The sequence below is a fragment of the Polyodon spathula genome, chromosome 17, assembly GCF_017654505.1.
Source record: "Polyodon spathula isolate WHYD16114869_AA chromosome 17, ASM1765450v1, whole genome shotgun sequence".
Taxonomy (NCBI): domain Eukaryota; kingdom Metazoa; phylum Chordata; class Actinopteri; order Acipenseriformes; family Polyodontidae; genus Polyodon; species Polyodon spathula.
In genome coordinates, this window is record NC_054550.1 from 31,734,084 (window position 1) to 31,806,172 (window position 72,089).

General features: G+C 34.9%; 2 protein-coding genes and 1 pseudogene across 2 annotated transcripts; all 3 read right to left on the reverse strand.

Annotated features, from left to right (window-relative positions):
- Window positions 1-11,830: 11,830 nt before the first annotated feature.
- LOC121329778 (alpha-1-antitrypsin homolog) lies at window positions 11,831-16,403 on the reverse strand. The gene is given in 6 exon segments (XM_041275561.1): window positions 11,831-12,318; window positions 12,617-12,764; window positions 13,211-13,354; window positions 13,356-13,476; window positions 13,878-14,527; window positions 16,309-16,403. Coding segments are annotated over 5 exon segments (1,251 nt in total). The 5' UTR covers window positions 14,524-14,527; window positions 16,309-16,403; the 3' UTR covers window positions 11,831-12,126.
- Window positions 16,404-18,321: 1,918 nt separating this feature from the next.
- Window positions 18,322-21,282, reverse strand: LOC121329691 (annotated as a pseudogene).
- An 11,864-nt stretch (window positions 21,283-33,146) lies between these two features.
- Window positions 33,147-35,068, reverse strand: LOC121330328 (homeobox protein goosecoid-like). The gene is made up of 3 exons (XM_041276776.1): window positions 34,587-35,068; window positions 33,933-34,192; window positions 33,147-33,741 (listed from the first exon to the last, which is right to left on the reverse strand). The coding sequence occupies exons 1-3, from the start codon at window positions 34,894-34,896 to the stop codon at window positions 33,589-33,591; spliced, it is 723 nt and encodes a 240-aa protein (XP_041132710.1). The 5' UTR covers window positions 34,897-35,068; the 3' UTR covers window positions 33,147-33,588.
- Between the last annotated feature and the right edge of the window lie 37,021 nt (window positions 35,069-72,089).

Below are 72,089 nucleotides of genomic sequence, written 5' to 3' on the forward strand. Positions count from 1 at the left end.
TAGCCTTGGTTGTTTGCTTCAACAAATACATTAATTTGTGTGATTTGATTTGGCCTGCCTGACTATAGTCCATCCTTTCACATTGACCACGTACAAGAAAAACATATTAAAAGGGTATTTTTGAATAAAAAAAGTGTTCATTTTTTTAAGGTTTCTATGTCTTTGAAGTTTTAGACGTGCACTTTTTTTTTTGTCTTGCATTAGTGATCAAGGCCCCAGAAAGTACGTGCTGTTACCATAGAAACAGTCAATTTCAAACTGATGTTTTTCCTCATTTCTTGCAGAGCTGGCATAATCTTAATGCATGTATTTGAAGCTGGTGAAATTATTTTACATGTAACTGTCAACTGAGGCAGATAAGGTCTATTTATAATAAGATATATTTCATTATTTTATTTAGGCAAGGTTCAAAGATGATTATCTATATGCACAATGTATAAATGGTACCTTATGCCTCTTTAAACACTTTTATAGATTACAGGCCTAATTCATTTAAATATATCTTGATCTTGATTAAACTTTTCTTGACTGTGTTTGGTGTACTTTTATTCTATTCATTTAAATAGACTTGAGTTACAGATGAGTATGACATTTGTAGAAAAAAAAAGGCCCTGTGTCTGATCTTGTCCTGCAACCTCACCACAGTACATTAAGGTAATTTCCAACCTTGAAAACAACAAAAGTAAAAACAGCACCCTCTGTTGTTTCCCAGTGACCATTTCTTTTGGCATGACACAATCAGATCTGTCTGAAAGAGTAAAGATACAGCAACATCTTAGCTCAAGGGCCATGGATTAATGAGCTGCAGTGCAGCATTGGCTCCAGCTGCCTCACAGAAACAAACAATCAAAAGCCAACAAAGAATGTAGGTACTATTTTTTTTTTTGGATTTACGTGAAGTTATTGGTTATGGCTTTGCTTGTGGCTCAGTGTAGCATACTTAATGCAAACCCATTCCTGTTACATAATTTGTCTCCCAAGTCAGACTTAGCTGAGATCTAAGAAAAATGATAGACATAACTTTCCAATTCACAGCTTTTCAAATATGAGGTTCAACACACTTACTCACCTTTGTATGAACCACTGAGCCTGCTATAAAAGACAGATATTACACTTTAATAGAACTTCTTACACAAAAAAAAAATGCCCAAGCTTGGCCAAGCATGTGGCTGCATTAATGTACTCTATACTGTGCAATGGTTCAGCTTTAATGGCCATGAACTATCCCAGGTGACCTGTTCTCAAGATTATTATTATTTCAGAATTTGTCAATTACAGTTGTGAATAACCCTCCATCTATTCTCATTCAAATGTTGATTTTAGCAGTTTACTTCACCATCTATTTTATATCTATTAATTTTGAATATGTCTGTCTAATATGAATTATCATACATTTTCTGGCATTGATGAATATAAGGTGCTTCCTTGAGCCATTTATCAAATGGAATATTTTGTTTGCCTTATCAGGTTTAAAAACATGGACATTCTGTTGCTTGAACTGCATATAGCATAAGCCTGGCTATTGGAATATGAATACGAATTGGAACACCCAAAGAATAGGGTAAAGTGAAACTGAAACAGACTCTACATGAACATTTAAATATACTACTCCCAATAGGAACATAGCCCTGGAGGCTCTGGGGTGGTCTTTGTACCCAATAGAGAAATAGCAGATCAAATGGGTTTACTTCTCAACAGCCGTAGTAAAGCATAGTGTGAGTGTGGGACCTAAGTGGAGGCAAAGAGCCAGAAACTGTGGCTATGATAATCGAGTGAAAAAAGGATCTTTCTGTAAACAATGAAAGGGTCTTTGATAATGGTTACTAATTATCTTCATAAAATGTTTGTAGGGCACTTAATGCAAGCAGTCCAGATGGTTAATTGTTGGCAGTTCAGTAATGGGGTGCAGATCATCTCATATTCTCATTCGTCAAAAAGAATGACTTTGCACGGTCTTCTGAGTCGATAGTGAACAAATATTCAGCTTCAGACACGTGCCATCTGCTTAATCATTACATAGTGGTTTCTACATTCATTTTACAGAAGGATGCTGGAATTAAATATGCAAACAGACATGTAAACAACGATTCTAAAAACAGCAGGCACAGACAATGCAGGTACTCAACCATTTATTGGAACAAAAATCCTGTACACAACGGTTGCCATATTTGATATTTGTTCTCTGACTAGAGAAGAGATAAGGAGTCTCAAGGTACTGGTCATAAAAGGTTTCACTCTCCAAGACAATTCTGCCATTTAGTTAAACAGTTACAGTTGACTTACTGACAAACACTTTAGAAAAGTCTCTGGTCCCATGTTGATTTCTTTGTAGGAAATGCATTAAAAATTAACCGCATAAACAAGGACAAATCTGAGTAAGAGCATTTGACAAATGAAAGATGTTCGGCTGCTAGGTAATGGCATCTAGTGAGAATGACTGACATTATTATAAGCTGTTATTATGTATTTGTTTAAAATGTTAGCCCTGAGCAATGACTCTTTTGAGTTTTTAAACAGGTTTACACCCTCAGGAGTACTGTGAAATAGCTACAATGGACCTGAGGAGCATGGCCCCAATAATGACGTTATGAACCAAAGCTTCAACCAGACGATTGCTGCACGTCTTTATGGTTTGATATTTCAGCTTTCCTTTTTACTTTGGTAACATCTTCTTTAGTTGCAGTTTATTGGCGAGTGGCAAAGTAGTAATTGGAGTTTTGTTTTTTTTCATTGATAGACTTATTTTGTTCTTGTGGATGTATTGGAAAGCAAATTCCATGGAATACCAGTATACTAAAAATGAATTCTGGCATGAAGTGCTGAAGCTGTGGCTGATTCCAATTATAGCGTACAAAGTACACATATTAAGCCTACTGTGGGGGCTTTTTCTTTGATTACCTTACAAGAAATGACAGCGTTAGTTCAACATGTGAGAGCTGCTACATGCTCTCTTGATCCTATTCCTACAAAACTATTAAAAGATGTTCTTGGTGTTATTAATACCCACATTAAAAAATATATAAGTGGTTCACTCTCCTCCGGTATAGTTTCTGTGGTAGCTTCGGTAAAGCCTATGCTTAAGAAACACAAAAAGTCCTCAATACCTACAGGCCAATCTCAAACCTACCATTCTTAGATAAGGTTCTAGAGAGAGTTGTTGCAATTCAATTACAAAAATTTCTAACTCTTAATGATATATTTGAGAAGTTTCAGCCCTTGTCAGAGCTGTGAATGATCTGCTGATACTCCATCAGTTTTAATTCTTCTAAGTGTAAGTGATGCCTTTGATACTGTAGACCATTCCATCCTACTGAATCGTCTTGAAAGCACAGTGGGACTGTCTGGCATTGTACTGGTTCAAACCTTATCTTTCTGATAGGTTTTAGTTCGTCTCTATTGCTATGCTAATAATACCCTGCTATATTTTTCCCTAAAGCCTGAAAATTTATTCTGCCTGGGTGTTATTAGCTACTTGCCTTAGAGATATCAAGCATTGGAGGTCATAGAATTTTCTAATGTTGAATTCAGATAAAATGGAGGTTATGCTAGTGGGATCACAGAACCAACTAAAAGGAAATGTGGACTACATGAACTCAACCCTGCAGTCGCTCATCAAAACTTAAACTAGAAATTAAGAGCTTGGGGGCATCTTTGAGCCTGATCTATCATTTGAGACTCATATTAGGGAAATTAAAGTATCTTTTACCATTTGAGAAATATAGCCAAACTTAGACCAATTATTTCTGTATCTGATGCCGAGAGACTAATGTATGCCTTTGTTTCATCTAGAATTGATTATTGTAATGCACTTTTTTCTGGTGTCCTAAAACGTGTGGTATCCTACTTGCAGCTTGTTCAGAATATCGGCGCTAGAATTCTGACTAAAACCAGGAAAAGTGAACATATTAACCCTGTTTTGGCCTCTATACAGTGACTCCCTTTGCAGTATAGAATTGATGTTGCTGTTAACTAACAAGGACTTCAACAGATTAGCACCTAGTTATTTGCAGGAGTTACTGACCCCGTATCTTCCAAACCGCACTCTGAGATCACAAGATGCAGGGGCTGCTGGTTATTCCTAGGGTCAACAAAAGCAAAACAGGAGGTAGGGCTTTTTCTTCTATAGCTCTGAAATTATGAAATGCTCTGCATTCGTTTGTCAGTTTAAGTCCAGACTAAAAATGCCCTTTTATAAAATGGCTTTCTTATTTTAGTGGGTTTTAATGTAACTTTAAAATTGCTGCTTTTGAATATTATGTGCCTATTGTTTAAATATGTTATTTAAATGATCTGATTGTGGCAGTTGTAAGTGTGAAATGCTACACAAAATGTATTGTGGTTTGTTCTTTTTTTCTGCTATATACTGTGCTTTGCGATACTTTTGTATAAAAAGCGCTATACAAATGCAATAAATAATAAATAAATAGTCAAATTGTATTTTATTTTTTTTAACACTCGGAGATGCAGACTGATGCTAAATATATATTAACTGTGAATTATTAGAGCCATTATTGGCACTGGCATTCATTTTATTCTATAGTATAATATTAGCAGAAAACATCATGGGAGGCATATTTTAGATCATTGCTGTAGGGCTACTGAAGAAATGGCAAGGTGAGCCTGTTGATTCTATCCTAATCCTCTCTCCACATGTTCTTATTCAGTCCAGTGGAGATCACCAACACAGTTTTCACCCAACCTTGACACAGCCTTCTCCATGCCTCCACTGTTCAAGCAATACACTGCTGCAACATCCTTTCACATGCTAGGAGGGAACCATCTGCAACAAGGATTATCACAGCATTCATTAAAAAGTTTAGTCTTTGCCATCTTGGCAGCAAGAATCTGATTGTTGTTAACAATTCATACTACAGCAAAGGTATACAGCGTTTTGTGTATCCCTTATACTATTATGATTCTGCAGTGTATTATTATTGATCCATTTGTAAGAGAGACTTCAAGGTCGTACTGAGGTTTAACTCTAAAGGTCTCCAACTCCCATGCAAGAGTCAGTAAACAATAGCTGAGCTTGAAGGTTCTTCAGTTATTTTGTTTTATGGTTCTATACAGATTTAATTAATCATTAATGTTCACTACATTCACTATTAGACTAATTACAAAAACTTCTGGTAATTCTAATCCATGCCCTATGAATATTGAAATCCAATACATCATTTTGCAATATGTATTTCTTTAAGCAAAGCTGATTTATAGCTTTCTAAGTAATGTTGAAAAAGAATTGCACTGGCTGCAAAGACTGTGCAATCAGAAGTAGAGCAAAAACCAATAGATTAACTAAAATAATAGTAATTACAGCCTAATTAATGACTACAACAATGTAACTCTACTGTAGTATAATACATGTTTTATTTATTTATTATGAAGTGGACATGCTATAAAGTAGGGCAATTACAACTTTTTCAAATGTATGTCTAACTTCTTGCTATCTGGGTTGATGGATAAGCTCCCCTTAGGGAAAATGTTGCAAGTGGATTTTAATATGCAGTAATCTGTTAACTAGGTACAAAGCCATCTGAATTATTGACTTAACTGAAAGGCAATGTAAATTACAAGCATAAATAAATGTGGGAGTGATTGAGAGACCTTAAATGTTGGTAATGTAATGTAAATCCCAAGTTATTTACTCACTGCATTAATGATGGATCCACTAAATGGGCATCTCAGTAACAAACTCATTAGTTTTCTTCATTGAACGTGTTGTGCTGCAGTATGTCATACATAGGAAGCAGAGGTTCATTGTAAAAGAGGAAATAGTATAGTACTCAGTGCGGTGCTGCAGCTCTGTGCTTGGGTGAGTGGCCAACAGTTTCAGACACCTAGGAAATTCAAAAAGATTTAGACCGCATACAGAAGTTGGCAGAAACATGGCAAATGACATTTAATGTCAGCAAATGTTACTTGCCAGTCACATAAATGTAACATTCAAATACCAATTGGGGGGGGGAGTTAGAACAGGAACAGGCTCACAAAGTGAAAGACCTTGGTCTTGTAATAGGCTCATCGCTGTCAGCAACCAGAGGAAGGAATGCAAAGAAGGAATACAAAAGACAAGTAGAATGCCTTTATAAATACCCAAGAGCGAGAGAACCCAACGAAGAGCAACCAGACTAATCCCAGGACTTAAAGAACTGAATCTATCCATCCTACAACAATTAAGAATTAGGGGACATGATTGACGTCTTTATAATCTTAAAAAGGAATTGACAATACAGTGTATTTAATCCTAATCACTACAAGTGGAGTGGAGACAGATAGGATAGTGGGAAGTTGACACATCTTCACACAGTGTTGAGGGTATAGAATGGGTTACCTAGTCACGTTTTTATTTTTAAAAATCAAATACATTTTTGGTGGAAATATCCAACACAATAGTGCCACCTTGTGATAAAAATAAACACCTTTCCATTCCATGCATTGTTTCTTACAGCACAAACTTAATTTTCATTTTATTATAAATGAATGTGTCCTTTCTGTGAAATTATACAATCAACCAATCATCTGAAGAGAAGAATGCGCACAATGTACAAATCCAATATGCTGTTGGTGGTAAATGACCAGGTTCTGCGTTTCACATATGGTCCTGAATACATGCGACCTTTAAACATTTATTTTTCTAATTTGTAAATTGTTGGATAGTAATGCAATTAAATTAATCTGCGACTATGTTGTTGTCTGGTTGGCTAAGCTTTATTTTCATTTCTTGTAGTATTTATTTATTACAGATGGATGGCATTGTATAACTATTGCTTGGTACTGCACAGACAACAATGAGTAAATTGAGGTTTAGGTTTAAGAGCATGCTTTGGATGGCAATTTGAAAGGTTAACTAACCACATGTTTACAGTTCAAATTGGGTTGACATTATTGATCCAACAAGCTTTTTGACATTCACTGTGGTCTTCAGAGTATAACTGTGATTCATGGGCTTCTTCTAGGTGCGTCATCACGTAGCTGAACTAACCTGAGTCCACTCAAGAGATTAAGAAATGACCTGTGCGGTTGTTGTCCTTGTGTACAGATAACAATGAATATGATAATCTTCAGTACTAGTAAGTACAAGTAGTTACACTGTGGTTTCCATTCACTATGCACATAGCACCAAATTCTGTAAAAGCGAGGATGGCACATACATTAGCAAAATGTAATATGTAATACAGTTATTTTCTGGAATATAATTTTTCAAAGTATGTGTAGCTTTTGAAGTGTATCCAAATATATAGTAAAACATAGTCGCCCCCCCCCCCCCCCCCCAACAAAAAACGTAACTTTGTAACTTTCTTTGTTCTTTAATCTCTACATAAATATGTAAACTACAATGGAAATCAATAATCAATTTGATTTACAAGGTGATTAGAAAGTAAGTTTACCACGTCAATGTACTCTAAGTACACTTCCTTCTCAAATGAAAAGTACTACTCTATGTGTGTTCTGTGCATTCTGTCCAACTCCCATACAAATTAAAATAACCCCTCCATATAATAAACAGCAAAGAGAAAAATGATTAAATCATAGCAACGTCAAGTCAGGTCTAAACCTTTTTATTAAAACACATTTTATTCAGAAACAGGATTGGCCTCCAAATTAAAGATATATGACTTTATCCTATTGCATCGAATGTGATGGTTTTTTTTTTTTTTTATTAACTGGGCTGCACATACACTTCAGAGATTAAGTGAAAAGGGGAAGGCAATGGTATTTTGAACAAAGATAAATAAAACAAATAGTGGTTATTAAGACAGAAAGGTGCTGATACTACAGGGAGCTGTCTAATGATGTGAACATTTATTAAAATGTACTGACAGCACAAAGACAGACTTATAGAGGACCAGCCAAGTGTAAGAAAATTAAAATATATTCTTCTTCTTCTTCTTCTTCTTCTTCTTCTTCTTCTTCTTCTTCTTCTTCTTCTTCTTCTTATTATTATTATTATTATTATTATTATTATTATTATTCAGTTAAAAAACAGTTAAAAGGGGGGCTTTTCACTGCAGAAGAATATTAAGATAATCAATGGTATGGTATTCATGCTTTTGCACTTGAGTATTTTGTTTTGTTAACCATTGATATGTAAAGGCAACCTCTGATTTTGAAAGTATTTTGCAACATTCTAAGGACAAATAGTGCTTGTTAGATAAACAATAAATGACTCAACTTTCTCAATGACCTTGTAACACACATAGGGTCACACTGTCAATTATGATATATAAATATCATAATCCAATGATATAGAGAACATTCTTAGAATAGTAAGCCAACAGCAGACTAATCAAACAGAATCTAAACAATCTACAATTAAATACATTGGTTTCAACAGGAAGTTTTATAAAATGAGATGGTAGTCATGGCAACCTGTTTGTCTAGACCATGTTAAACTCATGGGATGCTTTTCTATCCCGATACATAACATTATATTTAATGAATCATTCCTTAACCCATTGCATAACATTCAACATCTGCTGAAAATGTGTTGTGCTCTACATTCTACGATAAAGTCCTGATGGACTTTGGAACACAATCATTTTTAGCAATTTTCTGCAACGTGTTTCTGGCATTCATGAAAGGGGCTGGATTGATGAGAAACAGTACTTTGCCCAAAACGTGATCTTGTTTTTCTGAACCATGGACACTCATAGATTGAATACATATTTGCTTTTCTTTCCTTTACTGATAACCTGCTTTTTGGGATTGAAGGTACAAGGATGTTCCCATCTGTTTAAAGAATACATCCTACGTTTTAGACAAATGGGTTTCATTCATTAACACATCATGCCAGTTCAAAACTTTTGCTTATGGATCAGACACTGAGCACTTTTGTATTTTAGAAATGAAGGCTTCATTTTGAGGACCGCTTTTTGAGGATCACAAGCCTGTCATGGAATTTTTTTGTTTGTTTCTGGAAACAAAGAAAAATCAAGGGCCATGTTCTCACAGCTTTGTTCTCCAAATAATTATCAGCATGTTTATTTTAGAGAAAAAAAGACTAATTTCAATTCTACACAAATGAGAAAAGACTACCGTCAAGCCGCTAAACGAAATGTTGGAGTTGTTTATCTCTGGTTTGGTTTTTAGTGGGTACTTTTTTTTGTTTCTGAAAAAGTCATGGAAGTGTGTTTCCTTGTGTTTGCTGGACTTAGAGAAGAATAAGGAAACCCAACATGTACTGTAGATTAGTTCAATAAGAGGATAAGTAGTAATGGAAGTACACATGGATTTAAAAGACTAGTTAATAAGGCTGAGCCTGAATCTTATTTTTTATTTGCATTCTTATTGAACATTACTTTATGCAAATGTTCATTCCATAAAAGAAAAGTGCTTAAATTAAAATGTACAGCCTGATATAACAAGGCTGCAACTAAAACCTCAGTATGGGCCCTATACACAAATCTTTAAAGAGTTAGCAGCAGGGTTCTGACAAAAATAACGTTATATGTCCCCAACAGTGTTGCTACAACTGTTTAAATAATGTACCTGTCATTTTTTCTTTCCATTGTTAACATCTTTTTTACACATAACTTTTAAATCTGTTTCAAAGCTCTTTTCAAAATAGCGTGCCTAATCACCACCCTGGCGTGCGTACATTTCTTGGGAACCACAAGGCCCGCCATGGTTTATACCTCACACACACACACACACACACACACACACACACACACACACACACACACACACATATATATATATATATATATATATATATATATATATATATATATATATATATATATATATATATATATATGATCCTCATCAATATGATATATGAAAATTGTATATTGATATTGTGTATGTATTTCGATATTAATATCGATAATATAGCTGTCGTCCAAAACACAGAAATATAATAACACAACTGCAATATATAGACATTAACTGATATTTACATATGAAAAGCAGTAACTTACTTTAATTTAGTGTTGCTTTTCCTTCACAATATCCATGGAAAAAAACAAGGTCTTGTTATATTACTATTCATCAGCCACCTCAAAACCGAATTATTTCTATATGTCTTCACTGCTCACACTTGGCAAACAGGAAGTATTTGAATAGTTGGCTGCTTGTGTGTACATGCTAACTCATTAAAGCACGGTGTCATGCTGAAATTTTCATTATTTTTTAGATACGTTTTGATGCTATGAAAGTACATCTCATTTACAATACCGAAAGTTCACATTTTAAAATAAGTAAGTAATGAACCACTGAAGCATGCACATATCTCAAAATATGCAAAACGGATGGCCAATGGTGCTTCTGCAGCATGCAAACATAGCTACCTCTGTGACTATGAAGGGGCTATTACGTTTTAATCGATTAGTAATTAGTTTCAGCATTGCTCTATCAAACTGTTTCAGATAGCATATACTGTGAGTATCATTATAATTATATTAGCCAATCATTTTTTTTTCTGCTACATGTTTGTAGTGTCAAATAAGGACAAGATGACATAAGAAACCAACATAAGAGCCTGCTGTTTTAGACCCTTGAAGAAGAATAGGAAGCTGCATACGTTAAGAGCATGTTGTAAAGTTCAGAGTTCCTGTTCTGTTTTTTTGTTATTGTTCAGCGATTTCTAAGGCTCTGAAACTGCTGGTTGGTGTCTCTGATGTTCCGGGTCTATTCATCTTTCACTACACTACCCAGTGCCAAGTCCATATACCACCATGAATTGGAGGAGAATGGCAGATGTAAGGTGACTTTTCATTGGATCACTTATTACAAGTACTATTTTCTTTAAATTAATTGGTTCTCATTTCATTTTCCGCGATTTGATTGGCCAAATTAGTATGCGTTGTAGTTTGAGTTAGCATACTAAATAAAGTGTTTTTTGACCCAGATGACCTTCCATAATTGCCCTCATTGGCCAGTTAACTACACGTTGCCAAAAAACAGTTAGGCGTTGTGTCTATACGTTATGTCCCCGATGACTTGCCATATACTTTAGTGTGTGGTGTTTGTCTACGCGACTGAACATGATTGGTATGTATAGGGTTTGTTGTATATTAATATAAAATAAACTTGATGATACTGCATTTGTATTTTTAGCAGTATTAGCAATAAAAACGATTCTCGGTGCGTACATTCATTTCCATATCACGATATCGCGATATGGAAATTATTATCGATATCTATTTTCCTGTCATTAGAAATGTATTACATATGAGAAGAAAAATATGGGATTAGACTGTAAAGACTATTTCAGGTCTGGCAGTGTGTGACTATATGTGCGTAACTTTTTTTCTGCAAAGTTCATCAAATACAAATATGTTATTGACAACTTGTAGTAAAGAAGAATTGAAATTGATTGTTGCAGGTTCATATGTGAGCTGGGTATTAGCATAAGTAGAGGATGTAGGGAAGTAGTTTATACAGTGAACTACAATGTATAGTAAAGGAGGTACTAAGGTGAGGAACCTTCTGCAGGCTATTCATTTACATTAGAATTGTCACATTAATCTTGGAATAAGCACAGAAAAAATAATGTCATACATATACAGAAAACAACTGAATTAAAAAAAAGAAAACATTCTGCAAGCATAAAAACACTTCAATAGGAATGACTGCTGCCTTTTTTTTGTATCCGAGCAGTTGATGCTTGACAAGTTATTGTCGGAATTGCATGTACCTGCCATCAATCATATGTAGAGGTTATCTACTGTTTTATCGTGGTATCCTCTCTGAGATATTGACGGTGCACGTCTTCCTGCATATGGACTATACTAAAGAAAAGCTAAATACACATTTCAAAAGAGGGATCACAGAGATATTGTACAGTGAAAAAGAACACAAACAAATGCAGTTCCTGCTTTGTAATTGTAATGCTGTTACACTTGTTATTTTATTGCATTATACAACGACTAGGAGTTTATATATTAAAATGTTATTTTTATGCAAAAACTGACTAGAATATCTATTTTGCCATTGCAAAAATAACTAAACATAAATTATTATAATGCATATATGTGAATTTTAGAGGAGAGCTTTCACTGCTTTTATATCTATTAACAGTACAGTAAGTGTAATACACGTACTTTAACTACATTTAAAGATAACGACTTTAATATTTTTCCATTGTGTATTCATTATAAAAGTGGCACTGCTAACACATATTTACTTTAAAGAAGGATTCATTATTTTCCCCATGAAGAGGATACTCTTGGTGGTTTTTTCGACGATCAACAAGATGAAGGGTCGGTTGAATTTCACAACTGGAGGTATTGACATTGGCATCACCTCAATGAAAGTGGCAGCTCCTGCTTCAGTTCCCTTCTCATCAACGTCTAGCACTGCTTTGTGAGTAGCCTGCAAACAACAAAAAAGACACTGTTCCATGCTCTCCTCAGTTGGCCCTATTCCCAAACCTTTCCTTTTTAAGGTCTGATTTAATGTTTTTTAAAATAATTAATATATTCTCATAGATTAAACAGCGCTTTGAAAAAAGAAAAAAAAAATAGCCCACTGTAAAACTATTCTTCATGAACTATAAACTTGTTTTAATTAAATATGCCCTTCATCTGTACATTTTATTATACTGATGCAATGTGCCATTGTGTTATATTGTATATTCGTAGGAGACATAAGGCCACAGAGATAACTTTACCTTGGACAATTTCAGTTTAATCTCTTCTGTAATTTTGGAAAAGTCTGCATTATCACTAAACGCATTGATGATACCCATAGTTTCCAGTATTTCTTTGAGTGAATAGGATGCAGAAACTGAGAATTTGGGCAGGTACACGTCCACAGAGCTGGAAAATAAATTTTAAAAATTCAAGTTCACTAGCTCATGCAATAAAGATGTAACTCATTAACTGAATAGTAATCTGAATCAAAGAGAGGAAATGTGTTCAATATTTACTGAGTCTACAGCTTTCATTATTTGGATTAAACAGGTAATCCATTAATGGCCTAATTAAAAGGGATTTCTTCCGATCTCAGTTATTGAATTAATTACACCTGCTTTAAGCAAACACAAATGCCTCCTCTCTGCTCACATTATTATTGATTCAATGTGGGTCATTGCAATATTATAAGAATAAATAATTTGGCATCCCTTTAGAGACGCCTCTTAACTGAATGTATTTAATAGGCATCCTATATATATATATATATATATATATATATATATATATATATATATATATATATATATATATAGTTATGGATTGTATATGTTTAATATCCTCCAACTTACCTATAGAATAGTGAATCATGCCATTTTTTAATCTTGTCCTTACTCAACATCTCTTCCACTTCCTTAAGCTTTCCTTCATCAGGCAAGATAAGCATCAGTGATGCATCTCCTTTGTAGGGTAGCATCAGTATGGAAGTTTTCTTCATCATAGTAATAGTCAAATCTGCCACTTCGAATCATCATCTCAACTGGGACTGTTGTGCCCTCGTTCACATGGAAGACATCTTCCTTTGTATATTTGGGATCAAAAGGCTTTACCCATTTCCCTGAGAATGTAATTCAATACAGATTAAAGTCCTGAAATAAGTATGGTTTACTTCAAAAGTGTTGCTCTATCAAAAGTGTTGTGTGTATTTGCTGTAAATTTACTTTTTTTATTATTTTTAAACTATTTTCAGTTTCTGTAAGATTCGTTGAATTAAAGAATACTTTGAAAAATGTTGATCATCAATGGGTTGGTTATAAACAGCAGTAAAGGTTTCAGATTTCTTTTTCACTTTGTTGTATAGTATACTTATCATACTTTGGAAGTATTTTCATATATCTATGTACTTATCAAACACACTCTAATGGTGATCATTGTTAATTTACCTAACACTGAACTATTTAAACAAAGCATTGTGAAAAGCAACCACTGTTTTTTGTATTTTGTGGTATTAAAACTTACCTCTGAAGAACACGTAGTTCACAAGAACCATCACAGCTGTAGGATCTAGGTCTTTGATTAAGTCAACGATTTTGCCATGGGTCTTCATTGCTATATACTTATTTATCTCTTCTTTTGTGACATCAGGTTTCTGAAAGTTCACTGTGTAGCCCTTTGTGTCATAAAAGTGTTGGGCGTCTTTCAAAAATGTGGGATTTGGCTTGAACCCTTCCTGGAGGTAGACAACATTCCCAGCTTCCAACTGAAGCTCGTTATTTTTATGACTGAGCATGTGAAATAGATGTTCAAAGGCATGATTAACTTTAGTTTCATTGAGACCAGAAGGGTTGAATCCGAGGGTTTCAAAAAGCTGATCATGAGTGGTACCCTTTGCACCCAGTGCCATCACAGAAAGGGCAGTAGAAATGCTCAAAGGGGAATAGAAGATGTTTCTGGACTCCCCATCTGGCAGGGAATTCAGTTGTTTGTATAAACGGAATGCAAAGTCAGAGTTTGCAGGCATTAACTTGTGGCACTGCAGCTCACTTTCCTCATGCTGGTGATCCGTGTCATGAATGTGATGGTGGTGATCTTTAGAGGGATGGTCACACTGGACAGCACAACAGAGCAGAATCCTTAATAAACACAGGCCAAGAACCTTCCCCATGTTTCTATGAATAAATAAAAAATTGAATAGTTATTCTCAGATTAGTATATGATTTAGCAAAATCGAATAATGCTGTATTTTAGGTCTGAAATTTTATAAAGTAAATACTTATCTGTGAAACACTCAATGATATGTATGTATTAATATTAAAAGAAACTTTTGTCAAAGTGATATCCAAAAGACAAATCGATAATGCTGTATTTTACATATCTATGACAAGCATGACCAGATATCCCGGTTTAGTGGGACAGTCACTGTTTTCCATCAAAGGTCCCAGTTTGCCAGCATTTTTCCGAAAATCTTTAAAAATTCCTGGTTTTTAGCCACTTCCTGTAGTGCAACACACTCTAAAAAACATAAACAACCACCTCCTATATAACTGTTCCTTTATAACAACAAAATCCAATCAAAAAAGGTATTAGGTAATTAAGAACATTATTTTTATAAAGTGATTAACACGGCCTTACATATTTATTCCTCAGTGCTCCAGGCGATTTTATTTAGTTTATATTCAATATGAATTTGCAATTGTGTAGTACGGTCATTTTGTAGCTGTTCAGTTCTGGCGGGATTTAGCCCAGACAGTAGTAGGCAGAGCAGCAAGAGGTTACAAGCATCTAAATCTACAAGGTTTAACCACATCACCGTCAACACAAATACAGCCATAAAGCCAAATTCAGTTAAAAAAAAAAAAGGAGCAATATGTATATAATGCAAAATGGCAAGTTAACCTAATTAGCCACAAATTATACACCCAGAAGTGTACTGAAATGAACTACCCGTTTAAAATTAAAACAAAATTAAAAATACAGAGAGCATGGCTATTTAAATGACCATTAAATAGCCTATATTTAAATGGTTTAATTAGTCTTATCAATTATTTATAGTGTGTCCTGGTTTTGATCTTTGAAAATCTGGTCACCCTACTTATGACACAATTAACTACATATTTAACAACAACCGGAATTGATCAGTCACCAAAGGGACTGAGCATTATTGTCTGCGTAAGACAGCTGGATGTCATCCAATTGAATTCCTAACAGATTCAAAGTAAACATCAATTAATGACAGATAATTCTGGTGAAGAAAAGAAACTGCTACTGATAAGTAGCTAACTGAGATCTAGAAATGCTCCACTAGGAGATATAAGCAGGAGTTTGCAATGTAAAAGATAGCATTAGCTACTTTCGAATCCTTATTGTATCCATTCAGACAATCTGTTATGTAAGGTAAAGTCCACAGAAGTTCCCATGCACAACAGTTAACAATACCTGTTTTGTATTCTGTTGAAAAGCTGAGTTTTAGCTACCCACACTATTTTGTTAAACAATAGCAATTTAGTCTGAAGTTTGCAATAAAGATATGATGATTAAACACAATATCTTATATGTAACGTATTTCTCAAAGGAGGCCTGTATTTAAAAATCTTGTTCTTTTAATTCTAGAAGAGTGAGATATCACTTAGAAAATGTTGTTCTGGGACAATTCTAAATTTCATAAAACTACACGTCAGATATCCTTATAATTATAGATGTAGCTTTGCTAGACAGGACTTTGTCTGCTTCCCACTGTTAATTTAATTTGCTGATTTATGATTTATACGCCCTCACATTTCAGAGTGATGATGGTTACAAATGTGTCATTTATTTAAAAAGTTCCTTTCCTCAAACTATACTATGACTATATACTATAATATATGTACACTGTAGATTCCCTGTTGGCAAAAACTAAAGATGAAAAATAACAGACATGCATTTATAAAACAAGAGAAACATATATACTTACCACTTATATTTAACTCCTTGTCCAGACTATTCTTCTTGTTTCTTTTGTCAATTTATAAGCCCACAAAGCAGAAGAGTCCTTCCTTAACCATTAACTAGCTGACAACCTCTGAGTAAGGGTCTTTTGTGTTTGCTAACCTGATCACCTGTGCTCTTGTGTGTTGCTTGGTTAATCAGTTATTTAGTTATATTGAGTGATGAAAAAAAGCAGAGTGCTTAAAGAAAGAATTTGAACGTCACCTGCCATGTCAGCAGGGAGCCATGCTAACATTTATACACAAGAGAGACTTCTGTGTTCCACTGGTAATACAACCTGTTCCAAGGTTTAGTCAATTTGAGTATTCACACTGTGAGATGTGAAACAGCTTTTAAACTATGCTTATCTTCATGCTAAAATGCCTTATTTGTCTGCTTGTTATGTAATTTTGTTTGGTCTCTCCATTTACACATTCATCACAGAGGGGTGTTTTTGTATTTAGATATTGGTTCAGTAAAAACAATTGAACATATTGTTTCTTTTGGATAAATATTTGAATACACAATGACACAGCAACAGTGTGAGTTTTGTTATTCTAAAGCATAATGTACTGTAAAGGTTAAAGCTCTCATTGGTTTCTAAGTTGATCATTTCCCTTTGGGTCAAAACAAGGACCCGTGGTTCATTCTTTGTTTACTCTTTTGTTTACTAAAGTGACAAACAAATGTATGCATTTTAACCGTTGAGTTCCTGTAACAGTGGCTCCATTAATTTTTTGCAAACTTATATATATATATATAATATATATATATATTATATATATAATTATATATATATATATATGATATATATATATTTTTTTTTTTTTTTAATAGTGTGCATGTGTGTGTTGGGGAGGGGTTTAACCTTTTTGTCAGCCCTCTTGATACTCCTGTTCCAGTCCATTTCGCTACCAGTAACTAAAAGCTTTGTGAGGTAATTCTAGTTATATAATAAAATATCCAAATCTCCTGTGCAGCGGTTGTTAACTGAACAGCTGTCATTTCTAAAAGTGAATCACTTTTACAACAGCCTCTACAACAGAAGGCTTAAGGTTTAAATATGTTCATGACTATACCTAGCATAACAGTTCCTCCGTTCAACTTGTGTAATTAATACCCCTGTTCGGTGATGGAATTGACCAAGGAACCATTTATTTTATTTTATTGTACAACTATACCTGGCTATGCTATCCCTAAAATATAAATCTCCTACCTATATAATAAATTGTTTATTAAGACAGGATGTGTTTTTTTCTGAGCACCGAAGTTGGAGAACAATAAATGAATTATCCTGCCCTTAAACCTTTTTCTCACACAGTTACTTTACAATGATGACTAGCGTACTGTTTGTAGTAATATCAAAATTAATCTGTGTGTTTCCACTACACATTCAGCATCCAGTTGTATGATTACATGGTTTGGATTACAGTTTTACCTGGGTTTGGATTTGCAAGTCAACGGCATATTCTTTGGAGACTAACCCTGTCAATGGTTCTTGATGGATTAGGCCCTATTGTTGACCCTAGTGGTGCTCATTGTGCATTTCCAGACATAATTGTAATTAGAATGGAAACATTAAACTAATGCTGCTGAGATATTAGAAAAGTTCATTTTTAAATGAAAGTTAACAAATTAGTTCCTTCCTCATAGTCAGGACTAATGTGTTTTGGAAGTTTTAAGATGCATCAATCCACAATCCTATACAATGATAAAATATATTTTCTTGTTATCCCTACATACTTGTGTAAAGCGGTATTAGTTTATTAACACTAAATTAATCAAACACATTAAGCTTTGAGTCTGCCAGTGAGAAAGTCTGAAAAGAATCATTAATTTAGAATGATCAAACATCAATTCTTTAAAGCAGTTTATTAACAAACTTTACTACCAGTTAATCGCAGGCAGTTTTATACTGAGGAAAGATTTACATTCACTTGTTCAAATCCTACTTGCTACCACTAAGCTGATATATACCTTGCTTATTTTCAGACATACGTTATTTTTTCGTGAGATCAATTACTCTTCCCATGAAAAGTACTTTTCTGCTGTGTTCTTCATAGATTATCAGTATGAAAGGTCTATTAAATATTATTTGATCGGGCATGGAATAAAACACAACCTCTATGCCAGTGTCTTGGATTCATCAACCTCGAGTATAGCTTTATGAACGACCTGTTATGAGAAAAGGCTCTAACAGTTACCAGTCATGCATAGTTCCATAGTAAGTGACTCTGCATAGCTCACCACATAGTCTCTGTAAGTCGCTTTGGATAAAAGCGTCTGCTAAGTGACTAAATAAGAAGAAGAAGAAGAAGAAGAAGAAGAAGAAGAAGAAGAAGAAGAAGAAGAAAAGAAGAAAAGAAGAAGAAGAAGAAGAAGGTGTCAATGGCTAATGAACTTTTACAAATGGGTAAGAGGTAATTTATATAAAATGTTGGCTGTTCAGAAGTCTTCCTAAACTACAACAGAGGCTAAATATCACATAGAACAAGGCAAGTTTCTTACTGTGTTTGTATTGTTTGTAATAATGAATAAAAATTAATGTACAGTAATCACTAAAACATTTGTGTTTGTTGGTGAGTAGGAAACAGGTATTATGGAGGTCTCCTTTAGGTATGAAAAATTGACTATTTATGCTATAACTCACCTGAAACAGCTAGAAATAAACAGTGTAAAAAGATAGTAAAGATATTTTAGCGATTATTTTTTCTTGTTTTAGACTATACTTTAGACATTTAGCAAAAATGCAAGCATTACCAGGATATTCATTAAATCGTCAGCACTTGCTTTATAGTGTATGGCCCGGCAGCAGCAGAATTTGACTCTCATCTCCAATACTTTAAGATTTCCTTCATCAGTAATACCATAAAAATCAGCAGCATTTGTAAATAGAGGTTTAATTCCCATTCTACTTAAGATGCTTTTTACATCATACTTATTTTCCATTTTTAACTTTGGAAAATGAATATCTGCAGATCTGCAAACAGAAGAAAATACATAGCAATTTTGACACCATTGTTCTGTCTTGTTTAAATATTTCCAGGACCGTAACATGATGTGGTTGGCCTGGAACGTTCTTGGTAACCTCATCATCACACTTCTAAAGGAAATATTTAAAAAAATGTCCTATCTATGTAAGACAGTATATGCAAGTTGATAACAGGGTTAAAAGGCATGTCATATGAAGATAGATTGAAAGAGCTGAATCTATATAACCTGGAAAGAGGGAGAGTCAGAGGTAACTTAATAGAGGTATTTAACATTCTCAAGGGTTATAGCAAAGTAACTGCTGAGAATTATTTTTCACAGGTCACAGAACAGAACCAGGGACAAGGAGTTTTTTCACAGAAAGGATGGTGAACCATCGGAACAGGTTGCCGGACAGAGTTGTTGAAGCAGAGCATCGGATCTTTCAAGAAAAGATTAGTGACTGTCATGAACAATATTGTATAACCCTCTCTGTGACCACAATAAGACCTTTAGCTAGCTGTCTGGAGGAAGGGTGGTCCCGTCTAGCCATGGATTCCCAGAGGTTTCATTTCCCCTACTAACCTAGTTAGGGTTTCTCTCCTAACGGACCACACTGGCACCAAAGCAAGAGAGCACAGGTGGGCTGAATGCCCTTTTCTCTTTCTTGAATTTCTTATGTTCTTATCTCATGTCTTATGGTTTAATAAGGACAATTTCAGAAAAATATATTTCAATAGCTACTGTATGTTTATAATGTGAGATTTACACATATAACAAAATCCTTAACACATATATTTCAAATACAACAGCACACACAAACACACTGAAACTATGTATATAAAATGTATTTATACTATTTTTTTTTTATATCATACCATTTTCAAGTTGTTGAGCCAGAATTTAAACTTTTTAGGCAAGAGACTTTTTTCAAGTTTCGCAAGTTCTCCCTTCTCTGGCAGAAGGCGCAGCATGAATGCCTTCCCAGTGTAAGGAAGTTGTAATACTATGGTAGAGCAGTTCATATCATAGAGCATCTCAAAATCTTCAGTGTCATCTCTGAACATCATTGGAACGTCAACAGACTTTGTTTCGTCCACATGAAATGTCCAGTCTCTTGTGTGTTTTGGGTCAAAGGCATACTTCCATTTACCTAAAATATAAAACTCAAAGATTAAGGCAGGTGACAAATGCCTTGATTTCTTTACTTTTTTTTCAAATGTATGTTGTACAATAAAAAAATGCAACAATAATTTAAATATGTAAAGCATATACATGATCAAAATGGCATTTAACAAGCACTGAAACAGTTGGGAATACAACAGAACAATTCTATATAATGCAGTTTGATCAAATGTAGATGTATATATACATACAATAAATCTGTATTTTGTTATGAACAGATGCACTACAGGCCTAAAAAGTGGAGAACCTTACCTTTAAAATAAATGTAGTTGGTCAGTATTAATTTAGCTTAAGGATCGATCTCTTCAAAGAGTTCTTTGATTTTTCATTTAGTTTCCTTTTCTATAATGTCATTTATTGTCTGCTTTGCTTGCAGAGGTTTAGAAAAATCCACAGGGAACACTTCTGCTTTGTAATAATGTGCACTATCACTCATAAACTTCTGTGAAACTGTGAGAGACTTATCTATATGAAGTAAGTTTCCTGTTGATAACAGGAAATCACTGTTTTCTTTTGTTAGGCTCTTCAGCAGGTCCCCAATAAGAGCATGTATTTTGTTTAATTCACTTTCGTTCCTTATAGCCAGACCAAATGCATCAGTGAGCTGTTCTTGGGTAGTTGATCTTGCCCCTGAGGACAGCAAAGCCAAGGCAGTGGTGATACTAAATGGAGAAAAGAAGGTGTTATCTGTGGAACTCTGCAGAGCTATCTTATTGTACAGGCGAAAAGTGAAACGTGTAAATAACGAGGAGCTCTCTTCAGTCAGACCTTCTTTTCTGGTTTCTTGGTGTACTTCTGAGCCCATTTGAAACTTGCTTTCTGTGTCCCTCTGAGTTTTTTCTGATGCCTTCTGTTTGCTGAATAGCCATCGCACATATTAACACTGTCATGAGAAAAAGATTAATTATTCTTCTTTTGATTTCGGTCACTGTTCTACAAAGCATTTCTTGACAGTCTTTCAATGTTGCCCTATTGCCAGTTTTTGTTGTTCAAATAACTTTCTTCTCAGTGTTTATGAACATGTATAAGAGACATTCCAAACACAATTGTACGTGTGATCGCTCCTGATGTCGTCATAAAAACGTTTTGTTTGCTGTTTGGTAAGACGGGGGTTGTGTGCTGTACCAGTCTAACTCAATCATGCTTCTTTTAAATACCCTAGGATTGTTTTTTTTTTTCTAATAATGGTGCGTCTATATACATATACCAGCTTTTAAAAAGTGTCACATAACAAAACAAATAACAACTAGTACTGACAACTATCAGATAACTAAATCACTGAATAAATTTAACTGCAAGAAGAAATGGTTTTCGGGTTCCCAGGCCTTCCTATGGATCGTGACGCATTGCAGTTCAGTAGAACAATCCAGGGCCGGGGCCAAATCAAAACTGTGACAAGCCGCTAATAGCACTCAACAAAACTGCATTTAAAAGCATTTTCTTTATATGAGTAGAAGAAATAAGATACTTTAAAAAAAAAATACAGTTTTGTTAAGTGCAATTAGTGGCTTGTCAAAGTTTTGATCCCAGCCCAGGTTACAGTACCTCGTCCTCATCATGCAATTTATATCACTTATATAACATATTTCATTTTCATTTTAGTATAAATTATCCTGGTTATGAAACACCTTTTCTAATGCTTTCATAATTCCTAAAGAGCTAGATAATGTAATTCAAGCACTCTCGCACTAAAGTAAAAGAGACTGTTAAGCTGTCTGGACTTTGAGGTTAGCAATAAACATACACCATTATTAGAATTCATATTACACTAAATGTTTAACTTTTTTAAGTTCATTATTTTGGCTGAATTAAAATAATGCAGGTACATTTAAAAAACAACAATCTAGACAGTAATGACAGTAATGTCACAAATTCATGAGGTTCCGTTTGACCCTGTCTCTCTGTTTATTTTATTATATCCTTTCTTTTACTGGTCACTCACAATCACTGTTACAATAACCCTACACTTTACAGTAATATATTCAAATTGTTTCTTGGATGCCCAAAATTAGATTTTCACGCAAAAGAATAGTCATTTTTCTTTTTTTTTTAAGTTAGAGAATCTCCTTCTCGCTGGCCAAATTCATAACAGTCTCAAAACTTTGAGGAAGAATAAGTATACTCAGAAATATATTTCCTTTTACTGGTTATTAAACCTACAAATTACAGACAGCACATCACTGAAAATGTATTTATTTTTTAAACTGAAAGGGATCGTGTGTCTTTCTTCAGTTTTTAAATTTTCATTTAATATAGTGCACTTGCGATTCTACAGGCAAAAATCCCAGAACTATTGCCTTCTAGTAATTGTCAATCAAGTTCAGGTAATGGAACTTCTAGCTTGTTACTGGAAATGGCCTCATATGTAAAGCCATCACATCTCCTGAATTTTAAAACTGAACCTGAGTCATCAGAATTAGAATATAGAACTGTTTAGAAGTCTCAGCAGCTACCATACACTGCCATCTTGTGGTCACAATGCAGTACAGTATATAAAAAAAATAATACAGCGCCTACCTGATGTTACCTGGGGCTGGTTTTTCTAAATTTGTAATCTGGATAACAGTAATCTGTATTTTGTAATACTATATTTTGTGAGCAAAAATTCGTCTTATAGAATATCTCTATTCTATATATAGCTTATATTTTATATATAATATATTTATAAACATACATTATTTAAAACCACAAGACTCCTGGGGCCTCTGTTTTGGGATAGGTCTCTCGGGACATATCTATCGCAATACAATACTCCCCTTCTCAAACTGTATTATTGGATATGTGTTCAGCTAGTGACATTTGTCTCACTTTTGTAACATATAACCAGGGTAGACTAAAACTGTAGGTCTATTTTTATATTATACAGGATTACAAAATCCGGATCACTGTAATCCAGATTACAAATTTTGAAAAACTGGCCCCTGCTGATGCCTATCTTTCAAGCCTGGAACTTTTATCAAATATAACCAGGTTAGAAAACACTGTTTATTTTATAGGAATTAGGAATTATTACACCACCTTGACGGTTTGACCGAGATTCATTTAAGGGACATAAACACACCATTTTACCATTTAAAAAACAAATTAACGGAGGTCCTGCTTCACTCTTGTTTGACTGAAAGGTAATCTGCATAGGCAATACAAGCACATCCCCTTCTCAGCTGTATAGTTTCAGCTGCACTATCCCTGCACAGTTGATATAGATCGTTCGGCTGCAGATCTGTTTGGAAATGTCCTGAAAACAATGGCAGCCAAATTTCAGCCTCAAAGAATATTGTATAGCTGTAAATGAACGGGTCAATATGACTCTATAACTTAAGTACAGGCAAATCACACCCATTCTTTGAAATCTATATGAATTACTTATATCTGTGTTGCACAGGAGGCAGGAAGCACATTCTTTGTTATTAGCACCTGAGAGTGTGTATGCTGCAACAGATGTCATCTTGTGAAGTTTGAGTGAAAGGGCTGCAAGGCACCTCTGAGTGTTTTTGGTGCTCAAACTGGTGATATGATTTCTGTTATAAGAGATACCCTAGGTACAACATATTTACTGGTTTTTAATCTCAAACGCTCATATTGTAATCAGGAACTATTATTAAGCATAATAAAGTGTCTCTTTTGAATTGTGTCATGCTATCTATACACAGGATGACATTGGTGCACAAGATAAGAGGCATTAGAATTTTGACAAACTCTTAACAGTGGTTGGTAGATTTCTCATACATGTTTGTAATGTGGCAAATCTGTGTAAATGGGAGCAACAAGGGTGTAAGTTAGGATTGAACAGAAAAGAAAATGTTTTCATTGTATTTTTCAGGCTAACGAAGAGGAGACATATCCAGTGGGTGTGACTGTCACTAAAGCAGCTTCGAAGGAGGAGTTTTTGATGGTGTTGTCATAATTCATGACAAAATATTGTCATGATTTTTGTCTAGTTTAAATGCTATGCAGTAGTCACATTTCATAATGTGACTTAAAAATGAATTAATGAGTTTAATTAATGAAACTCTTTTTCTGCCTATACATGAAAATTCTCGTTTTACAGCAGCCTTGATATACATTTCAACTAAAACTATTTCCAAATTGTAAATTATATACAAAAATATAGTTTATTGTCTTTTGGCCAACATATAGTGTGCCAACAAAAACCAGCAGTATGCACGGTGCAAAATACAGATTATTTCAAATTTGCTCTAAAAACTGTGACTGCAGTAGCTTCAGGGCACAAGTGAACTTTGGAAAACAGAAAGTTCCTATTATGGATTCATTTGCATAGTGCCCCTTTTCCTGAAAAATACCCTTATTAAATTTCACTAGAAATCCAGTGTTTCTTTTGGGGATACAGACATTTCTTGATGGCAGTGCACTGTGAAAACCACAGAAGTGATTTGTTATGTTAGAGTTCCCATGTGAAGTTAAGTTATGATCATGCATTTGTATTAGAAATGCATAAAATTCAACCCTTTTTTGAATGAAAAAAACAAGGTTATCTAACCTATTGCATTATAAAATATAGTTAAAACATGTTTTAGAAAAATGTGTAATTCACTGGAGAACAACCTTAGCTAAAGCAAACATTTGTCTAGTTTAAAAATGCAACAACCCTTGCAGACACCAGTAGATTTTAACTTGTACTGTATGTGGCAATTGTGATGGGCAACAAAGCCTTTTTTAATTCACTTTTAATTCACTTTTTTATTTATGTTTTAATCTCTCATGTGAGGTTCATGTTAGGCTTGTGTTACAAAGCATTGACCTGATGACCTGTGCTGGCAAATCTAAATGTCATTTTTAATATCCTGGTAGCCATTGTGGACTATCAAAGGGGTACCTGTGTAGCAAACCACTGTTTCATGTCATAATGTATTACATGGACTTTGTCTTGCATTGCTGAGAGTTTATAGGACCTGCCAGTGTATTAACTGGCAAGAGCATTATCTGGAGGATAGTTTTGCATATATTACAGGGTTAAGTGGAAACCAATCTGGTTTATACAAACAGACCAATCCAAACACTGAATTCCCTTAACCTGATGCTTACCACACTTCAGAACCTTAACACATACTTTAAGCTGTTCCATTTCCCATTACGCATTACATACTGGTATGAGAAATATAGAAATACCAAATATGTGTTGGTGCCGATATGTACTTCATGAGCCACATTCCAGGAACACAGCGTTTTTTTATTTATTTTTTTATCAATTTGGCAGCACTTAAAGAAAGCTAACAAAAAATATATATTTTTTTTTTATTTCTCTTGTTTAGTGCTACTACAGAAATCATTTTCAAAAAAGCTCTTTCTAGGGTCCCCGAGTGGCTCATGCAGTTAAAGTGATGCCGCTGGGAGTGCAGGATGAATCATACAGATCGGTAGCCCGCCCACCTCTGCTCTGGATTTCTCGGCATAAAAGTGATTCTAGCTTTAGGCTTTATAATTGCATATTCCAGACTGGAGGAAAATAATAATTGGTCACTCTATTTTTTTTTTTTATTATTAAAAAAAGCTTATTAGTAGAACTGTTTAAAGTTGCTCAAAGTTAATTATAATTTTACATATTGCATATTAAAAGGTTTTTTTTTTTTTCATGAAAATGGTTTTGGTATGTTAGGGATAATTGATTACTCATGTGCCTTTCAGACTTAAATATGAATGGCTAGAAAGATTTAGAGTATATAATATCAAATTGAAATAAGTCTGCTCACAACATAAGAATGCTATAACTTATCATTTTTTTACACTATTTAATTTGGCATGAGAAATTTGAATCTCGAAAGTAGAAACAAACCTCTTAAATTACTGCCCTAGTGAAATGTGTCTATTTTTCTTTTAACAACTGATTTAGATTTAGTGCCATCTGATATACACAGTCGTGTCATGAATCCAAACCATGTTCCTAGACAAAGCAGAGCAAACTTAATTTCAATTCCTCAAGAAATACTTTAGACTGACATTGATTCAATGTGGGGGTCCTTCGAACCATACAGACAAACTTCTCACTTCAGCATCTGGAAGGTCTTCAACTTGAGGGTTTTGTCATTTCATTACTTATAAACTTGTCATTCTGAAAGAAACAGCGTGACCATGTTGATTAGAGTAACCTTTTGAGCAGGGAGTGGAAATATGCTGTCAGCTCATTACAAAAATATATAAGCCCTCACTTTCGATTACTCATTTAGCAACAGAAGATTGGTTCATGGTAGCTGCCAACATTGTGGGCTTTTTTCAGGTCAACAGAGATTACTGTAATCAGATGAGCAGGAGCTTGGGGTGTATTGATTTCTAAACCTTTTCCACAGACGTATCTTTCAACTGTCTTATTTAATAGTGACAGCCAGTGAAATACCGAAAACCTCTCCCACAAAACTTGAATTATTATAGATGTGTAGCAACAATATAAGCGCTGAAGATTTCAAGTCTTACAGAGTGGTTCATGGTTCATATAAATTGCCATAAAATAAATGGCCAGTTTACAATAAGACGTGTGCATATTTGGAAGGGCAGTGCAAATCCTTTTCATGTGTATTGGATGTCTCCTCTAAAACTCCAGCTTGGTGCTTTCACATTATGTTGCACTTAATGATCGGTGGTGGGGGAGAAAGAAAAACGAAACCTCTTGAAGCCTCTTGTGTGAGCCATCGACTGTGGTTTTAAAATGGGATTGTCCAATATCTAAAGGATGTGTTAATTCCTGCGTTTACTTTAAACTAACTGCTTATCTTAAGTGCGCTGAGGTATGTCAGCAATAACTTGAATGAGAGTGCTGTTGTTTTGAAACTTCCACCAGATTCCTCATTAACATCTAATAAAAAAACAACACTTTGAAATTGGCTCTGACTACAGAATACGTCTAGATGCCATTCAATTTTTTGATGCCAGAATGTTTGTGTCACACCATCAGTGATAACCGTCAATGGTCTTGCACTAGAAACATTAGGAATATGTCAGATGCATTGGTGTTTCCCTCAAAAGATGTTATCAGTTTGTTTCTTTTACTTTCGTAGGTAATACAGAAATACAATACTTAATGTATAACCACCTACAGTCTTGTGTATTAGCAAAGGCTGGTCTGTTTCACTAACACAAAGGCTGTGGCAATCAGCTTTCAATGGGGGTGGACTTGGTGTTCTTGTGGCTTCTTTTGGGACATGTAAACCAACTATAAAGGTCTCCCGAAGCCAGTCCACAAATGAAACAAAGTACTGAACAGTTCTTTAAAAACTACACTAGGAGCTGCTTTTCCTGGAGTCTGTAAAAGGAGTATTGTTAATGGCAGGATGCATTTTTCTTTTTTTGCAGCTTGTTAAGTGAATCATTATACATCAAACCCAGTATCTGTACACTCTGCAGCTATTCCTCTATTCCTCTAAGAACCATGAGAGGGCAGCTATGTATAGTCATGTAAGATTTGCTGTTTTTCTACATAATATGAAAAAAATGCTTTGAAAACTAGAACTACTGATTTATATAATATCAGTTTGCTTGAGGATGTAGGAAAAAGAGAATTTCAAAGACACTGAATTTGACTTAATTAATTGTTAATTGTATAAATTGTCATCCTTAAGTGTACCTACCTGCCATATTTCCCTTTAATTAGCAGAAACATAGGAAGGAAGAAAAAGTGCTTTGTAATGAATTAGGTTTTGTTAATTGGTTCTTTTTTAAAGTTATACATGAATAGGTTGGGTTTTTGGGGTTTTTTTTGTTTTTTTGATTGGATGCATTTTCAATAATGCTGGGAATAAGCTTTACTCTCCAGAGGGGAAGACTGGCATGAGTTAAATGGACAGAATGGATACTAAATGGGAAACATAAAGATACCGTTGTTCGCTCCTGTCCCCTGGGCCATGCGCAAGGCTATATAAACAAATATATAGAAAATTATATAAAATATATGTCTCAGTAGCAGCTTTGGATTTTTTCTGTTTCTTTTTCTGCAGCATTACACAGTGCTTCTTGAAAATTATTTTTAACATATATTGTTTCTCACTGTAAGAATTTGCCTTAAATTGTTGCTGATAACAAAAACGGAATTAAAGCTGCCGAAAATGAGCTGATAACAAAGATACCACCATTCCATGGCAAATCAGCAAACCGCTCCAGAGTTACCGTTACAGAATGCAACCATGATTAACAGGGCTACTCAACTTGTCTAATATATTCAAGTTATAGTCAAGTTTTGCCTAAAATACCATAATGAATTACTTCATTTTGTTTTCAACCAACTTGGATACTTCATTTTCACCTGCGTCCATAACATGCCTGTTTCTTCTGCCTCCGATTAAGGATTGCTACTGATTTATCTTCCCTGCCAGTGTGAGCGGCAGTGCGTGCAACAGTCATGTCAGGACATCGGAAAAGGACACAGGCTGTTTCGGGGATGTTCTGACATGTTTATGTGTTGGTATTTGTTGTGTTATTTTATTTCTTAGCTAGTGTGTTTTTAATGTTTAGAATATTCATTTGCTTTTATATGCCTGCTGTGTCTTTTTGTCAAATTTTTCGCTACATATTATTATTATTTTTTTTTTATTATTTGTCCTTCTGATAGAATCAAGATGGCCATCATAGTAGAAGTGTGTGCATGTGAATTTTAGTGTAATATGTTTTTATTTTTTTGTTTTAATATTTTTAAATATAACTGGGGGAATGGAATATATATATATATATATATATATATATATATATATATATATATATATATATATATATATATATATATATATATATATATATATATATATATATATATATATATATATATTTATAAGGCATATTTAGGCATTATCCAATGGTTAAAGAAACTGGCTTGTAACCAGGAGGTCCCTGGTTCAAATCCCAGCTCAGCCATTGACTCACTGTGTGACCCTGAGCAAGTCACTTAACCTCCTTGTGCTCTGTTGTTGTAAGTGACTCTGCAAGCTAATGCACAGTTCACACACCCTAATCTCGTATCTTGTAAAGCGCCTTGTGATGGTGGTCCACTATGAAAGGTGCTATATAAAAATAAAGATTATTTTTAAAATCATGAAACCTGTTAATTATTGAAGGAGTTTTAAAGTCGTCCCCCCCCCCCCCCCCTTAATGTGATAACTCTCGTTGTTTGTTTCAAATCAGCTGCATTAACCCTGTCTAACAGATTGGGTGGAGGTAGAACAATGCTTGACAAATTCAAGCCCTGATAAAAACCCACAAAGGCAGTTTCCTAACTGCAATCATTTTTCTGCATTTTCTGATTTTGGCATGGAATGACCCCATCTTGTTGTGCTGCCCACACAACTTGTTAAATAATTTCACAATGAAAGTTCTAGCATGTAACCATGGGTGGAAATATATCATGTCAACACACAATGAAAACTGTGGGCTCTATTCACAAAGAGTACTACACTGTAACTCGCGTGTAGCTGTAAGAATGTCTGTTTTTATGAATACAATAATGTTTGACATTCCTGAAATTGTTCTTCGCTGTTGTTAATGAATCCATAGACTGTCACATGTTTCTTCACAATTGGATAAGTATTTCACTATATGTAAGACTTTAAAGTAACATACTGTTCATACAATGGGGCATCCCCTAGCAGGAGATACGTGTCAGTACTTGTGTTTCTATGCAGTTGTGTTTTGGTATAGCACACCCTGGCTATAGCTTAAATAGAATGCATTCGGTGTTATAAGTATAGTCCCTAGTGAGCTGCTATCGAAGTCCACCACATAAGTAAGCATAATTGGCAAATTTGAACAAAACAGGCCCAAAAGTGAGAAATCACTACAATGGTAGCACTTCAAGGACTCAGTTTACTTGCATTAGCATAGCAGAGTAAAGTAGTCCAGTACACTGTTTATCCCATTTGAACCCCTCTGTGAAGAACTGAGCTCATCCAGTGCTGAGAAACATTAATTGTTGCGTGTGTTAACCAAGGTCTGCTGTAATATATTTATCTTTTTTTTTTTTTTTTTTTTATAGCGATCTGGTTATATTTGAAAGGAACTTGGCATTTTACTTAAAATAAATAAATCCACGGTTACATAAGAACAGTGTGTACCGAAGAAACATGCAGAATACCACATGTAAAGCTTTCAAATTGTCAAGAAACGACAAAATCTCTCTCTCTCTCTCTCTCTCTCTCTCTCTCTCTCTCTCTCTCTCTCTCTCTCTCTCTCTCTCTCTCTCTCTCTCTATATATATCTCTATATATATATATATATATATATATATATATATATATATATATATATATAGTGTAGTGTATATAAAATTTTATTTTCTTGGACTGTAGATCTGTTTTTGCAAGTGCTGTGAAGTATGCATAAAAAGGTCAAAGAAATAAAGCTTAGTATAAAAATAAAAACAGAATTCTACTGTGTGTATGAAATTCATGGCATACGAACTCCTCATGCAAAAAATAATGAAATGATTCATTGCTCTGGCTCTGCGTTATGTATATCGAACAGGCTTTCAGTCCTGAAACACTAAATAAATCACAGCTAGACGGATAAAGGATTATTACTAATACACATTTTGTTGCGTGGTTTGTATCATTGCCAACTCTAAAGTAACTGTGTTTTTTAAAAATACCATGTGTGCATTTGCAACAATATTTATATGAAATATGTGGAATGTAGGCATAATACTATAGTCTTCTGGGGGTGGGTGGAAGAGGTTTATGTTAGTAGACTGATCGATGTATGCCTGACTGTTTTTAGTATATTACTTTAGATAATGTTGTTTTCAAACTGTTACTGTATGTTGCATCTACACAATATTTCCTCTATTAGGATGGATTTGATATGTAATCTGTTTGACTATGACTCACAAAGTTAGCACCTTTATTAGGATGAGTCATCATTTTGGCTCATAGAGTACTGTAATGTAACTAAGTAAGGTTAATACTTACCCTATCATTTGAATGTTTTGGCTTGTGCCCTTACATAAATTCAACAAGAGAATGCTTGTATGCTCAAAAAGTTGGCGAAGAAGTAGACAATAGGTATGAAAGCGCACCACCAATGAGTAAAATATCTTTCTGTTTCCAATCAACTTATTTGTGTAAGCCTATAGTGCTGGGAATGAATGCTGCCTGAAGCAACACCTTCGACTAGGCAGGTTTTGTGCTGGGTTTTGTGCTGGCCCTTATACATTGAGGGGGGGGCAGGGGGGGGGGGGGGGGGGGGGGGGGGGGGGGGGGGGGTGCCTGCAAGGGGGGGGGGGGGGGGGGGGGGGGGGGGGGGGGGGGGGGGGGGGGGTGGGGGGGTTCGGGGTTTTAGTGGCACTGTCTACTGTGTAGGCCTTCAGCACAGTAGGTGTTGGCTTGACATTTTTGGATAACATTAAGGCAAAGTAGGCGCGCCATGTATGTATATATTATTATTATTATTATTATTATATTATTATTATTATTATGTATATTATTATATTATCACATTCAATATAAAAAAAGATATCCGTATTCTGATACAGGTTAGTTCCATTGCTAAAAAGAAATAAAAAATAAAAACAGCTACGTTTTAAATCTGTCTTATTTAATTTCTATAAACAGCTGGCCGATATTAAAGTTTAAAATTCATTAAAATATACATGGCTTGTAGAAAATAAATAAACAAACACGATTTATTATGAATACTACACCTTGGAACTTTTTGAACTGTCATTTTACTATGAGACCTGTTACAAAAATAATCCCTGTTTTAGTATTTTGCAAAAAAAAGGAAAGAGTCATTCTATAGTTTGCTCTTCTGGTTTGAAGTTTGGTTAGTGCCATATATTGTTTAGGCTTTGTGTTTCAACATTTCCACATAATATACACAAAAAAATAATAATTACACTTAAAATGAAGAAAATTTATAATATTGTACCCTATATGTTATTGAAGATCGTGTTTATTGTTCAACCTTTCCACCTAAACACGATAATACCAACTTTATTATTGTAGAAAGCTTATAGAAATCCATTTAGAATAAAGTGTATAGAAATGTAGCCATGACTTATAACAGTTTTACTTAATTATGCACCAAAGAAGTATGTAGGTTAGCATTGCTCAATTCTGTTGAGTCTTAGAAATTAAGTTTTAATTAAACAATTGTTTGTATTTATTATTAGCATGCTAGCCTAAAAGAATGTTTTAGTCGCATAGTATGATCTAGTTTCAATTGTTTCATTTAAAAAGTGTATGTCCTACAAAAGCAAAAGGGTTAGATTTGACAGAAACTATAAATGATTCCAAGAATGTTAAGAAAATTGTTTTTATATCAAGAAGCTACTCCATCAATCGACTACAACAACAGATGTATCATTTTATATCACCAGGAACTTTTTTAATTTGGATAGCATTCTGTAACTTTATGGATTTTTAAACCATGTAAAGCCTAACAAAATGTGTGTGTGTGTTAACTGCAAATTGGATGTGTAACGTTTAAGGAAAATAAATATATCCCTAAGTCATAACTTCAGCATTTATGGGTAATTTTCAGAACTGTGCAATTTTGAAATGGTTGTTTAAAAAGAAAGTGGTACCATTAACAGTAAGGTACTGAGATGAGAAAGACTGAACAGTGTGAAGTAATTAACATTTTATTTCACGATTGCAGCTTTTACTGCATGTACAAGCAACACAATTTAATATATAATAGTAACTTTAGTATTTTTTTTTTTTTTACATTTTTACAGGCCGTACTATAATATTTCAATACTGAAATGGTGTGCATATCATATAATTGATGATGCTCAAAGTAACCCTTAACAGAATTCCAGATTTCACAAAATCAAAGGAATAATTCGTCCCAGAGAAGATAATTTAAAAAAGCAAATTGCTCTTTAACAGGTTTTAACCTGGGAAAATCTATTTATAGCACCTTAGCCTTCAGGTATGTTTTACTTTATGTAGCCAGTGTGCGTTTAATAAAGTTGTATTCAATTTAAATATCCATGTTAAAAAACAACAAAAATAAACCTTACGGTATGTATTTGTGCAACAGCAATGCAACACATTTTCTTACTTCAAAATCCACACACTATGTACACTATTTACAGAATGTCTCCAGGGAAACGCAGGGGTATGTGCAAGATAAACGGATCCATTTGTGCAAAGTCTTTAGGAAACAGAATTATTTATCAGCTGTCCGAGTCCACTTCACTTTTTGCTTCATCTTCTGTTTTTTCTGTTGAAGTGCTGGAAGATTTGTTCCATTTTGGAGAGTTTTCTGGTTCTTCTGAAGAGGACCTCTTCTGTCTCCTCCACTTGGCTCTGCGATTTTTGAACCAAACCTATAATAAGACCAAGATAAGTACATTATATGATTGGGAGCAACACATGTAGCGTATAGCGTTACCTCCATGTGTATATAGCTGCTTCTGCCGAGCATCAAACAAATGTAAGTTTGTTAATGGACATCATTACACAGTGATACACATAGTAGCAATAGGCACTAAGTGTTTCAGAGTGGGAACATATTTACCTCAACTTTTTCCTCTCTAAGGTGCACTCTCCGTGCAAGCTGTTCCCTCGTTCCAACGTCGGGGTACTTAGTTTCCTGGAACAGATTCTCTAGAGCTTCCAGCTGTTCATCGGTGAAGATGGTACGATGTCTCCTCTTCCGTCTGCAGTGCAACTGGTTAAGAAGCTGAAGTTCAGTCCTAGACAATGTCCCTACATTCATATAGGGCATCATCTGATGTGGGACAGGGGACAGCAGCACCGAGCCAGCACTGTCATAACCTACAAAACCCAATTCAAAACAAATATCCATTAATCATTATGCACAGTTACATCACACTCATGCACAAACACATTACAACAGATGAATAATGCAATACATGCTAAATAATTAGACTTGACCTTTTAAGGGTTGGAAACAGTGTACTTTTTCTCCGTTGCTGTATATATATGTATATATATATATATATATATTTTATATAACAGGTACTTTTTTGTTAACAGTGTACACTAATGTAATACCATTTCATATTTGACGCAAAAACTTTCCATGTTAATCTTATTTTTTTTGTACCTTGTCTATATTTCAAAAGGATATTAAAACTATGCGTATTGGTGAAGTACATTATACAATGACTGCAGAAAAAAAATTGTCTTAAGAGATATTCCGAGTTACCTGCAGGAATGCATGGGCACTGTGCGCCAAGAGGGGGTATCATGCCACAGCAACCGGGTCTAGCTGGTCCCTGCACGTGAAGCTGTCCATAATAATAGTTATTATATCCGAGCCTAGATCCATTTACTGCCTGGAGGTCTGAAGCAGAAGGTCCTGTGTGAGCATAAAGCCCACTATAATCGGTAGCGTACAGTGAATCCGTCAAATTAGAAAAAACAACCGGAGCATTCCGATGTAGTAAAACGGATTCCTTGCAGCCGGGTCTGCCAGCTAAAATGCTCTCTATGCTGAACATGCCAGTAGGCATCATAGAAAAAAAAAAAAAAACCTTGAAGATAAAAAAAAAAAAAAAAAAAAACGTTCTTTTTTTTCAAATCTGGTTGTTGAGAAAGTAAAGCAAACGCGTTTGAAAGCAGCAATCTTCAACAACACGTTCAGTTTCTTGTACTGTTAAAACTTGGTCTCCGGGAGGATTAATCGCAACTGAGTGACTTGTTTTTGTGGTTCATCGGAACCTCTCCCCTGTTTTATACCCGACTGACGTCATTGAGGATTTAGCTTCTGCTGCAAATGCAGATGACAAGCAAAACCAAATTTGGCTGTTACTGGGGGTTAGCACACAATGGTGTGAAAAACACCGATCTGTGTATTGTGAATTAATTACATTAAGTGAATCCTTTCAATTAGCTGACTTTTGTTAAAATCACCAAGCTCTAACCGATGTCTATCGTAGCAGCTAATTGTACACGATAATCTGATTAATGCTGTTGTACGCAAAGGAGATTTGCAGTCAACACCTTTATTACCCTATTATTGCAGATGTTACTTTTTAAGTTTCTTGTTTTGTCTTTTACCAGGAAGCTACAAATACCAACCCTCTTATAGATTGCGTTGTAATATAATATATCTATACTTAATTCGTTCCTATGTAAATTAATCTTGAAATATTACACGAATACATTTTTGCAGTATAATACACACATTAATTAAAATGATTAGGCGAATTGTTTATGGTAAATTAAAGGATGTTTTAGTATATACAATCGTGAACAGAGCCTGGATTTTAAAGCAGTATATAGGCATACAGGTATGTATTTTAAAACAAGTTTTTAGTTTCGCTTTACCATGTCCATGCATAAGGTCAAATTCCAAAGAATTTTCAAACTCACGAAAGACAACTGAACTCAATTTTAAGATTATCGAATAGTGTATTTTCTTTAGTAATGCAACAAATACAACAATTTAAACACACAGTTATAATGGAAATGTTTTGGTACAAGTTAGGTATTCCAAAGCGATGTAATAATATAGTCTGACAAAAAAAAAGTTTTCATATAAACAAGATCACTTTTATATTTATATTCAAAGCTTTCAAATATATGCTTTTCGTTTGTAGTAAACAAAGTAATTAAACCCTGTGGTTTTGACTTGTTAGAAAACTCAAGTATTTGCCTCGCTTGTTATTTGCAGGACTGTTTTGGTCTAGCGCGGCTGTCACATAGAATCCACAGGCGGTGAGCACGAAGAGATTAGTGCATTTACCCCCATCAACATCCCCAACAAAGTAGGTAGGAAATTGTACGCATTTAATATAAACACCCCATTAGTGTCTGTTTTCAAGGAACAAACGATTCTTGCTGGGATAAGATAACACCCATTAGCGCTTCTGTTCTTATAGTCACTAAATACTTATTACAATGTCGCAGTCTGTTTAATTTTCATTTAGAGGGTATAATATTAATTGATTTCTAAAATGCTATTGGCCGTTCAGGTGAGTGGATGGATTTTCACTTCCAATCCCCTCTGTTATTAAATTATGCAAAAGCGACCCAAATTTACATTCAGAAACAAACTTTGATGATGGTATTTTCTTTATAAACTTTGGGATACAAAGCATTCTACTTTATTTTTAATTAATTTAAAACGATTTAACAAATACTAATAAATTAAAAGTAATTCATTTGGGCGGACATAATTTAAATGTGTTCATTTTAGACTATATTTGTCTTAGAAATGCTGATTTGTGAATGTGTTTTTTGTTCACATTGAAAACGAATGCATCAAAAACAAAAATATCAATAATTAACGAAATAATGAAAGCATTTCCCCAGCGCATGTCTAGTCTACACTGTAATTTCACCTGTATAGTATTTTGGAAAGTCTTTCAAAACACCTTTACAGTGTGCATTTGTTATCAATTAAATTTGTTCAACTATTTCGATTTTACGGGTTTTGTTTAAGACATCTCTGTACTTTTGAAAATGTATAAGTACTTCATAGGAGGCGTCCTCTGGCTGAGATTTTCAATAAATTGTTAAATGATTACATTATATAAAATTACTCAATAGGATGTAATATTTTGAAATAGTAACATCACAAAACTCAAACTAATAATACCGCTGATCATAAAAAAAAAAAACAGTTCCACACCACGAACGTAAAAAATGAGACGATGCATTTTATTACAGCACTTTTTTTTTTTTTTTCAATGTTGCTAAGGAATTATTTTTACTCAAACGTGCATAGAAGCTGGATGACTATAAACAACGGCATGGCTGCAGACACAAACCCTAAGAACTGATTCACACAATAAGCACAACCTGCGATATTTCAGGATCAGTTTTATTAAACATTTTGCTAATGTGTTCCATCGATTGCTATGCATTTACAAAACTTATTTTTTTCTTCATTTTTAATTTTTTCATATCCAAAAACATATTTAAATTACAAATCATTAGCAGGCAAACCATTCTAACACAGGTTCTCAGTGCGTATTGGTTGTGGGTACGTTCCTTTTTGGAATGTTTTTATTATTAACGTGGTATTATGATGATATATTTATAAAACGTAAAAAGAACAGATGCAATTTAACTGTTAAGCGTTTGATGGCATTAGGTTTTTGTGAACAATTAAAGGATTTCTTTAAATTTAAAAAAGCAAACTTATCCTAAAACTCTATAGTGTAACCTATTATAACAACGTGTGAGGCTACATAACCAAATGATAAAAACTTAATTGATTAAGCTGTAAAGTATTTAACTGGCACAAAGATTCAAATGAACGAAAGGAAAGCGATAACACACACACACGCACACGTACGCGCGCACACACACACACACACGCACACACGCACACACACACACACACACACACACACACACACACACACACACACACACACACACACACACACACACACATATATACATATAGGTTAACTCTGTTGAGTACATTCAGTACAGATAACCAACACCAGAACAGCACTCCAATAAGCAGGGTGCCAGCCTTACAACGCTCTTTCCCTTTCTTGTTCCTAGACAAGTTTCATTGGACTACAATGTATACTTTTACCCTGTCGTGTATGATCTGAATAATAATAATAATAATAATAATAATAATAATAATAATAATAATAATAATAATAATAATAATAATAATAATGTGTTTTGTCTGGATTTAAAAAAAAGTTAAGCAGATTAAAGGTTACTAATTGATTTTAAGGCAATGAATAATTTACGCATTGTAAGCAAGTGTTAGATTTTAACGTTTTAAGTCATCCTTCGTTGTCTTCTTTTTTCTTTCTTTTTTAAAATTTCTGTCGCATAACAGTAAGGATTTCAACTAAATTTTTGAACAAGATACATTTTCAACCCCCCATCAACAATAACAGCTTGTGTTTCCATTTTCATAAAACTCTTATTAATGAAGACCTTTTATTTGAATGTCAAGAGGATTTTACATTTAAGCAGTGAATTATGCACGCCTTGCCAAGTTATGGGTCAAATGCATTTGTAAAAAAAAAAAAAATAGTGCTAAAGAAGCATATGGTCTTGAATTTTTCTACAATGACTAGTGTTTAAATAAATTGCTTGTGCTGCTTAACTTCATGTATAATTTTGACAGAATTTGGCCTATAGCCTTTTGATATGTAAACATTTCAGCCTTGTATGCAGTATGAAAAGACACTTGCTCTTTGGGCTTTGCTTTGGAGTCAAACTATAATTAAAAAAACTGGCACCTAGCGTCAAATTCTTAGATTTCAACTATCAAGTGTCAGCAAAAAGCTGAAAGTGAAAGGATTTTTCAAAAGAAATCTCCATTTGGAATTACAAAGGCATGAATGAGGTGTGAAGGCACCACTTACAAGCTGAATAGATTGCATCAATCAAACCTATAAATGGTCTCAGTGGACATGCTTTAGACAACCCTACAACTTAAACTGTGAAAAAACATCCTTTGTATCTAAACATTCATTAAGGATTTGATCAGAAAAACCCAAAGTAAATACATTATTAGACAAATATAGTTGATGGGTTAAACAAATCAAGCAGTATAAAATTATACAAAATAATATTATCTTCTTTTTCATACTTGCATATATAGTATAGTGGCCTAATCAAAGTCATTTTCATATAGGGAAATCTAAGAACTAGTGGTTACAAATAGGCTATAATATTGGTACTGGGCAATGGTTTTTAACAAAGGTAAAAGCACATTCAGAAATAAATGTGTTCAAATTGAGTCCTGTGTGTATATGAATAAATAAAAACGGCTAAAAGAGCATTTGAAGGATGTAAAGTGACACAGTTTTAGATCATTACCTATGTATTATCTTCCCAGTGTAAATAAACTGTCCCTGTCTAATTGGTGGGGCAAGCCTCCTCCAAGCTGTTAGACGAAGCAAGACCTGGATAGCTGCCCGGTGCCAGACAGCTCAGTGTGTTTATTTCCTATGTGTTTCAGCTGGGATAGGGAAGGGTCTGGAAAAGACCTTTAAATAAAATATATAATTCCATGGTGTCGCTGTAGTGAAATTAATATTTATTGTATATGTCAGGTTGACATATACGTGCTTTTCTCAATACAGTGTGCCTTTGTTAGTTCATGTAGACCCCATTCAACAGCTATGGCACCCAGGCAAACGTTTTGTATCACAGTTTACCATACTTCTGCAAGCTGCCTAGAATGAGTTATAAGCATGTCTGAAATATAAATTGAGTACAATGCATCAGGCTTATCAGCAGGTTGATGCATTCCTGAAAACTGTCTGACTAAAATGTGTTTTCAGTTCCAATAATGTTTTCTTGGGCAAGTCAAACTGTCTTTACATTACTATACAGTACAAGAAAAAACCAATGAAAGCCATTTAAGTGTGATTGGATCTGAACCTGTTTCTGTCGTTGGTCTAACTCAACAGTAAACATCATTCGATGTGCAATTTCTTTTAGATCTAATCACATGTGGAGAGGGGTGAGATAACAGTTGTATAATTATGGTCATTATACCCTGGGTAAATTATATACTTTAGTTTAATTAAGTAATACTTTAAACGTGTCTACAAAAAGTTTAGATATATGCAGCAAATCAATAATAATTATGTCTAGAATAAACATTAATATAGTTTTGTTACTAAGAAAAGTTGAGGTAATTGGTTGAGGTAAACCGGTTTGATTTAGTTGAGAGTGTTATTTTTCTGTGATAAATGGTTTGCAAATGAAAGGTGCCAGGCTAACATGACTTAAAATGAGAGTCTTGTATTTATCCAAGATCAGTTATAGTAGATGCCAAAGCAGTGTGAGCGTTTACACACAGCGCCGCAGCGTTGTGTGACTAAACCCTGCATCCTCTGAGGGAAGTTTCATTCTCAATGCAAGTGCAATTATTGTCGAAAAGGTGCCAGCTCTGCATAATTTGGGAGTGGTGTTTATTTGTGATGTTTATTCCACTCCTTGACCACCAAAACTCGTGGAACTGAATAGACAAGCAGAGGAAACTTCATTGACAATTCATTGCCTGCGTGATTTAAAGAAAGAAAGAGAACATTTTGAAAGAGTTTCAAATCAATTGTAATGTTAACTTCTAAGCTGCAATTTGTTTTTATAATGTACACACCACCATGACATCAGCCTGTTCAATTCAAGGTACAGTAGTACAGTGCCTAGGAGTAATGAAATCTTAACAAAATAATTGTACGCCCAATATACATGTCTAATTTAAGTTATAAATGAATCACATGAATAAAACAGGATGTACAAACATAGCATTAAGTAATACTTGATATCATATATATTGCTTCAAACATAGCAAATGATAATTAATAGAAACAGATTTCAACCAAGTAGGAAGAAAGACCCTGGAACCCAGAGATGTAATAAATTGAACATTACATTTAACACTATCACATGACTCATGGTTACCCTAGCATTAGCTTCACAGTGTTTATTTTAGCTGTCTTTTCAATGATAAGGGCAATCATTTTGCACTTGTGTTGTTACAGCTACTGGACGCAGACGTCCATTTAAGCTGCCTTTCAAATCTTATCATGGATAACTAACGAAGGATTATGTGCTCAACTCTGCATGGTAAAGTTAATAGTTAATATAGATAACTATAATAATATAATATATATATATATATATATATATATCATATATATATATTATATATACATATATATATATATAGATATATAGAGAGACAGAGAGAGAGAGAGAGAGATCTGCTGTTTAATATATAACAAGCCTTAATACATATTTCAAATATTACATATTTAAATAAACTTGATACACTTGATGGTGATGTTACAACTGCATTATGATTTTATGTATGATCTTAGAAAAGCTTCCATTGTAAAATAGACTTCTTGGCTCATAATAAATAATGGATGATCATGCAATCTAAACAATTTATTTACAAACATTTAAAATCCATCTGATATGATACACACCAGTGCATGTCATTTTCTGCTTAAATGGTTTCATTCACTTCTAGCTGCCTAAGATTTTACTCAAAGGTCTTGTCAGCTGGTACAATAGAATGGCTCTTATTTCTTGAGGTTTCCAATTATTTATCATTCTGTGAATCCATCTAGCTATCCTTGTAATTACTGATTAAAAACAGCTAGCCCGATAGCTCTTTGGAAAGGACAAATATGAATGTAGGCTTCAGATATCTAATTGCACGTAGTTTCTTAAATCAGAATTACTTTTACATGTTTTAGATCTGAAGGCATTCTTTTTCATTTCATGTGTTTTGGAAAGGTGATATTTAAGACAATTTGAAAGCAGAAAAAAATCAAAGCAATGATAGAAAAAGGCCAGTATAATAATGGAGCCAACAATTATTTGATCAAAATGTTCAAACCAGGACATGGACATGAATTGCTGAGTGGACATTTAACAAACCTCTTTTACATTTCTTTTATACATATTATAGGTCCTGAACATAAAAGCATGTTATTATGATTCATCAAGACACAGTGCAAAGTTTAAACAATTTTTAGTTGAAAATATTTTTTTTAAAGACTTTTAAAGTTTTAGTTATATCTTATCTATATCTTTTCTAAGTGGAATGTGGCTTGCCGGTAATTAGTTCAACCGGACAACTGTGCAGAAAGGATACTGTACATTCAAAATAAATTAAATATGAATTATTATATTATCCTTATATGATAAGGCCATAATACCTAGTGTTGTGGACAGCTGATGTATTATGCTTGTTTATATGTTCATTAATATACTGAATATGTTATTATTTGGAACTGTGGGGTGTTGTTGTACCATGGACAGCAGCAATGCAAGTATCTCTTAACTGTAACGCTTGTTAAAGTCAGATTCACTCAAAAAGTGATATATGTTTTCAATTATGTCCCTAAACTGGGATAAACGATTAAAGTACCAAATTGTATTGGTAGTGGATGTTTATGTTGTAGAATCTAGGCTGACCACCTCAGTGGAATACACTTGGGAATACTAATGGTCAAAGTGTATAAAGAATGATAGCGAGTAAATCGTTTACATAAATAAAGCATATACTATAAAATAGGTGATATGTTAGCTCATTTTAGCAAGGATCAGACAGGCATTATAAGTGAGCTCAGAGTAAAATACTCCAAGCATTACAAAAAAACAAAAAAAACTTTACAAATCTAAATTGCAAATACAGAAGCAAAGCATGTAAGCAACCAAAACACACTAGAGTGCCCTGTACTGTATTTTAAAAGAGATTTATGTTATGCTCTTTAATTGGTCATGTGTATCTTCGAGGTGGTAAAGTGGGCATTTATGTTCATTTACTTATTCAGGGGAACTAGCAGATGACAGACAGAGAAAATGGCAGGATAATACATGTAACAGCATTAGATAGAGCACTTTGGTTCAGAAGGAATAGTTGGCGGAATGTGAGAGTTGCATTATTTAGCTACACTATAACAAAGGAGGACTGTTCTAAAAAGAAACCCCCAAAAATGTTATTGATCTGTTTTAATCATAACCTATGTAATTCGATTTCCTGAAAGCCTTACAGGCACTGCTGCTATGAAAATTCAATTTTGCCCAGACTGACAGAATGTTCTATGACCATATCACACCAATAGATTGGGTGAGGAAGATGAATGTGATCAAATCACATCCAAATAAGTGGCTTCCTATGAATTAGAAGGAAAACATTATGTCTGAACCAGTAAAGCTATAAGTATAATATATTCTTGTTTGACTGAATGAGTTTTAAAACAATCAACAGTCATATATTTCACGAGAAATAATTTTATAAACTTAAAACAATAAATTATTCAAAGGACAGAGGTTAAAGAATGTAACTAGAATTAGTGTCCTGTACAAAGGAAGTGATTTAGAACAAGTCATCAAAATTCATTTTTCAGCAGGCAGCATAATCTGATGGGCACCCCTACATCCCACTGAGAACAACCTGCAAATGGCAAAAAATATGTAACATATTAGAGCCGTAAGGAACTAGTGTGAAACAGAAAACATATTGTTGAATGCTGGGAAGAATTACTAAGAGCACCTGGATTGACTCGCACAACCCCACCAGTAACAAAATACTAGAGATTAAATCCCTGAAGCTACTGGTGGTCTCAATTAATCCTTTTCAGGTGCTAAATGGGGTACACAACAGAGTAAAACCCAATCAAAAGCTGGATATTTTACTGGCGGAGGGACTGACTAGTAAATTATCTTGTGTGGTTGCAGTATGCGGTTGATTTATTAATTTTTTTTGTAGAGAGCTATGTCTAAAGTTAAACTACAAGTCAGTACTTGTGCAGTTATTTCTAGACATTTTAAAAAAGGTCAAATGGCGATCCTTCCTGAAGTAAATTGCATTTATTATAAATGAAGTTTCCATGTTTTTTATTGCATTCACCTGTTCTGGCTATGGTGTAGATTGAAATCTTTGCCGAGAGCTTTACAGTATTACAGTCAGCTGGCCTGAATACTACCTCACAGTCACAGCTTTACATAACAAAGCATTTGTTATTCTTACTGGTTTCCTACATAGGCAGGCATCTGAATAAGCTTTGATTGGTCTGAAACAATTCAGAACCAGTTCGAAAAATGTGAAAAAAAAGAGGGTCCCTGCCTGATGCGCATTTCAACAATACTAAACAGTTTTACCAATGCTTGCTTGATAAATTCCACATTTGCGTTTTGGTGTATAGAGCAGAAAAAGCTCCCAGTTATCTACAGGTATTTCTTTAGAAAGGCCTTCGAGTCAGAAACCTTGTTCTTTCCTATTCAGTGTGTCTTTCTTTTTTTTCTTTTATATACACTGTATCAGCACGACATTTCCTATACATATACATACATGTTTATTGTTATTTATTATGACGGTTAAATTGATCATTCAGTAAACATAACTTCCCTTAAATAGTGCACTTGTGCAACTAGATTAAGAGCAGTGAACGCTAAATTTGTATAACTCACTGATAAAGGCAACAGATCCAAATCTTTTTGAACCCATGATACACACAAATTACTGAGCTCAAGTGTATAATTGTTTAGGTAAACATAATCATACTTTATGTACTCAAGTAATTACAGTGATTTGCAAAAATTGAATCAAAGATGATTTCAGTTCTACCTAATCACTTTGAGAGGAATGTTCAGTCAGGTTTTGGGTTACACTTTTGCAAGAGGTCTGCGCACCCTGCTAAAATGAGCTTCAACTGAAAAGCACATTTTGTTTAGTTTGATATACGTTGGGTTACATGAGGGAGAAATTAAGTTGAAGGTGTTTTTTTTTTTCCCCCCAATGTAGTTTCATAAAACAGCTGCATATATCATTACCCTGTTGTTCATAAAATAACATTTAAAAGGAGATGATTTATGATCATCCTCTCAAGGGAAGTCTCTTTGTTTTGCATGGGTAGTAACAGTGTTATTAATGAGGATTACATTTATTATAGATTGAACTGTATTGATATTTTTCAATGTCAAGAAAATAACACACACAAAAAAATCATAACTTAAGCTAACATCTGCCATACCCCTTACTAAAACCTCCTAACTACTTTACAATCAATATCAAATTATACCTCTCTTATAACCTGGGTTTCACTTGCTGCCCTCAAATTAAATACAAAATTTAACAGTGCCACCATTGTGATTTACAAATAATTGAATGTGCCAACTAATAATCTTTAATATCCACTGTTGACAGGAGGGAATTAACTGCATATTTTCTCTCAAACATTTAATTTTCTTCCTTGTGGTGTAAGCCAGGGCCTAATCCCATCCTTATATAGTTTCTGCATTAACTATATTAGAGGGCAAGTAGGAAGACTGGCAGCAGATCGGGGTGAGACCTTGGGCTTACAGTGTTTACACAAACTAAAGATGCCTTTTGTTAGGCCAGTGCAGTGTAGCTTGCCAACAAAAGCTTTTTCAGGAGCCTGAGAATCAATACAGAATTATAGTTAAGCCATGTAATAATTATCCTCATTAGGTGTAACCTGAGCATGGACGGGATGAATTGTGCTCTAAACCTTAACTAATACTGTACATTCCCAGGAAGTTTATTATATATGTAATTTAATAATCTTGGAAATACATAGGAAAACTATTTTGTCCTACTGTAGCTCCTGGATATAAAAATATATAATAGGTAAATAAAATGGGTTATTGTCACTGTCAAATTAGTTTGTTTTCTGGTACTAGTTCAAACATAAAAATGCAGGAAATACTGTATTATTCATAATCAACAGCAGGAAACATAGTAATCAGTCAAAGCTACATGTTTAACATTATTAGTTAATTAGATATTATGCATTTTAAATGTTTATCGCATATGTGTATATAATATACCTTAGACCTTTTGAATATAAACCACTTCATTCCATATGTTATTAAAATAATAATCTGCTAAGGGTACAGTAAATGATAAATAAACAGTATTTATATGCAACCTGCAAAGTGGATTACTGAAATGATACTTTGTCTGTCTGTCTAACTTTAAAGTTTATGGAGGTTATTGTCACACAGGTAGACTAAGGCATATCCAAGGAAACATTTGATATTTGACCTCCAGGTCAAGGTCACAGAACACCAAACTGTTTCTTCGTTTTTTTCGATGATCTCACGAGAGGAGTAGAACCAATAATCCGACTTTGATCATTTGTGAGTCACAAGTAGGTCAAAATAGTCTCTGTCTTCGTCTTTCTGAAAATACCATTGATCCTATAATGACCTGCCCAGGTGCAAACGTTGAACTGTCTAATATATTTGATTTGATTTTAAGAAGGTGTAAGGTACAGTAAGCATTCATAATTTACTTTTTTATCTTAGACAATATTTTTATGACAATATCTCTTGCATTTTAACCATGACCTTATCCCTATACCTAGCCCTAATTTCAAAATGATGGAAACACACTATGGATTATTATTCTTGCCTCTCATTAATGTACTGTTTTACTTAGCAAGCTCAGGTAAACCATGCCTTCTTTATCAACCCAGCTAATGCATGAAATTAAAGAGAATATTACATTATTCCAGCTTTTATTTTTGTAATAGTTTATACTTCACAGTGCTGGAAACCTTTAGACAACCCATAAAACACAAGCTATCAAATTAGACTGCTTCCAGCATGTTATTATTGGCATCACAATTGCACTTGATTTTATCAGAAGTAATGAAATATAGAAACGTTTTGGAATGTTTGGTATGGTGTTTGTCCTTGGTGGTACACCATACTTAATGTATAGTTACCTTTACTAATACATATTAGTAGGAGTGATTCTGTTATCATTGAACAACCCCATAAGCAAGGGTTACCAATTAAAATGATCTCAGTTGCGTTTGTTATTCAGGTGGAGGTACATTGTTAAAAACACGTGTTTTCAATATTGGCATTTGAATAAGTTTGATTTTATCAGTTAATCATCATGCTCCACTGAACAAAATGGTCAACTAAAAGTCAATTGCTAACGGGCCACCACAACTTGTAATATTTTATTAAACAGCAGTGCTACCTCAACTCTTTCTTGTAGTTTTAGTATAGCTGTCAGATGGGGAATCAGGAATCCTGTCAGAAATGTACACTTTGTAAAGCATTTCAGTGCAAAGAAGACTTGGCTGAGTAGGAGGTGTGGTAATTATATATCTTATAAGCCAGCTAGGAAATGGCCAGATGGAAATGGTGCAGGCTTGTCTGTAAATATGACATTAATTGAGGAGATCAACAACACTGAAGTAACCTTTCAGACATGCATGCGTCTATCCTGCTGAACGTAAATATAATGAATTATTTAGACCAAAATCTGCAGTACTTTGTAAATAGGTTTCTTAGTGATCTTTGCACCTGCAGCACTGGGTCCTTCTACAGCACACTATTCTTTCTGTACAGTGGATAAAGGATCAGGGAGGAATTTTGTGTGACTAATTGGGTTTTAACTTGCCAGAGGGAAAAAAAAATGTTATTGGCAGCCCAAAGCACAACAGTCAAGCAAAACTTCAACTCCATTTGGTTTCATTTCCTTTCTACTGAAAGGAAAGGAAGATTAATGAAATATCCTCAAATCCATCCTGTTTTATTTCTATTAAATCAACAATGAAATTCAACCACCAGGTCTGTTACCCCCCTCTCGGATTAAATTTCTGCATCCAGCTAAAGAGGCCACGTATTTTATATGTATAAGTATTTTATACTGTTTTAAATTGAATTATTTAATTACTTGGTTTTTTTCACCCAAAGCAAGTAATTTGAATCACCAGTTAGCTTGACCTGAAATACCAAACTGTTCAGTGATCCTGTATTTCAATCAGGAATTTCATGCAATAAATTCTTTATTAAAACATATACTAGACAGCACTACTGCATTATACATATTTTAAACTACATTCTTTGGCCTTTGGACTTGCCTACAGAGGTACCCCTGTTCATAAATTAGTTTGCAGATAAGTGAAGAGGCTTACCATGGAGAAGCCAAGGGCAAGGGGGTAGGATAGCTGCCCTCCCCCATTAGATGAAGCCAAAAAGGTGGAGGCATTGTGAACTCTGGTGCACAGCAGGTATGTAATGGATTGAGGTAAGATATAAATTATTTTCCTTGCTGATCATTGGACGTATTGTTTATTGGGGACAAATAAGATACCAGCTATTCCATTGACGATTTGATCTGGTATTGGAAGCACCTAAAATGTGTTTTATGTGATTTGATCTAAGGTTGAAGTCCCTACCAGAACCACCATTTTTCCATAATTTACTCACTCTGCTGCACATGTATTTCATAGTTCCGCCCAGGGGTGAAATTCTCAACATAAAAGTGCAGGTACTCATATGCACAGCCGGGTGTAAGCATTTTAAAAATGGAGACAATCTGAGTGGCAGTGAATAAATACTTTTAAAATGTATACATATCAGGACACTATACATTTAATAAAATAACTGATAAAATATAACCAATTCACCATAAAGAAGGAAGCTGAAAATACTGAACTCTTTGTACCCTCTGTATGTATCACTCAGTCATGTATTGTAATATAACACTTAAATTAAAACTTAAATGATAATTATTTTTTTAAAAATCACACTATGCTGTAACTGCTGTAGAGAGGGTGTTTTGTTTCAATATATCCTAAAAAAGGGCTGATGTTATAAAAGCAATGCTGTGCTATGAACAAGTAATACAAAAAGGTTTCAGTCAAACAATAGGGGCTGAAATATTCCTCTAATTTTGTAACAGCACTAGTTTGATTATGTGCCTGACTTGGACATTTTATCGCCATAGTGTTCTCTGAAATAATCCCCATACTTTCCAGACCTTGGGTACTCACCAACAACAAGACCTGGCCCATGCTACAATGATATAGCCTTGGATTAGAATATATTAACCTTTTTCTTTCTTTTTTTTTTTTTTTACTTATTACTATCATACACTAATATATTATGTGCGCTTCTCTGTTGTGGTTCAATGTAGATTAATTACCATGATCTGTTCCAGAAAATGTATAGTATAAAAGTAGACGTCACATTTTGTTTTGATTTTTAATTCCTGGTATTGTGGTTTCTGCACAATAAACAAAGTGGCAAAAGACACATTTTCATAAAGTAATATCATAAATGTGGTTTAATAATGCCTTTTTTTTAGTGAAAACTCAAATTTACCTTAAATAATCTCTTTTTAAAAAAAAATTAAAAAGGGTCATTGTACAAACGTTGTCAGACATTTTGCTTAAAATCTTTAAAAAGTCAAAGTTTTCAGCCACTTCATGTAGCGCACCTCACTCTACACACAATTTTGTCTAACTGTCGTAAGCAACCACTTTTAGTTTATGGCACCTGCAGGGAAAACAAAATAAAATTAAACAAAACAAGGTGTTTGGGTAATCAAGAACATTATATTTATAAAGTGATCCACATTATCCTTTGAATCCTCTGAAGTCACAGCAATCCCTAGCAGCACAGCAATCCCTAGCACACCATCACTATTAGTATAGTCAAAGAGTCACTGCATCCACAGCAGGCCCTTTATTTTAGCCTGTTTAGAATAGGTCCCCACCTCCATTAGGACTTTTTGAAACAGGTGGGACCACTTTAGAAGGGAAAATACTCAATCCAATCACATCAACCCTTTTGATTTTTGTACGGAAGGTATGTTAATTAGGTAACCACTTAATTTGCATAACATTCTTCATAGTGTCGGAATTGGGGTTTTGCGACTGTTCTCATCCTTCCTGGCCATTTTTGATTTTTGATCGGAACACAAAAAATAGTCGGAAAGTTAGAACACCGTCACAAAAGCCTTCCTGACAGCTGGAAAAGCTTTGATATTCAGCTTTGATATTTTTTAACCACAAATGGTTAAAAAAAACTAATAGATAATACTAAGCGTGAGAGGGTGGATATTTAAGTAACCATTAAAATGACCTATATTTAAATGCTTTAATTAGTGTTGATAGCCTTGATAGCTTATCTGTGAACATGACAAATGCATGGATTGGATTGGTTGAACAGTAGCACCTGTTGAAACAATAGTCTGTTAGACTCTAGTGCAGTTTCTTTAGCTGTATTTAAATTTTAACGAGGGAGTGGTTGATGTTGTGAATGACATGTTTACAGTGAAATCCACTTACACTCAGAAGACCTCCAGCACAGTGTAGCTATTGAAGGCATGTGTCTTGTACCATGTAAAGCTTGTTTCTGTGTGGCTCCATCCCAGCAAGTACTGTAATCTCTTCTTCATCAGAAAGGGCTATTAGCAACAACAATCAATCTTTGAATGGAATGATTGGGAGGGGCAGAGCAGAATAAACATTAAAGCATGCCTACATCCCAACGATTTCCTGAGTCTATATTCATTCAGGAGCTGCAGCTGTGAATTCTGAGAATGAGTGGCCATCTGTAGCAAGCAAAAGCAGACTGCAAGTATGTAGGGGAGATTATTAAAAATAAAAGGCAAACTAACTTGTAAAAAACAATGTGTTAAATGCATACATTTGTAGACCTTTCTTACTTTCTGAAAATAAAAAGGCAGTACAAAATAGGCTAGTAGAATGCTTTATAATGTTTAAGTAGAATGCTTTATAATGTTGTCTAATGCCAGCATTAATAGTTTTCATTTAGTTTGAATTAAAAAAAACACCAGCATGATAAATGTATTTTAGTTCTGCTGTGATTCCTGTCTATTCAGTTGTCTATGCATGTGAGATGCGTGGAGTGTTGAAAGAACACTGTAGCCTAAAATGTTACATAATATTTGACTAGTGTGACATTGTTTTCAATTCAATGTAACCATTGTTATATAGTTTAATTCATGAAAAATCATGAACATATACAGGCTAACCTGCTGTGAACAATTAAAAGAAACAGCAAGGCTATGTTAAGTACAGGAAAAAAAATATTGAAAACATCAGTTTAATTCACAAAATCCCAAATTGATCCAGGCCAGTCGAGTCTTGTCAGGTCAAGATTGGCAGGCAGTCTGACTGGTTTGAATTTCATAGAAGACCTGGGAATCGTCTTTATTTCACACTCTGCTTCTCTATATATTAAATTACATGGTGTGTGGCTTGTGGTTTATTAAGGATCTCATCACTACAGGTGGATACAAAAGAGGGTGACAAACTTTTTGCAATCAATTTAAATATTATACATAATATTATACAAACTGAAACACAGTTTTGTGAATTGCAGGGCCCACTGTTAGAAACGACTAAAGTCCTGGGGATCCCATCAGCAGAAACAACACATTTTGTTAGATAACAAATTGTAGAGCAGATTTAGGAGTTTAAGAAAAAGCACACTTTTACCATACTTAAAATCTTATTAAAATGCTAATGTACCCATTCAACAAAAGTTGTGAATTGTTACTGCTGTGTCTCCGATTTGTAGTAAGTGTATGTTTGCACGTCTGATTAGGTTTCTTTATTTACCTGTTCATTTAAAACCGATTTATGTTAACACATAATGCAAAATGAGTGGCAGAATCCAACCATGTATTGAATGCCAAGTTTAGCTCATACTGCACAGCAGTGGTTTCATTCGAGATCTAAAGGTGGCCAAATACATATACATGCTAATTGTAGACCCGTTTTAATAAACCCTGCTGTAAGCAATAACCTTTTTTGTTGACAACAGGTAATAGTTCAAATGAGCCACAAAAAAAAGTGATGGTCAATAGCTACTAACGTATTTTATTATAACATTTGCAACAACTGCATAGTCTTGTTTTAAGGTTAATATAAGTAATGTTCACCTTTCACTGAACCAAGATACACCATGTGTTCTAATGAATGTATGAAAGTGTACCTGTATATAAATAATACTGTACTGAGTTCCGTCCCAATTGTCAGATTACCAACATATTAGCAAACCACACAGTAACCTTTAAGGAGGTATGCAGTGATTTAAAGGTGAGACATTTATTCATGCGTAGTTAGCAATTTTACATTGTCTTACCTTTGCAACTTTTTAAAAATATTCATACAGCAAGATTAAATGTACAAGTAGCGTGAAAATAGACTGTTGTTGACATTTATTTTAATTTTTAACATTTACCATTGTTTCTGATCTGTCAGTATATTATTTATCAGTTATTTGCATTCTACTTGTGCTTTTTTTAAATTTTGCTCACTTATATATTGCAAACAGGGAGAGGATTTGAGTCTCACTCGGAATAAACCTTCCTCTTAATTTCATTTCCGCTTTCTGTAACAAAATAGTTTCCATGGTGATAAATGGCATCCTCAACTTGACACAGAAAGCCACCAAAAGAAAATAGTTCAGACAAGGACAAGAGTATTAACTGAATATATGCTCTCTGTGGAACTTGATGAGAGCAGGATTGCAGACTATGGATCTACATAACAAATGAATATCTCAGGGAACTACTACAATGTCAGGCACCCTAGAGAGGTTTTAGAGGGATTTTTCTTGACTGTGATGTGGAGAACTATCTATCTAAAGCAGAGGGTACCTAGCTGAAAACATAGGGTACATTAGTACAGAATATGTTGGATTGAGGAAAACACCCAATTTGCTAGTCTTGTGGCATGGTCAAAATGGACAGATTTGGACAGTGGACATTGTCTTGGTAAATGGGCAAATAGTTAGAAATTGTTAAATTATACTATACTAATGTTTAATGCCCCAGATTACATTTGGAATGTGCTTACATTTTGACAGTCACTTCATTAGCAAATCTGCCAAAAGCTACACTTTGTGATAGCAGAGTAAAAGATTCACATGATATCCAGATGTCCTTCATGGTGAATCACCTGCGTAAAGTTGGCAACTTTTGGCATCAGATTTATGTTGATTAAAAAAAACTCAAACCATGTCAATTGTGGTATAACATTGTAGCATGTATGTTCTCTAAAATGACTGATACAGGCATCGCTTTTGAGATAGCTTGAACGTGTGACAACAGTCATTTGTGCAGAACTGGTAACAGACACAAAGATAGACAGTGGTACAAACCAAGTTTGGAGTTAAGACAGAGACTATTACCCATAGCAATGTGACACAAAGCAAGATAATTGTAGACTAATTGCATAAAATAGTGAAAACATTCTTCATGTTTTTGCATCTAAATGCAGTTAAATTACAGAATAAAAACACAACTGAGAGCACTTTCATCCTGTTGTTTTAAGTTTGAAATGTACATGTTTATTTCAGCTGGGTTCCATGATCAAATGGAAGTCTGCTTTTCAAAATCATTTCCACAGGAATTTTAATGCACTGTAATTTCTTCTGCATGCATTTAAATTGACATAATTGTTCAAGAAGTACTAGGGATTCTTATGGTAGACAGCTAAGGATTAAAATTTCCAGCCCACCTACCAAGTGATACCAAATGTATGAAATCACCCTCCTGCATTTATCCTATTAAATATATCTGGCAGGATTCTATTTTATCTCAACAAAGCAGAGCAGGACAATTTTGATATAGTATGACCAATATAAAATATACTCGTGGTATATATCAAGGCTTTCCTCTAATTCTCTAAGATATTTCTTGCCAAACATTCTAGACTAGCTTAATATTTTACATCAAATCCCTCCAAAGAGTATAATTTCCATTGATTGCTGACACTTGTGGCAAACATAAACATACATACCAATTTATGGATTTCATCCAATGTCTACATTTTCTGTCTTCCAACAGTTCTTCTGTTTGCCAGTATATTTATTTGTCTAATTGTCTGGTGGTGCCATCAGACAGTAAAGCAAGAACTCATAACACAGTGGTGTACAGTGTGGATGTGTTCTACATTCTACTATCTTAGTTAGAACTCATAACACAGTGGTGTATAGTGTGTCTGAGTTCTACATTCTACTATCTTAGTTAGAACTCATAACACAGTGGTGTACAGTTTGTATGTGTTCTACATTCTACTATCTTAGTTAGAACTCATAACACACTGGTGTATAGTGTGTCTGAGTTCTACATTCTACTATCTTAGTTGTTTATTTGGGCCACACAGAGAAACCAGCACCCTGTCAAGCACTTGATTCCATGGTGTCGATCGTGCTAAACTGAGAACCAACCAAAGTCATCAAAAGACCTAATGCAAAAGAGCAATAATAGAATATGCATATACATATTGTATAATTGAGAGTTTTATACTTGTCATAATATTAGAATTCAGGGTGCAGACGACTCATTACTCATCCTTGGAGACGTTATAATTGTAATGGCACTTATACTTTGATGCTGTTGCCAGAAGTGATGTAAAGATCCATTTCTGGCAAAAATTTTCCCTCAGATAGTGCTTAAATGTTTATGTAGCATTTTTTTTTTTTTTGAACGTGTATATGAATGTGACTCTCTCTGTGAAGTACAACACAATGTGTTTTGTATTTGGGGATTTCAGTTGTTCATTGTGATGTAGCTGTTCTTTAAGGATGCAAATTAAGTGTAATAAAATCACTGTAAGATTCTGCAAATCACTAAGCTCTTTAGAGATTTGACTTTATTGTGATATGCCAGGTGTTTATATACGCAATGTTGAAGTAATTGCATTATCTGTTTTTTTTTCTTTAAAATATACAGTAATAACTTATTTTTATGTAAATATATAAACACATTTTTGGCCATTGTTACTTAAACAACCCTTAAAAGCCTTCAACCACTCAAGATCTTTAGCTGAATACATAAGGGCAGTGATTTGGCATGTTAATTGAAATGCAGCACTTCCAACAGCCCAGTACTTCCTAACACCATGGAACATTGTTTGTCAAGAACCTGGCCAAGAGTGGAAAGTGCTGCGCAGTTTCTGAGATCTGATTAGATCTATATCCAAGGTAGTATTATTTAATTTCCAACTATCTCATTTCTAACTTTCTAGACAAAAATAAGATTAGAATGATGTGGCAGAATACTTTGTTTAAATACACATATAAATGTAATGTGTGTAATGACAGTATGTGCAAATACAGTACATGGTGTGTGTGTGTGTGTGTGTGTGTGTGTGTGTGTGTGTGTGTGTGTGTGTGTGTGTGTGTGATATAATGAGAGTATTTAGCTGAGGGTGTCTGCCAATAAATGAAGAAGAAGAAGAAGAAGAAGAAGAAGAATGAGGAGGAGGAGGAGGAGGAACTATGATACACAATCCCTAGCTTTCAAATACTTGAAAGCTTCTTCTTCAGGTGTAATTGATTGGATGATATATCACGCATGTTTGTGAATAATTCAAGTCAAGAATTTGTCATTAATCTTCATAAGATCCTAGTACTCCCAGCCAAGAAGTCTCATTAACAGAAAGCTCCCACTAGTAACCACATTAACAGCTGGTAAGACTTCTGTGCAAAGAGATGAGGTCTCTTGTTCAGTGTCACATAGTAAGTCACAGCCAAGGCCTTGACAGTTTACCAGGATTCCTTGTTTCAAAAGCAAAAGGACCCACTGCATTTGCTTTAGAAGATCCCACTGGTGAAAGTCAAACCAAACTGTTTAAAATAGCTGACAGGCCTAGTACCAGTTGGGAGTTGTTTGGAAAATGATAAAGTGTGATAAAGCTCTTTCTCATGCATGGGATATGGGATAAGGGATGTGGTTAAGCAGAGCAGCTCTGTCACATACTCTTGCGTTTAAAATATACCAGTGGGCTTGAAAAGTCTCTTTATGCAAGGGTTACCCACTTTGAAGAGTTATTATCTGAGGGAAAACTAAAGTGTTTTCCAAAAAGTTGTATTTTGTTATGTTCCATATTGCTTCGTATTAGCAATATGAAAACCGCCAAATAATACAGTTGTTAAAATTCACCCATAAGCTTCATTAAATCAATGCTTAGGTTAAAAGTTGATAATGTGGCTTGTTATAAACTTGCTATTCCCTTTACATCAACAGCTTTAGGTCATATATAAAGTTTATTGTGTATATATCTCATTATGATCCCAAAAGCTGTTTAATGTAACATAATGTTTTGGAATGCAGTGTTCTTTGTTTATCTATTTATTTATAATTATGAGTATCGTTACCTTTAATTTTATTTCTCCCCAACATGTAATTAGTCTGTGTGTTTCATGTTTCGTTCATACTGGGTCTAGCTCTAATAGCTTCATTACATGATTGTCACGTCATTCACAGGAGCAATTAAATGGTCATTAGACTCATTGTTTGCATTGCTGGAATGTAATTAACAATGGCTGCTTCCTTTATAGGACTCGTGGTTTTAAAGCTGTAAGAGTTTCAAGAGGTTGAATTAAGTAAATGTATCAAGCATCTAATAAACTTTCCAAGAACTTCTCTAGGGATGCCTTGGCACTTAACTCACTCCAGCCCAATTGTGCCTCTAAAAAAAAAGCTTTCAGTTCAGAGTAGTCTCAGGAAACAAAAGGGAGACAAAAACCTTTCTCCAGCTGTGGATTATCCTCTCCCTATAATTTAGATCAGTCTGGACTTCTTAAAAATCTGATCATATAATACAGGTGTTAACAAAAATTTTTAACAACATGTCACAGAATCTATTTGTATTTCGAATTTGGTTGGCATTCTACTCTTGAAACCCCACACATGATTAGCAAGGAAGCCATGTCCTTTATAACTGAGAGGTGATGGTGTCATTTATATGAAACATGCTGGTTATTTTTATAATTACATTTTTACTGCCCCATCGTAAGGATTTTTTAGGTTACATTGGGGATCTATTTATAAGTGGAAGCATCAACATCATGCAGTAAATCCAACTGCAGGCAAGCCCCATATTTTATGAAGTCCAAGTTCAGTGAAAGGGCAGAGTAAACTAGGGCCCTGTGTCTCTGCGTTACATCTGATTTGCGGTTGCAATAAAAAGGGCCCACATGCCGCTCTTTTTAGATGTGTTTTGGATTGAAAATAGGATTAATGTGCTAAAGCGTGATTAGAATGGTTAAACACGATTAATTGGAACAGACTTGTATTGCCAAGGGAGCTCCGCTGTTTCTGGCCGGCCTCCAGTTTACCAAGTGAACAAAGCAGACCAACTGTCCAAGATTTTCCAAGTCTCTGCTTATGTGCCTTTTCCTTTGCATTTTCTCATAGCCAGCTTGTCTCAGAGCAGATTAAATACAGCTGAGAATGTTGGTCTAGGCCTGCAGCGTGGGATCCTTAGGGAATAGGCAGGAACCCCGAGCCCAGACTTGGCTTCTCCAGCGTCGGTTGAAAACTGCCATGCACCCAGGGCAGGGGTCCAGGTGGATCGGCTGGGGAGTGGGAGTAATTTGGGGTTATTTAAAATGATCTATTAAACCCCTGAACTTTAATCAGGGTTGCTACTATACTGACAGCTATGATTTACTTACAAATCAGTAGAATAGGGAAGGGGAGGGGAGCAGCAGGATAAAGCTCAAAATAGAGCACTAGATTTTCCTTTTTTTATGCCAGTACGCTGTAAGCATTCTTATGCGAATAAGCAAACTCATTAACATTTCGGACCAAATAGGTCTGCTGATCGAGGTGTTCTTTAGTTTGTCACTGAATATTTGGCCGGTCATGTGGGGCCTTATCACACTAAAATGTTTGAAGTGTGGGTAAACAGACTTAGGCTTTAACTGACACAAGTCACACTGGTTTAGTAACGTTACTTTCAATCTGGTTAAATGCCAGCATTTCGTACACAATTGATGCTTTCTGAGCATGTTCTAAGAGTTGCTATTTATCAGTGTGTTTTAGGGGAAGTCCTGACCCTTCCAATTATGCATGTAAGGTGTAGTGGGAGTTTTTGTTTATAAACAGAAAATAATAAACAGTCGATCAGGATGTAAGATAAGAATAATTAAAACAAGTTTAACACACATGTATTAATTAAAGTTTATTAATATATATATATATATATATATATATATATATATATATATATATATATATTATATATAAATATATGCTATATCTATAGATATATATAATAATATATACTATATATATTTATATATATATATATATATATATATATATATATATATACAGTGGCTTGCGAAAGTATTGACCCCCTTTGGCATTTTTCCTATTTTGTTGCCTTACAACCTGGAATTAAAATTTATTTTTTGGGGGGTTTGTATCATTTGATTTACACAACATGCCTACCATTTTTATTGTGAAACAACCAAGAAATAAGACAAAAAAACAGAAAACTTGAGCGTGCATAACTATTCACCCCCCCCCCCCCCCCCCCCTCAATACTTTGTAGAGCCACCTTTTGCAGCAATTACAGCTGCAAGTCTCTTGGGGTATGTATCTATAAGCTTGGCACATCTAGCCACTGGGATTTTTGCCCATTCTTCAAGGCAAAACTGCTCCAGCTCCTTCAAGTTGGATGGGTTCTGCTGATGTACAGCAATCTTTAAGTCATGCCACAGATTCTCAATTGGATTGAGGTCTGGGCTTTGACTAGGCCATTCCAAGACATTTAAATGTTTCCCCTAAAACCACTCCAGTGTTGCTTTAGCAGTATGCTTAGGGTCATTGTCCTGCTGGAAGGTGAACCTCCGTCCCAGTCTCAAATCTCTGGAAGACTGAAACAGGTTTCCCTCAAGAATTTCCCTGTATTTAGCGCCATCCATCATTCCTTCAATTCTGACCAGTTTCCCAGTCCCTGCCGATGAAAAACATCCCCACAGCATGATGCTGCCACCACCATGCTTCACTGTGGGGATGGTGTTCTCGGGGTGATGAGAGGTGTTGGGTTTGCGCCAGACCTAGCGTTTTCCTTGATGGCCAAAAAGCTCAATTTTAGTCTCATCTGACCAGAGTACCTTCTTCCATATGTCTGGGGAGTCTCCCACATGCCTTTTTGCGAACACCAAACGTGTTTGCTTATTTTTTTCTTTAAGCAATGGCTTTTTTCTGGCCACTCTTCCGTAAAGCCCAGCTCTGTGGAGTGTATGGCTTAAAGTGGTCCTATGGACAGATACTCCAATCTCCGCTGTGGAGCTTTGCAGCTCCTTCAGGGTTATCTTTGGTCTCTTTGTTGCCTCTCTGATTAATGCCCTCCTTGCCTGGTCCGTGAGTTTTGGTGGGCGGCCCTCTCTTGCCAGGTTTGTTGTGGTGCCATATTCTTTCCATTTTTTAATAATGGCTTTAATGGTGCTCCGTGGGATGTTCAAAGTTTCGGATATTTTTTTATAACCCAACCCTGATCTGTACTTCTCCACAACTTTGTCCCTTGTTTGTAGAGCTCCTTGGTCTTCATGGTGCCGCTTGTTTGGTGGTGCCCCTTGCTTAGTGGTGTTGCAGACTCTGGGGCCTTTCAGAACAGGTGTATATATACTGAGATCATGTGACAGATCATGTGACACTTAGATTGCACACAGGTGGACTTTATTTAACTAATTATGTGACTTCTGAAGGTAATTGGTTGCACCAGATCTTATTTAGAGGCTTAATAGCAAAGGGGGTGAATACATATGCACGCACCACTTTTCCGTTATTTATTTTTTAGAATTTTTTTAAACAAGTTATTTTTTTCATTTCACTTCACCAATTTGGACTATTTTGTGTATGTCCATTACATGAAATCCAAATAAAAATCAATTTTAATTCCAGGTTGTAAGGCAACAAAATAGGAAAAATGCCAAGGGGGGGTCAATACTTTCGCAAGCCACTGTGTGTGTGTGTATATATATATATATATATATATATATATATATATATATATATATATATAAGGCCATATTTAGAAATTGTTCTTTATTGTTCTGTAAAACAGTTCTTTATATTTTAGTTTAAAATCAAAGCTGATATACTGATTATCACCTCGGGGTGGACGCAATTTGATTTTTCTGACTACATGAAAACATTAAATACTGTTGTCTATTGTATGGCTAAACTCCATTAGTTATTGAGAAATCTTGGTGCATAGCTTTAAACTATTGCATATTCAAAATATTATTAATAATGATGTAAAATATTTAGTAATATTAATAATGATTCCGGTGAGGTTGTTGGGTCCTTACAAGTCTTTTAACTTAATTCAAGCAGATCTACACACAGCTAAACAGCAGGTACAGTCACTGTCTTTGTTCTCACTCCATTGCGCTCACTCTAGTCTAAGCTAAACAATCCCTGAGTTGATCACTCAGGCATAGCAAGTCAACTACCGCTGAATTAACATTGTGTCAAGCTATAAAAGTAGTTAACATTAACTGTTCAGAAATGACAGTTAATAAAGAATTAATTAACCAGGAGCATATTTACTAACATACTAAACATTTCCCATAATAATTCTTCCAGTAACTTTAATGTAATGGCCCTACATTGAAAGGCGCATTTCAATCCCACCCACCCCCCGGGAAGGGATCCCTATTACATTTTTTTGTAGATGTGTTTACACAAACGCCAATGCAAGGCTTCCAATGTCCAGTCAAGAAACAATGACAAATAAACAGAATAAAAATTATCATCAACAAAAAACGATTGGTTCAATCTACTCAACGCATTGCTTTGCTCTGAAACACTAAAGTCACGTCCAGTAATAATAATAATAATACTACTACTACTACTATAATAATAATAATAATAATAATAATAATAATAATATCACAAAAGTAGGAGGATTTATCACTGCAGCAGCAGGTGTTCAGCACCGCTGTATTTCAGCGCCCCTAGTTCCAGCACCCCTGTTTTTCTCTCCCTAGCTTTCTTTTTTGATAAAAAGGCTGAAGAATCTGCTTTACTTCGCATACCATCTTACGCATGTCTCAGGGGCAATGCACAGGCTTGACACCGCACACATTGAATTCCCTTCTACTACTTGCTACCTACACCCATCCGTCTTCGACACGGAAAAAGGTCCTTTCGATATGGAGCACGCTTATCATAGCAAAACAATCTTTTTTTTTTTCTACCTTTGCTTCCCTATGCCACTGCCTAATTTGCCTAGACCTTCCACCAGACCTGACTGTACTGTTTTCTCAAATGATACCCCTATTTACAAGTCTGTTCCAATTAATCATGTCACTAAAGATTAGTTTTTTTTTTTGGTTGTTTTTTTGTTTTTTTCTTTAAAAGCTCTCTTATCCAGGGTTGTAGGATTAAGGTTCCTGAACCCCTGGGTCCTAATTGGAATCTAGAGTTACTCTCTCCAGTCTTTGTTACACAGCCAGGACTGGCAGCTGACAAAGAAGAGATTGTTCATATGTACAGGTCTTCCTCACAACCAGCAATGTGTTTAAAAAGTAAGGTTTACTCTTACACTCCATCCTAATACCCTGGGATACAAAACAACCTTCTTAAAAGGCTTAACTAAACTGAACCTGTTCTTATTTTAGTTTCAACGCCAGTTGAAAAGCAGCTTATCATCCTGTCAGAGCCTTATGATACAATGCTGCATTAGTTTTTTTGTGGTTTTATGATTTTACCCATTTTACCTCCTGTTCAAATCCAACTGCCCAACAGCAATGTATCGGAGAGGTTAGTCTAAAGCTGCTGGTCGTTCAACCAAAGTCATTATTACTTGATAACTGTTTTATGGTGCAGCTCCCTCCAGCAATAAGAGCCAATTACAGCTGTGTTGTCATTGCAGGGTAAGCACCCTCAGCATGGCAGCAGGGTGCAAAGTTTCAGCAGAGTAAAGTGCTTTGGTGCATTGGGCCTTCACACCAGCATGGGCTGTATAACACCTAGAAGGAAGTGTTAGCCAAATTAATAGAATGGGTGGCATTACAGTCACAGGAAAACTACTTGAGTTTTGTCATATTTCCAATTTGTTACACAGCTCATTTCACTAAGTAGCTTCAGTCAGAGATCCAGTTTAAGCGGTATTTTTTATTTTTTTCATTTTTTTTTTGGTAACACACTACATTTTAGAAGTCTACTATGGGCCTAAAAGGTTTGTCAGAAAGAAAATTAAGAGGGTTTCACATGTTCCAAAACAGCCAAAGATATAGGCTTTGGATGAAAATACTGTTGCTGCTTCACATTGAAACAGAAATAATATTCACTGACAGGAGAATTAATTTTAAATGGTCTATTCTAGGTGGCTGTCTCTAATAGGATAGGTCACGGCTATAGCTACATTACAGGCCACTCAGCCAAGTATTATATATTATGCTACATGTAACTACAAAGCACGCCGAATGAAGTATCAAGGGCATTTATTATAGGGTTTGACTCATGGGCCTGGATTTTGTAAAAATCATGATCTGGTTCCTCTGTACAGTTTCGTTAATTTCAACAATGGTGCATTTCATCTGTCTAAGCCGGGTTCAATAGAATAAATAGTATAGAATATATATTATATATATGAGATGCAGAACACTGATATTATCAAATGACTGACTTGAGTAAGTATTATTACTGTAATGGAGCCAAGAATTAACTGAATATAAGTTACAACATTCAGTTAACAGTTTTCATGTTTTTTTTTTTTTTTTTTTTTTTTTTTTTTTTTTTCAAGTCCAATTAGATTGGGTATTGCTTTCAAAATTGTATTCATTAATATCAATATTTTTTAATGTGATGCTGTTAGAGATTTGCTTCAGTTATTTTTAATGTGGGGTCCAAAATATCACTGTAGGATCTCTGGAACCTACAGCACCTCACAAATACAAGAGCCATCAGCTATTTTCTAGATGATCATTATCAGTGCCATATTATTTTTGGAATTTCTTGCCTTTTTTATGTACTGTAGTTAGTTAAAGGTAGTATTTGTATAATTACACCGTGTAACATTTTAGTAAGTGGGTAGTAAGTGTTATTTCCTAATTGCTTATGCCTCAAAAGTATAGAAATTGGCTATTATTCCCCACTAACTTTGCTTTTGTGACCAGGACAGTGATATTTTGAAATTTACCTATTTTCAAGAACATTCCAGATAGATTCAGTGCTGAATAAACTTGGAGTAACTTCTAGAACTTTCTAGAACTTTCCAGTAATATAAATAGTAGTATAAATACAGGGGCCTTAAGCCCACCAGTTCAGGTTAGTTCCAGCTGCTTAAGTGGATACATATCTGCATTTATCTGAGATGGCATCAAGAGGCTGCAATGGTGGCATTCCTGATGGGTCTCCAAGGCGGTTTTACCAAGTTTCCCTGCTATCTTTGCCTTTGGGACAGCAGGGACACCAAGGCGCACTACCACAGACGGGACTGGCCACAGCAGACCGTGTTCTCTGTGGGGAGGAACAACGTCAAGTGTAAGCCACTGGTGGACCCCCGGAAGGTGCTGATGCCACCACTGCACATCAAATTGGGCCTTATGAAACAATTTGTCAGAGCTTTAGATAAGGAGTCAGCAGCCTTCAAGTACCTTCGAGACTTCTTCCCTAAGCTGTCTGAGGCAAAGGTCAAAGCCGGTGTCTTCGTTGGACCACAGATAAAGAAGATCCTGGACTGCAATGAATTCCCCAAGAAGCTCACTAGTAAGGAGAAAGCGGCTTGGAATAGCTTTGTCGCAGTGGTTCGGGGTTTCCTGGACAATCACAAGGCCGAAAACTATGTGGAGCTGGTTGAGACTCTGGTGAAGAACTACGGCACAATGGGCTGTAGGATGTCCCTCAAAGTCCATATCCTTGATGCTCATCTTGATAAATTCAAGGAGAACAAGGGAGCGTACTCGGAGGAGCAAGGCGAGCGCTTCCACCAGGATATATTGGACTTTGAACGTCGCTACCAAGGACAGTATAACGAGAACATGATGGGAGACTACATTTGGGGGCTGATTCGTGAAAGTGATTTACAGTATAATCATAAATCTCGAAAAACTACTCACTTCTAAATCCTTTGTAGTCATTTTTGTATTACTTTAGTATAAATACATGTTAATTTGGATTCATATGTTGTTTTTTTCTGACTTTATGTGAATGAAAAGACACAAATTCGCCTGTTTTCTCATTGGAAATAGCTAAATTTCAAAATATCACTGTCCTGGTCACAAAAGCAAAGTTTGTGGGGAATAAGAGCCATTTTCTATACTTTTGAGGCATAAGCAATTAGGAAATAACACTTACTACCAAAAACTGTGTTACATAGTGTTATTCTTGCAAGGAAGGACTTGATGTATATAAGAGAAATGGTATGATGATGACATCATTTGCTTATTGAATTGAAAGTTGAAACTATAGTGGAAATTACTTACAAATTGAAACATGGGATCATATTAAGAAAACATTTAAAAAAAATAATGTTTAAAGAATGTTTTATTTAAATACTGTTTTTTTAAGAGAGTTTAGAAATATTAGATTCAACCCTTTTAGGAATGTGCATCTACCCCTCTCTAAAATAGTGGGAAAAGGGTTTAATTTCTAAAATCACTACATATTTTATGGTATTTATATGCAGCTCCATATTATTCACTAATATGTATATCTGTGAAAAATTGCAATATGTAGTGTATTCACGTAATCATATGGCCCACAGGTGAGAAATTCGGATTTGTTTCAGTACAGTACAAGCTCGTATGAAAGTGGAAAAGGATCTACACTGCAGCAGCCAATATTAATATGTCATATTTTGAAACTTAGTAGGTGGACAGCTCAACTGCAGCCATATGCATATTTGACAAATGACGGCATGATACCTGTCCGCCTTTTTTTTTTTTTTTTGAACTTTAAAAGAGGTCATCATTCAGTTTTTTTTTTTTTTTTTTTGTGTTCTGATGGCGTGAGCTAAGATGTACTGCAAATAAGTTGTCATATTAGTTTCTGTAAAATATGAAGTGCATGAAACATCAATTCTGTCACTTACACTGGGTAATTTTCTTCTTATTAGATTTCATTAGGTTTAAAAATTAGTTTTACAAAACTCATTGTGTAGTGTGTTTATATTTTATTGCAAATAAAATGAAGAGGTCTCCCATAGTTTGCAATCAATACATATCTACAATATACAGTGTATACAATATCCTTTGTATAAAATGTGTAACTGTCTCTGTGATTCTGCCTTCAATGCTACAAGAATGTTTTTAAGTATTTCCACTTCACTCAATTGGATGTAAAACAGGTGATTAAAGACTTAATGGAAGTTACTGTATATGTATAGCCATTTATTAATACCCACCTGAATTACAGTTGTTATCCTGATACCTTTCAAAAAAGTAATCCTTAAAAAAGAAAATGTGCATCTTCTGCTAAACATAGCTGAAAATGCAGCCTGACTACAGCATATCCCTGATTTACAGTACCTCTAGGCAGAACAAAAAAAGTTAACATTTCTACTGCTTATTTGACAGCCAAGCTCAGCCTCGAATTTCAATCTCATAGTAATCTAAAATCAGACACCAAGTCTCCCATGGCTAATGCTAAAATCTTAACAGGGATTCTATAAACAGAGATTCGAAGATTAATTCAGATTATCAGGGCCCGGGCCATGCTCTTATCTGTTTACTCTACATTCTGCCCTAATAGGGAAAGCAAACACAGACTCCCCTTTCAGTAAAGCACGATTGTTCTTGATGAGGGGAGATAATGGTACAAATGAGAAGGAAATTGTGTGTTTCGGAACCTTTATCTTAGCCCAGTGGGAGGCTGATGGATAAGCATGAATAACAAATTAGCTTGCTGCGGATTCCACTAATCAGCCTAAGGCTGAGCCCATACACCCTGGGCCAATTCTCAACTTATCGCTAGAGTCAGAGCTCTTGAACTGAGGACCCTGCCCTAATTAACAACCCGGTGTAAATTAAAAGCAGCTGTGAATAATTACATAATTAAAGCATAGTTGGGAAAGCATAATTTTTGCAGCCGTCGCAATAAATCTTATGCTGTCCAAGCCTATACTTTTAGCATGAACTTTTCTTCATAGGTTAATGCATTACTCATATAAAAAACAGTATCCCTTTGTGTTTTTATTGGACCTGCTTAATAACAAAGAATGGTAGAGTGCTAGAAGGGGTGGCACTTCAGCGGACGTTTTAAGGTTTATAACGCTGGCGGCTGACACCTCCGTATGTGTAGACTTGTTCCAGTTGGTTTTTATGCAGCACTGTGAGGCTGACACTCATCTGCAACAGCTTGGTGTCTGAATAGTAACACCTTGTAGCAGGCCTTGGATGCGCCATTAAAGCCCAGTAGCATGTGTGTTTTACAAGGTTTCACAGACATGAAAGCACAAACATTATCACCATCATTTGGTAGAGGCTATACTATATCTAACGGCACAGAAACATTCTGTGGTGCATTGATTTTAATAAATCATCCTGTGTTAGTGCACAGATTTGTCAAAAAATAAGGTCTTTGAACAATGATAAATGTAAAAGCAGCATTAGGAGCAAAAGTCAGATAAAAGAAAGATGTACTGCAATAACAATTGCCTTCCATGATAATGAATGTGGTTTAAAGTCGTGCATGCGTTTTATTATAGCTTGGGAAAGCAAAACTGCTGTGCATTTTTATAACAGAGGGAGGTTACATGAGTGGGGTCGTCACTGAATAATAATGAGTCAGACACAGAGCATTGGGTGTTGACACGTCGCACAGGCGCGCAGATTTAATACAACACAAGTACTGCCACTAGGGCACCAGTAATGGTAGACAGAGTGTCAGATTTAATAAAGAAAACAAAAGAAAACAAAGCTAAAAAATAAAAGTTTGCCACACAAGGCGAGCGCTAGCCTCATTAAAAGAGACGTCCCGCTCCAGTAATCTTACTACACTAAGAAACCCCTCTCTATACTGGTTGGGATGCACATCTTCTAAACTAATCCACTGCTGTTGCTCCAGAAATCCCTGTCTCCCAGCGACTCTGGGTCTTTCCGACATTTGTGGCTGTGCAGCGCCTTCCCAAGCACCTTCTTCTAGTTGAAGGGTTCCATAGTAGTTATCCCATGGAGCGAATGCTCTCCACCTCGATGTAAACAAAGTGTTCACCTGTGCAGCCATGGCAGTACAGTTGCCCCAAGCTTTTTGAGCTGTGTGCTGCTCCCCGGGCACTCCCCCTAGCCAACAAGGACCTTCCAATCAGCTCAGCGCCGGGCGAGCCTACCTGCTCAATTGGTTGTCTAGCAACATGTCTCCTGTCATAATTGTTTTGTTTATTTTTAAATCATATTTTGCTGCCCATTTGTCTATTATTCACCTTTTAATATTTTACTATTTGTGTATCCTATTTTATTTAATAATCCTCTACATACAAGCAATAATGGCCACAGAATACACCAAAGAAATGTGGTTTTGACTTCTTCCCCCCAGCAAGTGGTCAGGCTAGTGCATCTGCATGGCTCTCTCCAGTGTGAGAGCTCATTAGAATTCCTTGTATACTAGCCTGTCCTAAACTGTTGCAAGTGGTAAATTATAATAAATGTCAACCATTTCAGCCCAACTTATTCTTTACTTTCAATCCTTAATAGGACATTTCATGTTATGATCAGTTCTAATGACATAATTGGTTGACATCATCTCTGTCTGTAGTTCAAGTTATTCTTCCAACATATGCTAAGGATACAAGATGGTAACCCAGAAAATGTCCATTTGACCATGGCTATTCTTGAACAAAATAACAAATTATAAATAAATCAAATTTATACTTACTTAAAAGATTTATACTTGCTTAAATAGTTAAAATATCACACTTTTTTATGTGGTCCTTTCAGTAAAAAAAATAAAAAAAAAAAAAAAAATTAATGTCAATGCATGCATATAAAAACAAACATTGGTTATTTATCCACACTAAATTTAAAAAAACTATTCAATTCCTCAATGCCAATGTATGATAAAAGACTTTCAATTTTGAAAACCATCAGCAGAATGTGTAAAAACACCCACCGGCAGGCTGTTATTATTAATTCCAAATTATTTGCCAAAAATAAAAGCAAACTGAGATGTTCAGTGACTGTTTCATTTACAGTAATCTCCTGTGGTGACAGCAGCAACTTAACACTTTGTACAAGTCTGTCTCTCATAGACATCCCACCAGCAGGCGAAGCACTAATGTAAGCACAAAATCAGTGAACACGGAGATGCTGTCTGTCTGCATTGACAGAATCTAAAGAGGTGAAATGAGAGTTATCATCAGTTGAGACACTCGCAAATAAGAAGCATTAGGATCTAAAGTCTACCAGATAAACACTTTATATTAGAGTCAGAGCTGGTATGCAGCGCTATTGTGAACCTGCTTGCACCTGTCATGAGCAAACTGGCCTCTGAATAATTGCCCAGAGTTCTACTAGACTTGCAAACACTTTCTACATGAACACAAAGGGAATTAGTGTCTAACAGGCTTGTGTTGTCCACATTGAAAACATTGTTTTCATTGGATGCTCATGGGATGGTCAAATTTGAGAATATAGCATTAAGAACAAATGCTTTTCCTGAGGCTTATGTCTTATAGGACTGTTAGAGAAAATAAACTCTGTCAGGTGCATACAATAACTACTGTGAGAATAATACATCATACATGGGGTTTTTTTTAAGGTTTTGGGGGGTTTTTTTGTAGCTAATGTCTGTCTTTTTTTCCCCAGATTTTTCTAATCCATGTCCAAAAGAAACGTTTACAGATTTACAGTTTAGAAATATTTAAAAACAAGCGTTTATAACTACACTCGAATCATGATTTTACTATATAGTCACCAATACGGTGTTATTTAATGTGTATGTTTAAATCATGCTTGTTTTTCAAAGGTGTAAAGTAAAATTGTTTAAAATAAGACGCTGTTGCCCTTTTGGAAAGCCTCAAGGGACACCCTTATATAAAAGTGTTTGAATCAATGAGTTTCTCCCAAGTAAAATATGTATACAAAAGGTTAGACTTATAAGTGTAGTTACTGTTACAGATCCACAAAAAATACATTTAAAGAGAAAGTTATAAGGGTATAAGAGAACCTAACATTTAACGACATCCTTCTTAGTCGGGGACTGCACTGGGGTTCTGAAAATCTTGCCAGATTCATGCACTTGTGGTCATTCATGCTCTCTAGCTTTTATAGCAATTATGTACCTGATGTTTTAAAGCCTGTACCTTTTTGAACGCATAACCAGTTATGCCATATATATATATATATATATATATATATATATATATATATATATATATATATATATATATATATATATATAATTTTGGGAGGGGAGGAGTATTATTGTATTTGTGAATGTTCCTGGATAATGTTGTTATCATTGGAAACCAATTCAAATAGGTAGAAACCCAGTCCAACAAGTACAAAGTACAAGGGATTCTACATTAAAGGTAATCACACTGGCACGGGCAAATCTGAAGCAGATTTTTCTATTTATGTTATTTTCTGTGACTTTAAACAGCATTCTGTAATTAAAAGGCCCTCTGTACTTTTTTTTCCTGCATGCCCCGTTCAGGCTTTTAGTGTGTACTGTAAATTAGTTTTCTGTGCTTGAAAAGACCTGTTTTTATAACCGCTCTTGTTGACACATCAGCTTGATGCCACACAGAGCAGTGATTGGGACCATAGCTCGAGGTCTTGCAGGTCCAGCACATTTCAAGTCCTTGACAGACTGAGGGTTAAGATGTTCTGAATTAGATTTGAATTACAACCACTAAATGCCCCTGTCAAAGCTAATTAAGTCTGACACTAGCCATATACATTTAGCTGACTTGTTCTTAGAGAAGGCACACCGTTTTAAACAAAGACATTCTCTGAAGCACTACCCCAAATTGTCATAGTATAATAGTCTAAAAGAGGCAACTCTATAGTCTAAGTATAAGTCACTTTTTCCCCCTTCTACTTGTATTTGAAAACATAGGCAAAGGAACAATTTATCAAGATTAAGTCTAAACCAAACCATACAGTAGGTAGAATGCATTTTATTTGCTTGCCACAGTAATCAACTGTAATTGGATTATCTCATCGTACGTATAGCGATGAAATGTTTGTTTTGTTTTGTTTTATACTTAATATTTTATTTTCTTTTACCACAAACGTCTATGCATATTTTATTATATATATATATATATACACACACACACAGCCACAGGCTTATTATATAAAATCAAATAACATGGTTGTTTAAAGATAAATGTAAAAGGATTTTAAAAATACATCAAAAACATTTTTATTTCTATTTTAAATCTGTGTTCAGTGCTTGTAGATCATTTTTTCATTGTGAGGGTCTGAAAAAAGGGAATACAAATAAGATTCTAAGCACCTGTGTGGTACACTGGCTCTGGCTCCTTAATGATTTTATTACTGCATTGATCACCTGTTGTATTATTCAAAATAAATGTATTATTGGTAATTATTTTAGTTTTGCATTCCTGCTGTGTACGTATTTGGTTTTTACGTTATTATGCTTTCCTATAAAACTAAAGAGAGATCTTTCCACTCTAATGCTAAGCAGATTTAGGCAATTCCAACTTTTATTCCGGTTGTATCTTTACCTAGTCCAGCCATGTTTCTGTTTTAATTAGTAACAGCATGAAGAGCAGATTCATGCACACCAGTGTCATTTTTTTGTTCCAACATTTAGCTTTGTTTGATTTGCGACAACTGTTTGTGTAGAATAGAAGTCTCTGTTTTTTCACATTGAAATGAAATAGTCTAGCTGTGCTTTTTAATGCATTTGTCTGATTCCCTTCAGATGCAAATATCACTTCAGTCAGGCAATGGAATATTAAACTGTAATATTTTGACATAATAATTGCGGTGAACGGAAGAGTATGCTTATTGCATCGCAAAATAAAACGCCCATGAAATTAAAATTCTTGCATGAAATCATGAAAATAAACAGCATGCCTGGGATGGCCTCAACAATTCACCGAGAGGCTTCTGCATCTTCTCAGAGCAAGGGCTCCCAGTGGTGGCTCTGTGAAGCCCTTTCTCGCACTGCCAGGTGTGAAAGGTCCACCTTCTTTGCAAGGCGCCGCTCTGCTTATTTTTGAAATCTCTCCTTTAATAGTAGTTACAGCTCACACAGTTTGGAGCTATTACGCAGTAAGTGGTGGGAAGGGAAGGAGTCAGACAGAGACCCCAGTTCTACAGTTCACAGTTTGGGGTTAGTTAAATGCTAGGAATAGCTGTTGACAATAGACAGGCAGACTTCCTCCTTCTTATCAATGAATAGCAATTTATTTATCTCTCCGAATACAAAATATAAAATGTTCTTTCAACTATTAGAAACCAAATTGTAGGGATATTAAAAATGAATCCCAGCTGTTTCACACACACAAGACAATATGTTTTTGCACAGTTTGAATGCTGTCCTTACAGAACAATCATAACTCCCCACTCGGTTAGCTGGTTTATTTGTGTTAATGGCTAGCAGTAGTGAAAGTAGTACTAAACAGAAACAGTTATAAATGTCTTCATATCAAATGTTAAAATATAAAGGTGCTGGCATTTGCCTAACTGTGTTACTATTAAAATGTCTTCTTAGTAGTGCTGTGTATTATAGATTGTTTGAGTGTGTTATTTAAGAAATAAGTTTTTAGGAACAGTACAATACAAACCACTGGGTGGTAATATTTGATATTCTACGGCATGCACTAATATATATATATATATATATTTTATATATATATATAAAATTTGTGTATGTAGCTTTCCTAATTTTATATGGATAACACCTTTTTTGTATAGAGAAACAGTCTTAAGGGAAACAGTCCTGTAGTCCTTTGTTGAAATATATAATTATTTGTCATGAAGAATACTGTCCACTAAAATATAGTTAACATTACTACATTTGAGATGTCCAAATTGTGGCCTCTGGTTTGATTCTTGTGGGTTTCTCATTCATAACGCTTGGTGATGGTGGTCCACTATGAAAGTCGTTATTTAAAATAACGACTGAAGCGTCCAGGGCAGCCTTGTTCGGTTCTGACATCTGCTGAAATCAGAATCAAAGGAGGAGTGACAACAAGCACATGCCTTCTTCATAGTCTAAGCCACATCTGGCTTGCAAATGTGACCAGGGAGTGTTCAGACCCCGTAAAACAAAGTGTTGAATAAAAGTGAATTATTTTTTAACAAGAAACTGACATCTGAATTGTGCGCTCAGGCCAATTTTCCCATGGAAAATTACTCAAAGTATGGGCTAGGTAACTGGTTTTTGCTTGAAAAGGCCCAAGAGTGAATGGCAAAGGAAATGCAGGTCAGGACTGAGGTGAGCTCACAGAGCTCTGAGGGTAAAACCAAATCAAGTAACAATGGTATCATCACATTGTAGCAATTCCAGCAAAATGAAGTGTCACAATACCATGGTGGAAGAGAGAAATACATTCACGCTTTAACCATGCCTCAAGTAAAAATTGAAATGAGTTTAAAATCAGATTATCCTCTCAAGTAGCACAAGATCCTCCAGTATTTGGTATCTGCTTCAAAGCAACTAATCACAACAAATCCAGAATTTATGGTTACAGCTGTGATATATTACCAATCACAACATCTA

Excerpts from the sequence above, each read along its gene's own strand:
- LOC121330328 (XM_041276776.1), bottom strand. The coding sequence starts at position 34,896 with ATGATGCCTACTGGCATGTTCAGCATAGAGAGCATTTTAGCTGGCAGA. Across the intron at positions 34,193-34,586 it reads GTGCCCATGCATTCCTGCAG|GTTATGACAGTGCTGGCTCG; the intron begins GTAACTCGGAAT and ends TGGGTTTTGTAG. Across the intron at positions 33,742-33,932 it reads TTAGAGAGGAAAAAGTTGAG|GTTTGGTTCAAAAATCGCAG; the intron begins GTAAATATGTTC and ends GTCTTATTATAG.